At 46.6% G+C, this 72,089-nt stretch overlaps 1 protein-coding gene across 1 annotated transcript; it reads left to right on the forward strand.

The window, feature by feature from the left end:
- The first annotated feature begins 34,252 nt into the window (after positions 1-34,252).
- Positions 34,253-35,203, forward strand: LOC147712318 (olfactory receptor 6M1-like). Its single transcript, XM_086919631.1, has one exon. The coding sequence runs from the start codon at positions 34,253-34,255 to the stop codon at positions 35,201-35,203; it is 951 nt and encodes a 316-aa protein (XP_086775757.1).
- The last annotated feature ends 36,886 nt before the right edge of the window (positions 35,204-72,089 follow it).

Here is a 72,089-nt window from a genome sequence, read left to right on the forward strand (position 1 = left end):
TTGCATTGGGGCTAAACCCTACAATAGGAACCTCATTACTGTTTTGCCTAACCTGTGCAGCTAGATCCTGTTCCCCAGGCAAATTATACTGTATCCCTGTACTTATCGAAGGCAAATCATTCCACAGGTTCAGTCAATCCATAGCTTCAACAATGTTTTGGACCACCAGAGAATTTGGGGGAATACCACCATTATATACACCAGTTTTGTTTTGTCTAATACAGATTTTTAAATTGAAAAAGGAATGTGTTCTTTAATTCAGGGTTATTAAGGTATCAACAATATTTTTTGAGCGGACATCATCCAAATCCCTATCCTCTTGCTGTAGCTGTACAGCACTCTTTATATCAGTTCTAATTACGGAGAGACATTGTTGTTTTGTTGTTATCCAATGTATAGCCTTGTTAACCAGGGAGTCTTCATCCTCCCTAGTACCTGGTTTTAGTCTCGGAACATTGGTAAGGAAGACATTATAGGATGTAGTACTCCCATATGCTCGCTGGTAGGGTTCCCTATTTGGTTCTTGTTGCCATACTTCATCCTTCTGTCCATTCACCGGGCCCCAACCTCCCTCATGTGATCTAATTAAGGGTAATCGATCTAGGTGCCTTATTGTGTGAGGCAGCATTTGCTGTGGCCTGTGGACTCTCCGATGTTCCTGCAGATTAGTCACAGGATGCCCCAAGTTTGGTCGAAGACCGTGTGCATGGTCTGTGTTATTACACTGGTGTACTGTGTGGGTATGGGGATGGTTCAGTGTTCATTCAATCTGTTTCCTCAGCTTGTCAGTTCTGATGTTAGTGTCACTCGACATATTCTCTGTGGGTTTGCTAGCTCCAAATGGAGTAACTGCCCCCCTTTGTCGTGTATGCAGATTGCCAGTTAGAGCTTCTATCATCTTTTTAATCGCTCTAACCTCTTCCTCAGCAGTATTTAATTTTATGAACAGGTCCAACACGAGTCTATGCATATCAGTAGTGTATACCTGTACGGGGGCATCCAGTGGCGGTGAATTAGGCAAACTTTGGCCAGCTGTGTCTTCCCCCATGGATTGTATCACTGGTGTTGCTTCTGGGTTTTCTGCTAGCAATGACTACTTATTGTAACAAAAAAAGGAGTATCACCAAAAGAACCTACGGAGGAAGATTCTGAATGGGAGGTGTTTGGAAAAAAAGGAATATTGTCATTTTGTAAAAAAACCCTCACTCACCGACCGAGGATGCTTCATCATTGGGGTCCACCCTGATGACTGAGTGCCATCAGGGTGTGCTGCGACACCTGAACTACAGTGGAGCTGGTAATTTTGAGTGATTTGTGCCGAAAAAAAAGGTGATGTTACAAATTGTCCTGGTATAACTTTGTTGAAAAAATGTATTCACAAGCTACTGGACAATATTAAAAATATAATGTTAAGATACTAGTTGGTGATTATGACTGTGAGTATCTATGTGAGTGGTCTACATGTTTCAACCTTTACGAGGCGAATCCCAGGTTTTCATCAGGACCAAAAAACAGGAAAATGGACGGTCTACACACACTAACGTGTACCCCAATCCTAGATTCCTTGAGCCAAATTGTCAAAATATGCAATCGGCAGGTACTCAAACCTAAAATAGGCGAGGAGGGAAAAAAAGACTCCTAACGTGCGTCTTTATGACATCACGGGGGCAGAGGGAAGGCTCTCTCAGCTAACAAACGTATTAGTTCTGCTGAGCCTAGTTTGGTGGATTACCTACGTGCCTCTCTTGTGTCCCTGCTGGGAACCAACAGGAACTCTGAAGTTTGAAAAAAATGCTCAGGACTTCGGCCCCAGACAGTGGAAGTTTGCCTGCAGTTGAGTTCCAGAGAGCCCGCAGATAAGGCAGAGTGCACAGCCACTCCTGTTGAGAAGACTATGAACAGGGCCGGATGAAGATGACACAATGATCGTTACTGCAGGCATTTGTCAAGAGCTTTCGCTTCCCCGGGAACCATGGGTCATGGGTGTGGTCAGATAGGAAGAGCCAGATATTATACTGCCATAGTTCATTATTTTTTTTTTTTTAGAGTCCTGCTGTAATGGGTGATGAAGATCTGGATGTGCGATCACTGGAGTCTCCAAGTGGTGAACGCCGTCGGACAGTTTTAAGGAAGTCTTCAACTTGCTACAAACTTGTAAAGATATGATGCTTCCCCTGGTGGGTGACTCATAGGCGGGCTGGATATAGTAGGCATACTCGATTTGCGCCTTCCGGAGCTTCTGCTTGACCTGTAAGAATTTAGGCTATGCCTCCTGAACTGCGACAGTAAAATCTGGGTATATTGAAAATTCTAAGCATGGGCTGAAAATTCGTTCCGCTCGTGGAATTTGCGGATTTTCCGCGATTTCGCTATCCGCGAATCTCGCGAAATCGCGGTAAAATCCGCAAATCAGCGGGGACGAATTTTCAACCAAGCACTTACAGGGTTTCAGCAGCAGGTGCAAAAGTTGAAGCAAATTTTTTGTAACCTTTTACAAAAGGGTTAAAAAGAAATTAACTTCAACTTGGGCACCTGCTGCTGTAAGCCTGTAAGTGCTTCCTGGCGCCTCGTTGCCTACTTGCAACTATTCTCTGACCCTGCTCTGACCCTTGAAGCAGGGTCAGAGAATAGTTACAAGTAGGCAATGAGGCGCATGTCACGAAAATTAAACCTCAACAGGAAGCACTGACAGATAAAAAAACAAGCATTTGCAATGCAATAGGTCTCGCATTTGGAAAGTTTGAGCTATTGGTCTTGTAAATGACAATTTTTTTTATTTATGTGTTGGTTTTGAAAATAGCTAAATTAATAGCTTTGTCATTTACAATGCCAATAGTTATAACTTTCGCAAATGTGACACCTATAGCATTTGTAATGCAACAAGTTTTGTATTTACGTGACTTAGCTGTATTGATATTACAAATAACAAAGGCTTTTAATTTTTTTAAATAATTAATACTTAAATAAAAGTGAATTTAATTTATAATGGCAGTAGCTTAAACTTTTGTAAATAACTTTTGTGAAGATTATGTTCAGTGTATTTTATTGTGACGAAAATCCAAGAACAGAAGTGAAATATTAACATCTTTTTGTGACATTTGTAATAAAGTTTGAACCATTGAGAGACATATTTGAACCATTTGTTGAATGGTTGTGCAGATTGAAGCAGAGGTGGCGCTGAGTGATGCTGTGGTGGCGCTGAGTGGTGCTGTGGTGGTGCTGAGTGGTGCTGTGGTGGTGCTGAGTGATGCTGTGGTGGTTCTCAGTGATACTGTGGTGGTGCTGAGTGGTGCTATGGTGGTGCTGAGTGATAATGTGGCAGTGCTGAGTGATGCTGTGGTAGTGCTGAGTGATGCTGTGGTGGTGCTGAGTGGTGCTGTGGTGGTGCTGAGTGATGCTGTGGTGGTGCTGAGAGATGCTCTGGTGGCGCTGAGTGGTGCTGTGGCGGTGCTGATTGGTGCTGTTGTGGTGCTGAGAGATGCTGTGGTGGTGCTAAGTGATGCTGTGGTCGTGCTGAGTGGTTCTGTGGTGGTGCTGAGTGATAATGTGTTGGCACTGAGTGATGCAGTGGTGGCGCTGAGTGATGCTGTGGTGGCGCTGAGTGGTGTTGTGGTGGTGCTGAGTGGTGCTGTGGTGGTGCTGAGTGATGCTGTGGTGGTGGTGAGTGGTGCTGTGGTGGTGCTGAGTGATGCTGTGGGAGTGCTGAGTGATGCTGTGGTGGTGCTGAGTGGTGCTGAGGTGGTGCTGAGTGATAATGTGACAGTGCTGAGTGATGCTGTGGTGGTGCTGAGTGATGCTGTGGTGGCGCTGAGTGGTGCTGTGGTGGTGCTGAGTGGTACTGTGGTGGTGCTGAGTGATAATGTGGTGGTGCTGAGTGATAATGTGGTGGTGCTGAGTGATGCTGGGGTAGCGCTGAGTAATGATGTGGTGATGCAGAGGGCAGAAAGGCAGAAAAAAGCAGTCTAACAAAGGGCAGAAGGGCAGAAAAACAAGGGAAAAACGAGTCTAACAGAGGGCAGAAGGGCACAAAAAACCAGTCTAACAGAGGACAGAAGGGCAGAAAAACATGGCAAAAATGAGTCTAACAGAGGGCATAAGGGCACAAAAAACGAGTGTAACGGGGCAGAAAGGCACAAAAACGAGTCTAACAGAGGGCAGAAGGGCACAAAAAACGAGTCTAACAGGGGGCAGAAGGGTAGAAAAAAAAGGGAAAAACGAGTCTAACAGAGGGCAGAAGGGCAGAAAAACAAGGGAAAAACGAGTCTAACAGAGGGCAGAAGGGCACAAAAAACGAGTCTAACAGGGGGCAGAATTAATCCCGCCCTGGGTGTTTGTCCACGAAGATGCCACCTTTTTGTGCAATACCTCTACTCAACTGGAGTACTTTCTACTGTCTAATCAGTAAGTGCTCCCTTGTTGGCTAAATGTATAGGGGCAGATTTACAATAACTGGTGCATTGCCAGGGATGCGCTAGTTATTGTGCGCCGCAGCTCCGCCACCCATGGTGCGCCGCATTTACAATGCGGCGCACCATGTGGCAAAAATGGCACAGATGCGTCACGCATCTGTGCCGTAAAAGCAGCACATTGCTGGAGCTGCGTCGCGCTTGCGACGCAGCTCCAGCAATGCTCCGGGGGGCCTTATCTCCCCAATGCTGCATCAAGCCTTGCGCCTGCTTCAAGCAGGCGAAGGGTTTTGCCGCAGCATTGACCTAAAAGTGACTGAGTGAAATCTTGTAGATTTCACTCAGCCACTTTTAGGAGGCGTTCCTGTGCAGGAACGCCATTCCCTGCGCCGGAACGCCTCCTGATTGCGCAGGGCTTTACAATGTGACGCATCTCTCAGAATCGTCACGTTGTTAATACCCAGCACCATGGCGCATCTTTTGTGCTGCCGCTGCATCACAAAAGGTCTCGGTAGAGGGTGGCAGTGGTGAACCAGAGGGTGACAGTGATGAACCAGAGGGTGGCAGGGGTGAACCAGTGGGTGACAGTGCTGAACCAGAGGGTGGCAGTGCTGAACCTGAGGGTGGCAGGGGTGAACCAGAGAGAGGCAGGGGTGAACCAGAGGGTGGCAGTGATGAACCAGATGGTGGCAGGGGTGAACCAGAGGGTGGCAGTGGTGAACCAGAGGGTGGCATGGGTGAACCAGAGGGTGGCAGTGGTGAACCAGAGAGTGGCAGTGGTGAACCAGAGGGTGGCAGTGCTGAACCAGAGGGTGACAGTGGTTAACCAGAGGGTGGCAGTGGTGAGCCAGAGGTGCTGTGATAAACCAGAGGGTGGCAGTCGTGAACCAGAGGGCGGCAGTGGTGAACCAGAGGGTGATAGTGCTGAACCAGAGGGTGGCAGGGGTGAACCAGAAGGTGCTGTGATGAACCAGAGGGTGGCAGTGGTGAACTAGAGGGTGGTAGGGGTGAACCAGAGGGTGGCAGTGGTGAACCAGAAGGTGGCACTGCTGAACCAGAGGATGACAGTGGTTAACCAGAGGGTGGCAGTGGTGAACCAGAGGTGCTGTGATGAACCAGAGGGTGGCAGTTGTGAACCAGAGGGTGGCAGTGGTGAACCAGAGAGTGGCAGTGCTGAACCAGAGGGTGGCAGTGGGGAACCAGAGGGTGGCAGGGGTGAACCAGAGGGTGGCAGGTGTGAACCAGAGGGTGGCAGTGATGAACCAGAGGGTGGCAGTGATGAACCAGAGGGTGGCAGTGGTGAACCAGAGGGTGCTGTGCCCATACACGAGCGCATGGGTAACTTCGCCATGCAAGCGGCCCGCGAACACACAAAATGCCCCGCGAACATGCAAAAAACTCTGCGAACACGCAAAAAACCCCACCAACACGCAAACAAACAAAAATCCACAAATTCGCACAAATTTGCGGATTTTGCGGATTGCAAATTTGATTTCACGCGAAGTGGAGTGATTTATTCTCCTGGGATAATTCGAGGGCAGTGTTGCAATCTCGATAGTTAAGTAGGCGAGCCACAATGGGACGCAGAGGGCTGCCCAGAGGAGGCCTGGGACCCAAGGAGCGATGCACCCGCTTCACGATGAGATGAGTAGAGAATGCGTCTGCCCCAAAAGTAGTCAGCAATAGTTGTTCAACAAAGTCTTCTATGCAGCCTCTATTTGTACTCTCCGGGATACCCATGAATCGAATGTTGTTGCAGCTAATGCGAGCTTCCAAGTCCTATTCTTGGCAGCCATCACCTTCAACAACTTGTCCATCTGGGAGACCTGTTGTTGCATCTGAGACATGGTATTCTCATTATCTGAGATGCGTTTTTCCGCCTCCTTGATTTGCCCATCGTGCTTGTCAACTTTTTGCACAAAGAAGTCTAAGCGGCTGTTCATAGAGTCCATTTTATTGGAAAGGCCTGTTAAGCTGTGTTGCATGGACAGCAGCAGCATTTTTTCTTCATCATCTGAGGACCTAGATTGCACTGGCGTGTGTTTGTCATCGGACTGGCTGGTTTCACCTGTGCACGAGTGTGCACATGTCTTTTTGGCATCGAAGCTAAGCGTGTGCTGGTGGCCATTCAGTTTCCCCATCCCTGCGTGGGGGGCAGAGATCAAATGTGCAGCTGTGTCGGCAGTGTTGCAATGCACCTCCTCAAACTTGGCGTGACGTGCAACCAGTTGTACACAGCAGGAGCCCCGGTGCTGGAAATTTCAGATGGCTCCCGCTGCAGTGGCATTCAATAGTAGCCAGTAGTTGCTGATCTGTGGCTGATGATGACAGCGAATGTGATGAACAGACTGGGTGAGAGTAGAGATCGGAGCAGTGTAGTGGTCACAGCATTGCGTAGTGCAGAAACCAGTCAAAAAAAGTAAGCATGTGCGACTAACTATGGGAACTACACAGGTGTAGCAAGAAAGGTGCTTCAGACAAACAAATCTGGAAAGGACGTGATTCTCTTAATGCAAGGATGGAGATGGAAGAGTTGCACCGCTGGGGTATCAGTAGGCACCTAGACAATTAGCCAGGTTAACAATGGTGACAGCGATGGCTTGTAGGCTCAACACAATGAGAGTAACAAGCCCCGATGTAACGTTCCAAGCCACAGTGTCTGTGTTGGTGCCGGGGAGCGCTTCAAGAGGCCAGTAGCAGAGGAGGTTACTGCGCGAGTATATACATTGAGGGTGTAGGGTGCTGGGCTTTGACCTCGCCAGGCGTTGCCTGCCACAATTGAAAGAATGCAGTGGTCTGGGAGTAAGTGGGCAGTGCAGCTCTAGGCCCATAGAGCGGACTGTTGATGGGCGGGTGGGTTAATAGGGAGGTCCATCAGTATTTATGTATACTGTCAGATAATTGCTGAACGGGACGGAGCGGCAATGCATGGCTCACCTCACGTGCCAGGACTTCCTGCAATAAAATCCCAGTTGACACCGCACATATGCTACTGCAGTTATTCTGGTTCAGTAGGTGGAAGAAATGGCAAGTGGCTACCTCCGGGCTTATGAAGAGGCCGGCCGAAGGATTGCCAGAAGCACAACATCACGTAGGATCCCTGGGGGCCTTGCAACAACTGCAGCCATGCAGAATTCTAGATGCAACACCCAAATATGCAGCAGCAGCATGGAGGAAGAGTTATGGTGCATTTGGGATGAGCATTGTTCCCTAGCGCTTACCGCTGTTCAAGGATGCTGAATTAGTGGTATGGCGTCCGGCAGGTGAGCAGAATTCTCGGCAGGAGCAATAGATGCAATGCTTGGGTAGTGGAGATCACCTGCAGCCGAAATCAGTCAGGGTTTATTAGTGCAGGACCCGCTCAGGCGAGTTGGACCGAGTGGCAATGTGCGCACCCCGAGCAACATACACTCCGGCACTCAGTGGAAGCATGTAGCGTGGAGTAGGATGGGTTTCCATGGAGAGAAATGTAGGCAAGACAATAGGTGGAGCAGCCTGTTTCTGATCACAGTCGGTTAGGGTCCAGCGGTACGAACCGGCCCCCCAAGGTTAGGCTGGATTGTAGAGTTCGCTCCCAGGCAGCATTCCGACCGGTAATTAGCAGGATGGGACAGTGTAGGGCGGGTTAGGCTGTGCTGTAATGAGGGTCTTGTTGTGCAATAGATGATTCGGCGACAGGAGCGATGCTGGGGCAGAGAGTTGCTGGAGGGCCCATCGTCACGTGGGATCCCCGGGGCAACCGTAGCCACAGTAGCCGTTTGGGACCCCAGGCAAATCACCGCCTTCACCCCTCATGCCTCAAAGCTCGGCAGAGGATCACCTGCTGAGGTCCGGGAGCACTGATTTTTTTACCGGAGCTGGGGAGAAGTGCAGGAAACAATTGGCAGTTTTCAAATTGAGGATTTTAGAGGTTATTGTGGGAATAAGTGAAGAATTCTGCTGTCAAGCAGCCAGAGCCTCACATATGTGCGGCCATCTTGGTCGTGTGCCACCTGGCGCCACAAGATCTGTGAATTTCATATCTTACGGTGTATTGATCTGCATTCTACTACAAAGACCCCTTCCCCACTCCTTTCCCTCCCTACCCTTTTATTCCAGCTCTTTTCATCTTAAACATATTTAGTGCTGGATCTGGCTTCAACAATAAAGAATGTACAGTACCTAATTGTTTTTACTGCTGTTTTTGACATAATTGTATCCTCAAATGTTTGTCATCTGTGTATACTGCTTTGTTCTAACAAAAACACTCTTACAGGAATGGATGCTAGATCATTTGTAAGCACTGACATGCCTCATCGAGCAGGATAAAAAATGGCCAAAAACTATCTATGATCATTCCCAAGGCACCAACAAACCCTAGGATACAAGCATCCAAATTAGGCAAAATTCACATAATCGGAAAACCTTCACTCTTAGATAGTTCTCATGCCTCCAAAATGCACTAAAACCTATCACACAATATCAAAATACCCAGATTGCAAAATGTGAGGCAATACTAAAACCCCGGTCTCCACCCTAGGTTTTTCAAGGAAGCCACTATAAGCCCAATATTTGCCTACAATTCTATGTAGGATCACCTCTGCAATAAAACTGAAAATATGACAAACAGCAGTGGGAGACACTGATACAAACCTCCTACAACAGCTATACTAAGGGCCCGATTCTGATGCAGTTTGGAAAGCTTCCAGACCAAATGGGTTTGGAAATGGTTTCCAACCGAATCAGATCGGGAGAGTCCAACCGACCAAGTATGATCCATCCAGATTTTTACAGATACGATTTGGTAGGACTCCCATTGACTTCAATGGGAACCTTTGTTCCCACTGAATGCGTAGGCTCCCATTAAAGAAAGGGGTGGCTGGGGAAAATTGCGCACCCTGTGGTGGGCACCCCCTGGTGCCTGCCACACTGTGCATGGCTGGTAAGGGAAGACCCATGGGTACCTCCACGGGCCCGATTAGGAAGGCTCCAGGGACATGGGCGCCCACTACAGGCCCCCAAAGTCTGATTCTGGCTGCCAATTTGAGTCGGACAGGACAATTTGGAAAGGCTGTCCAAATCCAGCATCGTACTCGGTCATTTGGAAACAAGGCCCTAAGAGACGTACAATTCTGCGCCGTAAGGCTTGGTCATTCCAATTGCCGTAGAGTTTGGATTGCGATATTCCTAACAACTAACTTGCATCATACTCGGCTGGTTGGAAACTTTTCCGGAAAGGCGCTTTACCGATCCAATTTGGATGGACCAAATGCAGTTAGGAAGCCTTCCTAACCACATCGGAATCAGGTCCTAAGAAAACACTAACAGTCCACAATCTCCAGTAAGAAAAAGATAATGCAGAACCAGAAGCAACATCCAGTTTCACAGCGAGATTGGTTCGACTATAGAAAAGTCTTTGAAAGGGGTCACCTCAAAACACGACGGGATCAGTCAAGTAGAAAACCTTTGTAAATCTGATGTTAGGTGTAAGATATTGAATTTACTTTTAATTTACTTCAGGTGCAGAAATTGTGCAGCCATAACATTAAGTGCAGGAAATAAAAACTTGGCGGAGGGAAAAGCGGAAATCTGCAATTTATGCAACGTTTCATAATTGTGCTTTTGCGCATATACTCTAGATGTTTGTGATGCAAAGATGTGAAGGTTATTACTAGTAGGGGTGCTACAGAACTATAGAAAGGGTGTATTTTTTCAGGCAGGATTAAAGAGCTTTTGTGTCAGCTATGGATTGCAGTTGTAGTAATAATTTGCTGGAGTTTTCTGAGGGACATAGGTATTACCCCTTACTTTTCAGCAATGTATGACCTTCAAGCAAATGGACAGGGTGAATAGGAAAAAGGAATGATGAAAGAGAGTTCGTATTGGGTGGTACCAAGTGGGTAGCTCTCAAAAGGAGACATTGGAGAAAACAGCATGGTCCATTTGCACTACACCAGTGGTTCTCAAACTTTTGACTCCTGAGGACCCATATTGATTCACTACTGGAAGCTGAGGACCCCCAAGCAATGTGTCAAATTTACATTTGAAACATTAAAACAGTAATTAAAAAAAACACATATGCACATCAAATAAATACTCAAATTACTAAAGATTTTAGTTTTTTATATTGAGAAAATTTGTAAAATCAAAATATTTTAATTGGAATGTAGGTGCTGCTTCTCAGCTACTAACTTGTCAATAGTTGGTTTTATTTTGCAGTACGAGGCTCCTGCTCCGCCCAGGGCTGGACTAGAAACCCAAAGCAAACCCCGGTAAATGTTATCAGACTAGTCCCCATACAGTGCACACTAAATGCAGTGAGTAAGCCTGACCACTACAAAGCAAAATTTGTGGGGCTCTACCCGCTAGAAAATATGGGAAAAATGGTGCATTCTACAACACATTTACCATTATATATTGAATTGTATTCACTGTTATAGCATAGTAAATGACCTTACTATTAACAAAACAACAGTCTTTTTGGGGCTCTTCTTCTTCCTCACTATCACCCTCCAACAGTGCCTCTCTCCTCTCCATAGCCCCTCTGGCATATGTGTTTCGTTTATTTTATAGCATCTCTCATACCACCATAGGGTGTCATAGCACTTTACATCACACACCTACAGAGATAATGAATCGTATGTGTGCAAATCAGTATATACAACATATTATATCATGCAAAAGGGACTTCAAGTTTTAGGATTCACATGTCATCCATACTGCTAAGTAATTTTTAAGAGTGCTTATCTGGGGAAGCACAGCATCTGGATTCAGAATTCCACACTGTAGGTAGTGTTGACTTTAATTATAACAATTTAATTCTGCCCAAACATACCTTTTTGGCAGCATCAGGATAATAAAAGACTGGGAAAAAACATTAGCTTACTAACTTCTACCATGCAGTTTGCATGCAGCTCTTTAATAGCTGTTCATAGCTCACTGTGCTAAATTATGATTGTAACTTATGAACTACACAGTCACAAAAGAATCTCTGTGAAAAAAGCAGTAACCCACTGAGCTATGCACACGAAATACCATTTTTTTTAAATGCATGGTACACGTTATTTGCAGGAGGAACATTAGCCCTCTACCCTACCTTAGTCGAGTCAAAGCTGCCACTGAACAAAGCTCCCCTCTCTCTCCACCAGGTATGTTAATCACCAGAGTTATCTTGACACTTTTATTGTTTTCCGAAAACTGCTGATTATATTAAATAATCACGCAATAAACTACTACTACTGAAATAATAAAAAAATGCTTATTAAATTAGGATCTTTGCAGTGCTTTTAGAACTGCTGCCTAAGGACACCATGAGAATGTGTCACAGACCCCTGGGGGTTCGCAGACCACAGTTTGGGCACCTCTGCACTACACCACACAGTGCCACAGTAGTGGTAACGTTTGTTTCACTAAAGAGTAGGTAAATTGGAACCCATTGAGTTGTTAATCTCCGCTCTCAACCAGCACATGGTTCATCTTCTCAGCTTGTTGTCGTATTAACAGATTTATCCAAGCTTGGCTCTTACTGTTACTGAGGCATTCCAATTTAGCAAGTAAGCTGAAAAGGACAGTGGCAGAGGTGCTAATTAGAGATAACATTTTTGCGCTCTTACCCTAGAATATGGTCCACTTTGCCTACACCTGATTGGAAAATGTTATTTATTTATAAGTCCATAGTTTATGGCACTACATGTACCTAGGGCCAGTAAATTAAATGCGATTAGTGGGCGAGCAGCACTCATTGAGCCACCGGCTTAAGTAGCTCTTAAAAACATGTCTCAGGCCTGCCACTGCAGCATGTAATGCAGTGTAAACTGTTGACTAAACCTGCCAAAATCAACCCTTTACCAGGCCTAAACATTCCTTTTAATATGCATATGTCACCCCTAAGGTACACCCTAAACAGCTCTTCGAACAGGGTGCATTGTATTTAAAAAGTAGGACCTTTGTTTTTTTAAGTTTTAAATTTCCTGGTAGTGAAAAACCCCTACATTTGTTTTTCATTACTGCAAGGCTCTCACATTGGATAATTTTGGTTTACCTTATTACATTTAATACGTTCTAGCTTTTGGTTGGAACATAAAGGAATATAAACCTTGGTCTCAAATGAATTATAATTTAAAATCCTCTTTAATGGTAAAGTCAGATTTTAAGTCACAAGTCTGAACATGACTCTTTCAGAAAGTTACAAAAAGAACAAGTCATGGACAGAATGCTGGAAAATGTCAAACACTCACCCCCAATGCACCTTTCTTTTGCTCACCATATTCCCAGTTTGGACCCTGCCATATGCAAATCAGTCTTGGCCCTGCTTCTCAAGGGAGCTGTTTAGCCCAAACTGCCAGGTCAGGTCCTGCCTGGTTCAGAAACAAGCATCCTAGGGGACCGGTTTAGGTTATCTCCCCTCATCAGCCAGTATAGCCAGAATCCAGTTGCATGGTAAACACAGGACCAATGTCTGGGCATTCCAGTCCCACTTAGGACTACAAATGCAGAAAGAACAATTGATGGATTTAATGCTAAACAATGTCAAACACTTACCCCAGTTCAGAAATCTGGACCTAAATCCATTGCTTGTTTGTGCACCATGACACCCCAGATTGGACCCAGACTAGTCGGGCTGGAATGTTACCATGGGGAGCAGAGTCACAACTGATTTGCATATGGCTGGGTCCAAATTGGGGTGGTGTGGTGAGGGTAAAAAAAACAGATTTAGGCCCAGATCCCCATACTGGGAGTGAGTGTTTGGCATTCTTCAGCATTCCGTCCATCATCTGTTCTTTTTGCACTTTTCAAAAATGTGCACTTTCTTGTCTTAAATATTTGGTGTATGCTGAAGGTGTCCTGGGCCACATGTCTGTGAATAGCTTGGCAGTGGCCTTTATTTGTGTATACCTCCCAAACAGTGAGACAAAGGGTGACTAGTGGGGGCCATCCTGTCTAGATGAGTGGGTCTGCCTCCAGCACACGCTCAAAGAGACTTGACACCAATCATTTCTCACACTGGATAACTTGGAGCCTTTACAGGGGAAAGAAAGAAATTTCCTGAACCAGATGTAGGGGTAGCCAGGATGTCACACACACACACACACACACACACACAACCCCCCCCCCACACACATTTCAAATGCTTGCACCAGGTATATATTTTGGCCCTCCAGTGCCACTCTTCAGTACACACCTGGACCTGGGGACTACAGAAGAAAGACTGCCTTCTATCCCAGTGGACTGCCCTGCTGTTTGAGGCCTGCCCTGCTCTCTGCAAAAGAACACTCGACCTGCATGCTTCATCCCTGGCTACTGAAGTGACTCAAAGGCTCAGTTGGCTGACCTCGTGTCCTGAGCTATCAGAACAAGTTCCAGCTGATTTCGTGCAACTGTCTAGCTGACCTGTTGCAACAGGACCTGCCTGGATCTGTAACTGAACCTTCCTACGTCCAGCTGGTCTCTGCTCTAATGAGTGTCTGATCCTGAAAAGATGCCTTCCTAGGTCATGGAGCCTTGGCTGGCATCAGTGGGCATTTCTCTGGAAGAAGAGGAGAAATCCTAAAGTTTGGGGCTCTTTTTGACCGTGAACATGCCTATTTGTGTTGAGACTCTGCCACTCATGATGACCACCAAGACGAAGCTCCACTGAACCTGACTCATCGCACTACAGTGACTGGCAGTGATGACCGGCAACGCGAGATCTGAGTTTTGCGCTACAACAACGGCAGCCTTCGAGGACCACCAAAGTGAAGCTCCAGCAACTACCATCTGCAAAGCTCAACTAGTTCTTCGCACTACATCAGTGATCATCCACAAAGCTCTCTGCTCCTTTCAGCCTCCTCCATCAGGAACAGGACTGAACTTTGAGAAGGTAACTTATTCAACAAGACTAAACTGATCCTGTTATCCGGGCTACGCTGCATTGCAGTCAGTCTGAATTAGTCTTTCCCTTGGTCTAGCAAGACCAGATGACTGTGATTGGCTGTTTGTGCTTTTAGGCACGGTACCTACCTAAAAATTTCAAAATACAAAGCTCCGGTACTACAGATATGATTTTTTTGTTTTTGGCCTCATTTTATTTATTACCATTCACTCCATTTTCTTAAATTGGTGTGGAATCCTTCTGGTATTCTGTTTTCATGTTATTACTGTTTGAGTGCTGCATAAATAATTTACAGTTTGCCTCTAAGTTAAGCCTGACTACTTAATTGAAATGAAATGAAAAATAGATTTGTAAAGCGCTCTAATACCGTGAAGAGTCTAGGCACTGAGCTCATAACAGATTGCTAAGAAGGCTTAATGATGAAATAACCAGGTTTTTAGTGCTTTACTGATTGACAGAAGATCAGTGATTTTTTCAGTTCAATGGGAAGAGAGTCCAAGAGATGTAAGGTGTTGGTTATAAGACTCCTTCCTCCCCATTGGGATGTTTTAAATCTGGAAACCACCAGATTAAAGGCTGATGCAGAGTGGAGTGTTCTGGAGGGGGTTTACCAGCAGAAACCTTTCCTGAAAAATTCAGGGCCCTGTCCATGTAATGGCTAGAAGGCAATGCAGAGGGCCTTACAATTTAACTGGTATTGACAAGCAGCCAAAGTTGGTGCTTACGTGCTGAAAAGACTGATTGGCACTTAGAAATGCCCAAAACGAGTTGGGCTGCTGCATTTTGGAAGATATGGATTTTGTTTAAGTATTATTTCTGAAGATTGACAAACAGAGCATTGTAATAGTCTATTCTTGAGAGAACAAGGTTGGTGGTTACCATTTTTGGCAGATCTTTAGGAATGAAAGAGAAAACTTTCCTGAGATGTTTGATGGTAAACAAATTTCAAGCTACCAGAGGGTGGTTCACCTTGACAGGGAATATGGGTGTTTCTTAAGTGGGGTTTTCACCTCTCTTAATCAAAAACCCAAGTGTTCACAGTCCTTAGAATGGGTTCATGGCATTAAAGGATCCCAAGGATCATAGAGTCAGTGGGGATGCCCTACTTGACTTTAGGGGGGATCTGAACCCGGTATAAGGAGTAAGCCTGGGTTAATTTTGCAAAATTGCGGTTTGCAAATTTGCGGATTTGTGAACTCGCAATTCGCAAAATTCGCGAATTTGCTGTTTTTGCCAGTTTGCGAGGGTTTTATACAAGTTCGGGAATGCGAACTTACTTGTGTGGTCGCAACGGTCACGACCATGTTGTTTCTATGTGTCCAGCCTGTTAGCGACCCTGTTGTTCATCGCGGCCACCCTCCGGTTCATCACTGCCACCCTCTGGTTCTCCAATGCCACCCTCTGGATCATCACTGTCCCCCTATGGTTTATCACAACACCCTCTGGTTCATCACTGCCACCCTCTCGTTTGCCACTGCCACCCTCTCGTTTGCCACTGCCACTCTCTGGATCATCACTGTCCCCCTCAGGTTTATCAGAGCACCCTCTGGTTGATCACTGCCACCCTCTGGTTGATCACTGCCATCCTCTGGTTCATCCCTGCCACCCTCTGGTTCATCACTGCCACCCTCTGGTTTGCCACTGCCACCCTCTGGATCATCACTGTCCCCCTCTGGTTTATCACAGCACCCTCTGGTTCATCACTGCCACCCTCTGGTTCATCACTGCCACCCTCTTGTTTCCCACTGCCAATCTCTGGATCATCACTGTCCCCCTCAGGTTTATCACAGCAACCTCTGGTTGGTCACTGCCACTCTCTGGTTCATCACTGCCACCCTCTATTTCATTACTGCCACCCTCTTGTTTGCCACTGCCAATCTCTGGATCATCACTGTCCCCCTCAGGTTTATCACAGCAACCTCTGGTTGATCACTGCCACCCTCTGGTTGATCACTGTCCCCCTCTGGTTTATCACAGCACCCTCTGGTTCATCACTGCCACCCTCTGGTTGATCACTGCCATCCTCTGATTCATCCCTGCCACCCTCTGGTTCATCACTGCCACCCTCTGGTTTGCCACTGCCACCCCTTGGATCATCACTGTCCCCCTCTGGTTTATCACAGCACCCTCTGGTTCATCACAGCCACCCTCTGGTTGATCACTGCCACCCTCTGGTTCATCAATGCCACCCTCTGGTTGATCGCTGCCATCCTCTGGTTCATCCCTGCCACCCTTTGGTTCATCACTGCCACCCTCTGGTTTGCCACTGCCACCCTCTGGATCATCACTGTCCCCCTCTGGTTCAAGGCTGCCACCCTCTGGTTCATCACTGTCATCCTTTGGTTCATCCCTGCCACCCTCTGGTTCATCACTGCCACCCTCTGGTTTGCCACTGCTATCCTCTGGTTCATCCCTGCCACCCTCTGGTTCAAGGCTGGTTCATCAATGTCACCCTCTGGTTTACCACTGCCCCCCTTTGGATCCTGACTGTCCCACTCTGGTTTATCACAGCACCCTCTGGTTCACGACTACTACCCTCTTGTTCACCACTGTAGATTATGGGAGAAAAGCAAAGAACACCTTCCCAGCCTCAACTGAGATGAATTAATTTGGGGCTGGTTAATGTGTCACTGAATTTGTGCTTCAAGTCTGGCACCTGCTTCCTTAGCTGTAAGACCTTCCTGTTGCAGTTATTTTTTTTACAGGAGAATTGTGCCATACTTGTAACTATTCTCTGACCCTGCTTTGAGGGTCAGAGAATAGTTGAAAGTAGGCAACTGAACTCTGGAGGGGCCCCTCAAGAAGCACTCCAGGGAATCGTTACAAATTAGTTTGAACTTTTGCACCTGCTAAGTGCTTTCAGTTTTCCAAAATTTGTTTTTCTTCCATTTCGTGAGATTTGCGGGACGCGAAATCGAACTTGCAATCCGCAAATTCGTTCGAATTTGCTGATTTCTCTTTTTTTTGCATGTCGGGCGGTTTTTCTTTTTTTGTGTGTGTTCGGGCGGTTTTTTGCATATTCGCGGGCCGCTTGCAGCGCACCGACCCCGAGGTTGCCCATGAGGTCATGTACGGGCACTGCCATCTTATTTGCGTGATGTGTTTCCGTTTCCGGGCGCTCGTTGCAAGTTCGCGTCGTATGCGGCGCGCGATTGCGTATTCGTAACAGTTTTTGCGTGCTTGCGGGGGAAATATTGCGCGAACTTACCCACGCGGTCCTCTATGGGCGCGGCCATCTTGTTTATCATTCACTGCTATGGTTTTGGGCATGCTACCTTTCTATCCACCTTACATCTTTGCAATCCTATGTTTTTCTGAACCTTTTTTTTTTTTTTTGCTTATTATCGCTCTCTTCAATTTCCTACATCTATATTTTGTGGGTTTTTTTACTTTTTGTTACTTTATTACCTACTTTATTTCTTTTGCTCTCTCTCTTATTTTTTTTCACACCTATTCTTCTTTCCTTCTTCTTGTGCCCAGGACCATGGCTAGGGGAGGCAACAAGGGCAAGGGGAAGGGCCCAACCCTACGTACCCGGCTCCCTTGCGGGCATTGGAGGGGGGAGGAAGGGCAGCCCAGGGAGATCTTTTCTGCAGTGGAGGTGGCCGCCTTGCTGGTTTTTGTCTAGGTCCACCTCCCTAAGACCGTGGCAGCAGGTGAGCGGATTGCTTCCCGTTACGGCCTCCGTGAGCGTCGCCAGCTGTAGGAGAAGGTGTGCCGGCGCATGTATAAGGAGTCTGGGGTCCGGTGCATCTACCACCAAGTGACGCACCGGTGGACTGACATCTTGGACCAGGAGCATGACAAGCTCGACCTGCTTGGTGTGGAGATCCCTGGGCTTGGTAAGTAGCTATTTAATAACTACTTTTTTTCCTTCTGCTCTGTTATATTGCTAATCTATTTTTTTCCTGACGAGTACGAATGCTGCTGATTAGATTACATTGCAGGTAAATGAATGTTTAAATAGCTTCTGTCATTGCAGGTGCTCGCCTGGTTATTGGCGTTGCTACTATGCTTACTTGTTTGCAACTTTTTAGTCATTTGAGAGCATTACTACGTAATGCTAGAGACAGTAGACTCAAGTCTAGTCCTTCTTTGTACTCCTGCTGCTGCCACTTTGAAGAGATAGTGGTGGATTGATATGTTGAGTATACTATTTATTAATTGTTCTAGGACATTTGTTAGTGGTCTGCAATCATGATGACGGACTGTGTCTGTCACGCGACGTCTCGTGCTGCTGAGTCATGGCAGTCGTAGTAGAACCTTTTTGTTGTTGATGTAATTAGTGAATTACATAACTTTCCTATTAGACGGACTGCGAATCCTGCAATACTGTACTACTATCCTCTTAGTTGACCAGATCAGATGCAATTGATGTTAATTTGTTTCCCCGACATAATTTTAGATTGAGTACAAAGAAATCAAATATTTCCCAAAAAACAATCATCCATGTTGTGTTTCTTTATTTCATGATCACCAGCAACTCCCAGGGGCAAGGTGACAGCGGCGACTGAGACTCCGGTGGCAGAAGTTGGACAGGAGCAGTCCCTTCCAGGCTCTTCTGCTGGCCCCAGTAAGTTGTCTTATTGTTATCTTAATACTTATACTTCCCTAACTTTTACAGCTCCTATTTATTGTAAACTAGTTCCTAATAATTCTATGTTTTACAAAATAGTCTTGGATCTTCTTCTAATGTAGACTACTTTCTACATTCTTATCCTGCCTCTACCATCACTCTCTGTGCTACTACTATTTACAATTATGAGTTGGTCTGTGTAGGTAGCTAATTGCCCATTCGGCAAACGGTGTGAAACAAAACTCTGATACAGAAATTGCTCTAGGCACTGAGTGTAGTCCTTTGGGTTGCCTTTGCTGTCTATTCCAGTCTTCTTAATGTAAGTGCTTTGACAATTTGCAACAACAAAATGTAATTGTTTACACCAAGTAAAAGGTAGCAGTGTCCTTTTTTATTTGAGAGGAGCACATCCCATAACACTAGTGTTTCAGGGACTATTCTGCACACAAAGAAGTATGGACAAGATGATAGGTGCAGTTCGACTTTCGACATACCTCAGTCCGAACAGAAGTTGAACCTCCAATCCCCTGACCGACTATCTAGAATGTCTGACCAATGAGTTTTACGACCCAGAAGAACAGAAGAAGACTACCTCCGAGTCCCGGCCTATCTGAGTCACTGAAACATGACTGCCAAGTGCAGTAGTTCAAACCTTTCCGCTCACTCACTCGTACAAAAACCAAACAGTGTTTGTTAGTTTTAAAGTTGTATTTTCAATTAAGAAATGAAAACACTATTTCTTTATTTTTAATAGCGTAGTATTCTGATGGATGAAGATGACGTTAAAGTTGCAACAACATTCCCATGAATGAAATTAGTATGACTCAAAATGAATAATAGTTAACAGACACATGAAATTATTAGAATAATTGTGCGGGAGCCCCCACCTTCTTTAAAGTACTTAAAGTACTGCTGGTGATGACTTACTAGTAGTTGGAGAATTGTTTGGCAGAAGGGCAATGGAATCTTCTTTCTGTAATGAGAAAAATGGTGCCCGTTAAGCAAGCATTCATCAGTTGTCATAGAACAAGTGTAGTATTTAATGGAATAAGCATATAAAAGGTTAACACCCTCCCCAAAACCGTTACTTTTTTTCAATCCCAGTAATAAAAAAAATGTGTTATGTAACATTTTCTTCCGTTACGAGACAAAATAGGGGGTTGTGTATGGCATCTGAAAATATGACATGTTTTTCCTAGACGTCACAACATTTGACGCGGCACAGATGACAACCAGTGCCGGGGCCAGCAGTGCGGAGGGGTCCGCTCAGGATGCGGCGGCACTAACAGGAGGAGCTGGGGGGGGAAGACTCAGCGGCGGCGGACGTTGGTAAGTTATTATACTCCTTACTTATTGAAATATTTTGAGTAGCCTCGCAAAGGAGTGTATGATGTACTGTACAGTAGTACACAGTACACTAGTATAAGTACACTGTACTGTCAAGAACATTTACTAATTTAGAACTACTTTTTGGGCTATCATGGAGAAGACAGTCAACCTTGACTTTTAATAGCATTAGCTGCGGTACTTCTCTGGTAACCAATGGCCCCCTCTATTTCACTTCAACTCAGCTTGCAAATTTTTATTGTGATTTGTGAAGCCAAGTCATATCAGATGAAGTTTAGGGATGTGAAGAACGAAAAGTTAAAGAAGGGTGAAACGAAGGACGAGCGAGTCTTAATATTTATGACTGTAAAGAATGGTTTTGTTGAATGCAACTCAACATAAGAAGACAGCGCTTTCCAAAATATAATGAAAAGGGTGTTAGTTGGTTTTTGCCAAAAAAATTTTTTGGTACATTTGAGACATCAAGAAGAATCATAGACGTACTTTTGAAGCCTGGATGTTATCTTCTTTATCCTCCTCATCGATAGCAGAGGTGTATGATGTAGTAGAGCAGACGCTGAGTGGAAGAAGTATGGCCAGTGGCACTACCACCCCTATAGAAAAGTAAGACATTCAGATCCCCACTTGCATGTACTGCTTAAAGTACTGCGAGTCTGCATCATCATGGCCTGTGTCTGTATTTCTTGGGTGAAAGCAGAGTGAGCTGCCATTATGGCGGCGAGCACAAGTTCACGTACCAGTGATTTCTTTTGCAACCCAAGAGAAAAAAAGTAAAAAAAGGCCTTTTTTTAGTACTCTCTGACTGTGTATGTAGTAGTGAGTCCACCCATAGTGCTGCTAGTGGAATTCCTGAAACTCCCAGTAATTTCAGAGGCTTACAAAGACGGCGGAAAGATACATGCCAAAATGTTATACTGTTACAACAGGTATCCGTGCACACGTCGCCTTTTACAGAGTAAATGCTGTAGGTAATCAAACAACACAACCAATAGACAAACAGTGTGGAAGTAGTCTTGATAGAAGTTTTTCTTCAATTCAGATTTTATCCACCACGCCCAGCCAACACGTGTTTCGTCAGGGCTAGTAGCCCGCGACTTTATCAGGGCTCCCGCGGGCTACAGTTCCAAAGCTATTGCCACAATGGCTAGGTGCTCTCAGCCGCTTCCAATTCCGACCCGGCTACCGGGTACTGTGGAGGTTCTCGCTGATTCGTCTCAGCCCTCTCAGGTTTACAGCGTCTCCGCGTGTAAGCTGTAAATGACTTCCGCATTTACACGCGGAGAGGCTGGAAAGCAGTACGGCTTAACCTGCCGCTCACACTGATACTCCTATGGTGTGTCGCATCTTTGGTATTAACCATCACACGGACGGCTGAGACGAATCAGCTAGAACCTCAACAGTACCCGGTTGGGGGTTGGCGGTGGTTACTGGACGTTTGGTTTTTCAAACTTACCAGCATGAATGAAACATCTTGTCCTGAAATGTACCAAAATGCAAGTAACCGAGTTAGTCAATTTAGTAGCCCTACTACTATACTTTACTAGTAGTACTGTTAGTCTCTGCTCTCCTCCAAACGTAGTCCTAGCCCATTATTCTACTACCTCCCCAATATGCTTATCTTACCTGTGATTTGCGAATCACGATTGGTGAATAAGGTTTGTTGTTGACTTGAATCCTTGACGGATGCAATATCATTTCTTGTGCTGGTAGCAGTAGTGGTACACACTGGCAGTATCACCATATGAAAAAAAGAGGAAATTAAACATTGAGTGGCCTGAACGTAGCATTCAAAACAGTACAATAGATAGTACGGTACAGAACATTGCCCTAGCCTAAGCAGTGCCAAAGTAAGGTAAGCATTAATCATTTCATTGTTGTTAACGTTGTGTAGGAGGAGGATGTTCTTATCAATCCACGATGGCGCACATGAACTTCTGGTTGCTTTGACCTTATCCTCCCCAGCAAGTGTGTGAGGAATTTATTGTTTTTGTCAGTCACACCTCAATGAAATACCACACAGCCCGGGGGAAAAGGGTTAGGGTTTGAAAATTGGATGGGAATGGGGGTTTTTGGGAAAGTTTGGTAGAGAGGAAAAAAACACAGCTTGGACAGTCAAACAACAAATGAACAGAAACAAATCTTTGGATTAGAAGATATTGATAAATCTTGAAAGGGACATAAAGGAAGTGCACTACTGCATGCCATAAGTAGTAAATGGATGGTTAGGTTACTGAAAAGTAGTATTACTACTTACTGCAACTTACTAGTAACTACGAAGAAACAAGTTGACAGTACAGGGATGCAGTCATTACGCAATTTCACTTGCCTCTCTGCCCTCAGAAAGAATAAACACTTAGAACATTAAATTAGTGTTAAACATAGCAAAGATGTATCGAATTGCTGGAGGGAGGGATGAATTTGAAGCAGAGATCAAACAAACGCATAGATTCACACTCATAGAAGTAAGTTCAAGTTCACAACAATATCATTTAAAAGATAAGGAGAATTTTGGATATTGTTACTGTTTTTTGTAGTTGTCCCGTTGAATTTGTGAAGTCGATGCATCCAGCCATTCCTCTTATTCGCGGTACTCCTTCATTCCATCGGATGCTCCGTCGATCAATCTTGGTGACCAGACACACTGTCCACTGCCTGCCTGATGCGGATTTGCGGATCGCTAATTGTAAGCCTGAGTAGTACATCGATGGCACAGGGTAAAAGCCTGCCTGTAATTGATGATGGAAAAATACAACAGTAAGTGTTGAAGACACCTCAGAGAAAAAAATATGTAAGGCACGCTGTGTGGTGCAAACATTATACTGTCACTTTCAGAGATGACAATCCCCAAAATCTAGAACACCCCACATTACCCTCACAAAAACATGCAGAATACTGCTGCTACCTCACAGAGGTCTAATTTCAAATTGTGTCAAAACGCACTCAGAAAGTATACACAAACCCCCCTTTCCCACCATGGATTATGTTCAAACGACTTGCAATCAAAATTAGACATTACAACAAGTTTTCCAAGACCCACCCAGTCGTAAAAATCTATAACCCCCGCCCAAACACATGCAATACAATACTGCTAACCCTAACGAGCCCTAAGTTAAGAATAGTGGCAATCGCTTTCTTTATATAGGCCAAATCCCCCCTTTCCCACCATGGATTTTCTACAAACCACTTGCAACCAAGATTACACATTCCCACAAATGCTGTAAGACCCCAGAACCCAGTTGCAAAAATCTAGAACACCTCCAAACACATGGAATACTGCTGCTAGTGCTAACCCTAAAGAACCATAAGTTACAAAAACTGCCAAAAGGCTTTTCAGCATGGATTTTGTCCAAACCACTTTTATCCGGTATTAGACCTTCCCAGCAATGCCCTAAGACCCGCCAACCCACCCGCAAAAAAGCACAACACCCCCAAACAGCCAAAAAGCAAAAATGGAAAATCTCATACTTACAATATTTTTCGGCCTTCTTTCAATTCTGTCCAAACGTGCTGTGCAGCTAGGCCATAACTCCTGTTTTCCACCATGGATTTCCTGAAAAACAAATGCAATCAAAATTAGACTGTGCCAGCAGTGCTCCCAGACCCCAAAACCCACCCACAAACACCCGGAACCTCCTCCAAAGAGCACCTCAAAGACAAGCAAGTCAGCAAAAACGCAAAAAAAAAACTTGCCTCCGATTTTGTCCAAACCACTTTTATCCGGTATTAGACATTCCCAGCAATGGCCCCAGAGCCGTCAACCCAGGTGAAAACAAGTAGAAGACCCCCAAACAGCCAAAAAGCAAAACTACAAAAATGGGGACTTAGTCATTGTCAGGCAAATTTCCAAAATCACTCCGCGCGCGCTCTGCAGCTAGGCCCTAACTCCCCTCTGCCACCATGGATTTGCTTCAAACCTCTTGCAATCAAAAGTATCCATACCCAGCAGTGCTCCCAGACCCCGAAACCCACCCACAAACACCAGGAAGTCCCCCAAACACACCCCCAAAAATGCTAAATTGAGCGAAATGTCAGAAAAAGCAAAAACATTTTCCTCATGGATTTTGTCCAAGCCACTTTTATTCGGTATTAGACCTTCCCAGCAATGGCCCAAAAGCCGTCAACCCAGGCGAAAACAAGTAGAAGACCCCCAAACAGCCAAAAAGCAAAAGTACAAAAATGGGGCCAATTTCCAAAATCACTCCGCGCGCGCTCTGCAGCTAGGCCCTAACTCCCCTTTGCCACCATGGATTTTCTTCAATCTACTTGCAATCAAAAGTATCAATATCCAGCAGTGCTCCCAGACCCGCCCACCAAACACCAGGAAGCCCCCAAACAGGCCCCCGAAAACATGATAGTGAGCAAAAAGGCAAAAACTTTTTCAAGTCTGATTTTGTCCAAACCACTTTTATCTGGTATTAGACCTTCCCAGCAATGCCCCAAGACCCGCCAACCCACCCGCAAAAAAGCACAACACCCCCAAACAGGCAAAAAGCAAAAATGGAAAATCTCATACTTACAATATTTTTCGGCCTTCTGTCCAAACGCGCTGTGCAGCTAGGTCATGACTCCACTTTTCCACCATGGATGTCCTAGAAAACAAATGCAATCAACATTAGACTGTGCCAGCAGTGCTCCCAGACCCCGGAACCCACCTACAAACACCAGGAAGCCCCCGAAAACATGATAGTGAGCAAAAAGGCAAAAACTTTTTCAAGTCTGATTTTTGGCAAACCACTTTTATCCGGTATTAGACCTTCCCAGCAATGGCCCCAGAGCCGTCAACTCACCCGCAAAGAAGTAGAACACCCCCACAAGTGCAGAGTCTTTCTTTATTGGGCATAATCCAGCCCTCTGCTTTGAGGGAAATAGGAGTCTGGAGGAGGAGGATAGAGGAGCATGTTCTTGTGAACTTGTGAACCTGAGGAATGCAGACTGTGGCACCTTCAAATCAATAAGCAAATAAGTGAAGACAGTTCTGATGATGGGCTTGTTTTTGTGATTAGGTGATTAAAGTTTTTATTTATATTGACTTTGCAAAACAAAGAAAGACATACACACAGGAATAAAAGAGAATAAGGACGAAAAAGAAAGTTATTGATTCATTGGCTCATTTTCAGGGCTCGGTGTAAGGGAAGAAGAGTTCATCCTCATACTCTGCGAATTAAAACGGGAGTAGGTCACCTAACAGAGAAGAAATTCCCTCATCTAAGTTGGTGTCCTCCTCATCTTCTTCCGGCGTGTATTCTCGTACTTTGCAATCTGGTGGTATGAGTTGCTGATTCATCTTGATCATTGTTAACTTCTCCACATTTTTGGGTGAGAGTCGGGTCCTTTTGCAAATTACAATGCCACCAGCAGCACTGAAAACACGTTCAGAAGACACGCTTGCGAGTGGGCAAGACAAGTAGTTTATTGCCAGGTTGGAGATCTCTGGACACAATTATTTTTTCCCATGCCAATACGCCAATGGGTCATCATGAACATAGACCTCTGTTGAGTCATTCAGTCGTCCTGCACCATCAACTCAAGGTTCTCCACGGTTCCTCCACTTTGCTTACTTTTTGCTGGGACCTTTTGAGAAGCAAACCCAACCTGAGTTAGCCAATCCTCTTCTTCACACAATGTTACTGTTGTGTCTGGTGCACATGATCCAGTTGCTGGTGTCTTTAATGGCTGAGAGGTCACTTCTGCCACAGCCACAGGTGCAGAAGTGGATTTTTTTGACTCCGGATGGCCTGCTGATGCTGATGTATTGCCTTTTTCTTCAATTTCCTGGCGTTCTCTTTCAAACCTCATGGCTGACAGAGCTAGCCAACATTTGTAGTTTAAAACTTCTGCGTCACCAAAAGGAAAGAATGCTCTGCCTGCCAGTGCCTTTTTGTAGCGTGGATCCAGAATAGTAGCACAAATGTAATGCTGTTCTGTGTGGATCTTTGGAAGACGTTCATCGCAAAGTAGGCACTGTAATAATTTCTCAAAAGCTTCTTTCTACCTTTGTCAGATCATGGTGTGCCTCACTCTCAGACGGCAGTGGTGGTTCCCAAGTTGGATCCATATCATCAGAAGGAAAGGGGCTTGAAGAAGATGTAGACACCATCCTTGATCTTTTCCTTGCTAGGGATGTGGAAGACAATGAATGATCAGGAGGAGTGGCTTCCTCAAATGATACCTCAGCTTGAATGTCGATTTCCTGATGTGCCCCTACTTCGGGAGAAACAACTATTGTGGGCACTTGTGCTCTTCGAAGCACCTCTGCTTGCGCATCTCCTTGCGCTGCCTCTCCTTCCACATGTACTTGGGCTTGTACTTACAGGTGTGGTTGTTGTTGCGGCTGTGGTTGTTGAACACTCGTCAGATGAGTTAGAACAACCTGTGTTGATTGAGGGACATTGCTGCTACTTTCTTGCAAAGAGCCAATATCACTGGTCGATGGTGATTGAACAAGTAGACTAAGTGCCTCTGCAGCACTCAAGGGCTTGGACTTAAGTTGGTGTGGTGGTGGTGGCACTGAGCCCAATGCAGCGGGGGTGCTGCAACCAGCTTGGTCCCCAGCAGATCCTGCTGCTGCTGCAGGCGTACTTTTTTTTTTTATTCTCAAAAAATGTGGCGGGCGGCACACCAGTCTCCTTGGTAACTTACTTCTTCTGCTCCTTACTGTCAACTTTCTTGCTAGAAGAGCTACGGGAAACTTTTTTTGGGGCCATCTTCTTCAGATGTCAGAACAGCAGGCCGCAGTTGCACAAGTTGCAGAGTTGTCTTGTCTGTGGCCACACGTGACGTCGCGTGACGTTATGCTGCACACACACCACTGCAGGACTTATTCCTGGCACTGGTGGTTCACTTGTGCACCTAAAAGCAATGGAAAACAGAGGAACATCAGTTATACACCCCAAAAAGTAGAAAAACACATAAAAATCACCACAATCCCATGCCATCCATACCCTCAATGATGTTTAAATTCAAGACACCCCACAGAAAGTCTAGGCCCATGCACCACTGAGTACCCCTGGGCATAAGGGATGAAAGCTAGGGAAAATGGGTGCAGGCCTGAGAACACTGCATGCCTTCAAAATGGCCCCTTGCCCCCAGCACATACCAGCACTCAAAATGGCCCCCATCCACATGGCCAGTCCCCATCAACACCCCAAAAAATCGAAAAACACACAAAAATCAGCACAATCCCATGCCATCCATGCCCTCAATGATGTTTAAATTCAAGACACCCCACGGAAAGACTAGGCCCATGCACCACTCACTACCCCTGGGGATAAAGGATGAAAGCTAGGCAAAATGGGTGCAGGCCTGAGAACACTGCCTGCCTTCAAAATGGCCCCTTGCCCCCCAAGCACATGGCCAGGGCCTGCCTGTACCAGCACTCAAAATGGCCCCCACCCACATGGCCAGTCCCCAACAGCAGCCAAAAAAATCGAAAAACACACAGAAATCAGCACAATCCCATGCCATCCATGCCCTCCATGATGTTTACATTAAAGAGACCCCACAGAAAGACCCTGTCCATGCACGACTCACTACCCCTGGGCAAAAGGCCCCAACAATAGCCCAAAAATCGAAAATTCCAAAATTGTAGTTGCAGCAACTGTAATGCCCCAAACAAACTTGCTTGTGAAATTTCTAATCCAAAAGTGACCAACGAAAGTCAAAAAGGCCTCAAATCCAAATATCCAGCAGCATCCACAAAAAGTAATCAAGGTCAAGATCCAAATGAAAGTGACCAGCACATGAAGAAAACACTGGGAGGAGCCTGCTGGACAGGAACAGGAAGTTGGAGACTGTGGGGCACTTCCTTCCTCCCACCCTCCCCCCCCACCCCCAAAATAGACTCCTTGCAAAAAAAAGTGCAAATGTCAACCTGAGGAGTTATTCTGATAAAAATCATAATTTTCAGAAGGTTTATGCTGCTTGCTGGTGAATTTCTTGTGCAGAATTGCAAATTTTGCAATTTCGCGAGTGCGAGATTGTTGCTGCCCGCCGCATCTACGTGTTCGCAATTGCGAACTCTCGCAATGCGTGCTGTGCAAGTTGGCAAGCCGTGATGACGTAATCGCGGTCGCCAAACTCCTGCGGGATCCCACAGCAAGATCCAAAATGGCGCAGCACACGCAAAATATTGAGAAAAACAACTCTGCAAATGCTGAATGATGGTAAGTGAACACCGCGCGCCGCAATATTGTATCACCAAGCAAAAAAATCTGCTGCGTGCAAATTTGCGGATTTTCAGCAAATTCGCGAGAGTTCGTGGATTGCGAATTTACCGAAAATCCGCAAATTCCGCGAGCGGAACGGATTTTACGCCCATGCTTAATAAGGAGGATGGAGAATTAGCACAACACACAGATCCTGACAATGCGTTGCTAGTAAACTATTCTGTTTTACAAAAGCACAGAGATGCATTTTCTTGAAGCTGCTGACAAGTCTCTCCTGGTCTTACCCATAACTCTCAGGCTTCCAGCGTACGCACCTGGTATCCTACTTTCACACCAACCAGAACTCTCAAAGTGTCCATTAAAATTTGCTCCCAAGCAGGCAGCTTATCTGCCCAACCTGAATGGAGTTACTCTTTATCTTTTAGGGTCCCTGCAATGGCGTAACATTAACCCCTGAAGCCCCTGGAGCACAGGGGACCCAAGCTCCATGGGGCCACCTACGGCATTGTGCACTGCGGTGCCAGAGAGGTCTTGACTGGGTCCGGAGCATGGAGTGGCCACTTCTATGTACTTTGCAGGGGTGGGGGCCTCAAGGTTTGTTGTTCCACTGGGTCCCGGAGGTGTACAGTGGCAGGTCAAATGACTCTTTGAAACAACTTCTGGTCCATGAATACAAGCAGAGAGCATGTCACACCTCTGTCCTCAGAGAGAAACCAATTAGAATTCCTGTTGATTTCTTCTGGTCTGCCCCAATGTCCAGGAACTGGTGGCGGGTTGCAATTTTTATTGGATGTACACACCTGTGACTTAGGACTTACTAAGGCCCAGTTCCTGCAAAATTCACACCAAAATTCTGCCACTTTTTCAGCACTTTGTGTCTTGCTTCATCATAAAGCCTCCCATTCAAGTTAGCTGAATTGAAGCTCTCCTCTCAGTAACTCCAAATCCTGTCCTGACATTTTGGAAATGAGAAACCATCCCCTCTTCTTGATCAAGGATCAGATTTCCCTTCCACTGACAGAAGAGATACATGTCTAAGAGGTCTCTCTGCATAATAAAGCAGTACTCATCATAGCCAGGAATATAAGAAGTGCAGGCAACTGAAGAGATGTCAGGGGACCAAGCATTAAGGGGGAGACAGACCACCTTTATCTCCTGGAACATTAATGGTATGAGGTGCCCTCGCAGACAGAGATTAATCCTTAAGTATTTGGAACTGTCGAGTGCTCAAATATGTCTATTGCAGGAGACCCATCTCAGTCTGAAAGAAAGTCGGCTAATTTTTTCCAAAGTACATTGGATAAAATATTTTACTGTGTCTCATCAGACCTCACATAGTAGAGGGGTAGCAATACTGGTGAAACAAGGTATTTCTTGCTCTATCAATGGGATAATAACAGACATATCAGGGAGAAGGTTAGTTGTCAAAATGACATTAAATAACGTAGACATAACTTGTGCTTCATTCTATGGCCCCAACATTGATGATGCCTCATATTTGCTTAAATTACAATCAATGTTGACGTTGGAGTCTCCACCGTACATTCTTGAGGGAGAATTTAATGTATTATTGAACCCCATAAACGATAGGTCTAACGTGAGCCACTATATAGGGGCCCCCAGGATTTGTTGAACGTTATTAAATCTGATTCATGATTTAGATTTAGTAGATGTCTGGAGAGCTAAAGAAGGTTCCCAACAGGGTTTCACATTTTACAGCAAGAAATTTGGGCACTCTTCCAGGATAGACTATGTCTTCACAGATAGACAATCTTCTGTTAACATCAAGGAAATACTTGTTAAGTCTAGCCATCTCTCAGACCACGCTCCCCTACAGTTCGACCTCTTGAGCAGTAGTATGCAGGTACAGTCCAGATGAACGTTCAAAAGAACAATGCTTCTTGATACAGAAGTAGTTGAATCCATTAAGTTGTTCTCTATAGAATTCTTTCCACAGAATATTGGGTCTTCAACTTGGGATTTTATCTGGGATGCCTATAAGGCCTGTTTAAGGGGAAGAATACACGGTATCATCTGTTCTAAGAACAGGGCAGAGGCTGAGATGTTGAAGGACATTGAGGCAGTTAGAACAGTTAGGCAGTTAGAACTAGACAGATTTAGCCTGAATAGTGAAGACTCAGAATCAATTTTGCAAAATCTGCAGGAATTGGAAGAAGCAAGACAGCAGTATAGGGGGAAACTAGAAGCAAAATGTAAATCCCAATAGGATTCCAGGAAAATGGAAAATTTTGAGTATGGGGAGAAGGCTGGAGCATTACTGGTGTGGAAAGCCAGAGTAGATCGAACTAAAAACGATATTAAAGAACTAATCGTAAATAGCAATGGAGACATATCGAACAAAGATGAGGATATGCAGACTTGCCTCCTCTCACTTTTCACAGATTTATATAAAGAAAACACTGCTCCATCCCCTGAAAATATACATATATGGCTGAGTGACAAAACTTTACCAACATTGTCTGAGGAGGGCAGGATCAGTGTAGATGTCCCCATCACCCTGGACGAGATACCTGAGCAGATTAAGAAATAAAAAAATAAAAAAGCTCAGGTTCAGATTCACTTCTGAGTGAAGTGTATAAACACCTAGCAGAAGAATTGTCCCCTATGCTGGTAACAATCTTTAATTCAGTCTATTCCCCTGTAGGCAGAGTGCCCAATTAATGGAAAGAGGCAATAATAGTTTTGATCTTGAAGCCAGGCAAGGACCGCTTATGAGCAGACTCTTACCGGCCAATCTCCTTGCTGAATGCCGATTATAAGATCTTTAAGGGTGTTCGAGCTGGGAGATTGGCCAAACTGGCTCCTAGGCTGATTCATACAGATCAGAAGGGGTTCGTGGCACGAAGGCATATTGAATATCAGACCCACCTCCTGATTAGGAACATAGATCTAGCTATACAAAGATTGGATCCATTGGCAGTGGTCACATTGGACGCAGCTAAGGCGTTCGATAGAGTCTGCTGGGTTTATCTTTGGGCAGTTTTGGAAAAAATGTGGTTTGGCCCCGTATTCATTCAGACTCTGCAAAATTGCTACAGAGGTGCCTCTGCGCCGATCCTCCTCAATGGCTTATTAACATCCAGCCTCAGCATACAGCGTGGAACTAGACAGGGGTGCCCTATCTCCCCGCTATTATTTAACCTATAATTGAACCCTTAGCTCAAGCTATAAGGTTAAAAGAATCAATGTTGCATTCCAGTCTGGGACCTATAGTTCTAAATTGGCCTTATATGCAGACGACTTGATCCTATATACAAGCGATCCAGTTGCGGCGATACCTCAGATTGAGGAGTTGCTGGTAGAATTCGGGTCTATGTCAGGTTATGAGGTCAACAGATCAAAAACGGAGGTCATGTGCTGGAATTTAGGATCAATGGAGGGGCATATTGAGCTCCGAGTTCAGATACTTAGGAATTTATATTGTGAAGGATCTCGACAAAATCCTCCAGCTAAACATAAATAGGGTTACCAGAGAAATTGACCGTCTATTCATAAGATGGAGGAATCTTCCATTAACCATCTATGGTAAAATCAACCTTGTGAAAATGGTCATTCTTCCCAAGCTTACCTATCTATTTTCTACCATACCTCTATCCTTCCCAAAAAAGAATATAAGTAGGATGCAGAGCAAGATAGGAAGCTTTGTATGGGGGGACAAAGGGGTTTGTTTGACCTGGAAAAAGCTTAGACGTAGACTGCTTAAAGGAGGGCTCGCTCTTCCCGACATCAATCTGTATGCAGTAGCATTCCAGTTTCAGAGCATTGGGATGCTACTCATTAAACCAGATGGGTCAACTTGGGGTAGTGTGTTGGGTGAGATGGTTAGAGTAGAAGGAGGTGGCGGAGGAGAGGCCTTCCTGTAAAAATGTGGCTCCCCGAGATTTTTTAAGCGGGTACGACTGAAGGTTCTAAGGGCAGCCCTGGAGGTGTGGTATAGGGTAAGGATTAGCTGGGGGATCGCCTACTATTCAGATCTTGCTCCTATTTGGGACTCGCCCAGAACCCCGGAATGTCTAAGAGATACCCTAGCGGTGCCCATAAAGAGGGCTGGAATTACTACATGATCAGAATTGATTGACGATGATGGGATACATCCATAGGAATATCTGAGGGCAAAGGTAGGGATTGGATTATCAAGATTTAAATATCTTCAGTTAGTTTCCTGATCAGTCGCAGAACAGGGTGAGATAAAAGGAAACGGAGAAATTGAGAGGTTGTGTCAATCCACCCTACCAGTTATGAAGGAAATATCGATCTGATATAACCATTTATTAAAAACTGAAGATTTTGGGAGCCCAGCCTCAGAAGCGGTATGGAGTCAACGCCCATGGAAAAGCAAGCCGAGACTCTCTTTGAACCATCTTTGAAAACACTATATAGGTTTATAAAACCTGCCTGCTTAAAAAAGAACCACCTTTTTGTCATCAATAGACTCTACTATGCGCCCTATAAAATAGCAAAATTAGCTCCAACGCCCCCACCCAAATGTCCAAGATGTCATACCCGATTACCAAATGACATTCATATCTTTTGTGATTGTACAGTGCTGGAACTCTTCTGGGAAGGGGTTGGGGACAATCTGTTGGGATTCTTTAAGACCAGAGTGGAGGTAAATCTCCCCCTGATCCTATTTGGGGACGACGGCCTATTCTGTTTGACTGCTTCACATCAAGATAAAGGTCTGCTGCTATATATGATCCTATTGGCAAGGAGAGAAATCTGCAGGAGATGGAAAGACCCCCTTCCCCCAAAAAGAGAGGACTGGCTCAAAGCTGCTTTCGCCATGGCCCGGTTGGAGTATGAGGCTGTAGAGGATAAGCTATTTAACATCTGGCATCCTCTAGTGAGTTGGGGACGAAGTCTAAGACTTATCTAGTTGGTCCAATGATTACACCATGTCCCCGTACTAAAAGGGGAAGGTCAGGTGACCCAAGTGAATGTGGGGAGCCTTGTGGTGCCGAGATAGAGTATAAGGCTGTATAAGATCCACAACGACTTGACAAGGTGAGATGAGGAATAAAAAATATAATAAAAAAATAAAAGCAGTACTCTGTGATGCCGTATGTCCCTGTCGCACCCAAATGGCTCATCCCAGCTAAGTGTTCAGAAATAGTCCCATTAACAGGCTTCTTGGCTTCAGAAATTTCTGTATGTAATCCACACAGCATACCGCTTCACATACAAATTTAGATGCTAATCACTGGAAATTGAGAGAAGAAGAAACAAGCAAAACTGGTTTAATAGGGGTAACCTTTAGGCAGCACACAGTTTGACTTTTACAAGTTTACCTTTTCACTCCAGATATCAATGTGGATTACATCATGCAAAGAAAAAGTAACTAGGAAAGTTAGAAATATTTCCCCTCGCTATGCCTCTCTGTCGTAGGTGCACCATTTTGATGCAATCCCAGGTAGACTGCCTTTAGGAAGACTTGGATTTCACGACATTTCTATGGTGAATGTACAGGTATTGCTATGCTCCACCCATGGCACTCCCACCACAACAAAATATAACTCAACGTAGCACAAGCCATACGTTGTGTTACTTTTCTTTATAACGTCATACAAGGTACGGCAACTAGCCCCTTGCATGGCTATGTAAATCACATTTAAGGACTAGCTTTTCCTTGCTATGATTTGCGTCATACAAAGACAACACAAAACCTCAGTAAATATGCTTCTAAATGTATAAATTAGTGTGAGTATAGTAGCAAGATATTCATGTATTTGCTTCCACTGACAGACTTCCTCTCTTATTGTGTAATCGTCACCAAACCACAATTATTTGAGCTATGACAAAGAAATGAAAAATGATATTTAAAAGCTGCTTTGTGAATTTGTTATTTCTTGTGTTAATTTTAGACAAGACTAAGTCACCTCCAGAAGAGATGCAAAAAAGGAATCAAAGCAGTGTGACCGAATTTATCCTCCTTGGCTTCCCTGTAGTACAACAAATTCAAGCCCTACTCTTTGTTTTCTTCTTTATCATTTACACACTGTCGATCACTGGAAATTTGATTATCATCTATGTGGTAAAGAGGGAGCAACACCTACGCAGGCCAATGTATTATCTCCTTGTCAATTTCTCATTAATGGAGATCTGCTATGCATCTTCCACCGTTCCAAAGATGCTGGCTAATTTTCTTCTAGGACATCGCTCTATCTCTGTTGGCGACTGCATCGCTCAGTGTTATTTCTTTTTTGTGATGGGTGCTCTGGAGAATTACCTACTAGCTCTCATGGCTTATGATAGGTATTTAGCCATCTGCCATCCCTTACGGTACCCTGCCATCATGACTACTCGCTTGTGCTGCATGCTTGCAGCAGGATGTTGGCTGGGTGCCTTTCTTGGCTCCATTTTGCCAACAATCTATATCTCATTTCTCTCTTTCTGTGGTAGCAATGAGATCAACCATTTCTTTTGTGACATATCACCTCTGCTGGAACTTTCTTGCACAGATACAACATTCATCAAGCTATATTTTTTCATCCTTACTTGGATTATTGTCTTTAGTTGTGTGCTTTTGACATTTATATCATATATAAGCATCATTTGGACCATAACCAAGATCTCCTCTACCAGTGGGCGGCAGAAAGCCTTCTCCACATGTACCTCCCACATCACTGTGGTGGCCATCTACTATGGGACTGTAATATTTGTGTACGTGCGACCCACAAACAGAGCCTCCCTTGAAATGGACAAAGTGGTGGCTGTGTTCTATGTGGTGATCACACCACTTTTTAATCCTTTCATCTACAGCCTGCGGAACAAAGAAGTTAAAAATGCATTGATCAAAATATTTGGGAAGTACTTCTCTATCAGTAGAAGAGACGTATAATTAGATCAGTGATTTATCACATACCTCACATCACAAGCACTTCTCTAGGAACAACAAAGTCACATACAGAGCTGACACGTTTTAATTTTACAAAATGAAGTTCATAGTACTTTGGTCCATTGTGTACAGCTGCAAAATGCTAATTAGGCGTACCTAAAAATGTTAATCTCAAGAAAATTGCACTGACAAATATTAGTGTTACAAGTAAAACAAAAAAGTTTAGCAAAATCTGGTTAATCAGAAAAAAGTGTAATTCTTTGGAAAAAATGCATGCTTGAAAAATACATTTGTGACAAAAAGTATACCATCCTAAACACAGTGCAAAACCTCCTGTAACTTAACGTCTGCTGAATCCTTGGGATTTTTGGGAAACAAACTATAGCAAACAACTAATAAAAACATACATGTATAAATGTACATTCTGAAAATGACAGTGCAATGCTATGAGTTTAGGGGCTGCATTACGGAAGTACCCTGGGGGCACAACGGGCGATATTTCTCACTTTGTGCGCCCCCTGGGCACTTTAGTATTACTGTAATACAGTTAACCCTGGTGTACTTATAGCTCCAGCGCTTTGTTGAGAAGGTGTTCCCTCATTTGCATGGGGGTGTGGCCCCATGCAAATGAGGGAATCCCTTTGCCTCTCCGCCCGGGCTGTATTATAGACATGGATGCAGAGGCAAAGAACCTATAAGGAAGTGTCTCAAAGGTAGAACATTGTCAGCGTGCCCCATGATGGCATCCCTCTGGATGGGGGAAAGGGGTCCTGTGACCCCCACACATCCCCTTGGAGACAGATAGAATCACTCACTGCACCCACCTGCAAGGTGATCCCTGCAAAGTGAAACTCAGAGCGGCTGCTTCAAAGCCCCCAGGGCAGCAAATGTTTGCTGCTGCCCTGGGGGCAGTGCATTCTATGTAATAGGATACACTTTCCCTGTTTGCGCCAGCGCACCAGTTATAAGGTGCTCTGAGGCACAAACAGGGAAAGTGTGCATTATCCATAATCACGCCACAGGTTGGTAATCAATTCCATGAGAGATTTTGAGCACAAGGCTGAATACATTTTAGTGAGCCTGATAACTAAAAAGGAACCATTTTAAATGGTGTATGATGGAAGTACAGTTTTCTCCTCTGTCAACATATCTCTGTGCTAGTAGATCACACAAATATTTGCGCTTTCAATGGGCTCTTGGCATGGAGTTGAAATGTAAATGTAAAGTTTTATTTATATCGCGCAGCAATCGCTCCAATGGAGCATCTAGGCGCTACCTCCGGCAAATTACCAGATGACAAAGTGACTCAGAGTTGGACCAAAAACAGAGGCAAGCATCAAACTAGAGTTCTGGCCATGAAATGAAGTGAGCCTTTGGTGGGCTGATCCCAGATAAATATGATAATTGCCATAGAAGAGATATAACTTGTGCTTTTCACACTGGAGATTTACATGCTCCATGAGACGCCTGAGACTACACAAAATGTATTTTAACTATAACCACCCAGCAATATAAATACTTATATTGCAGGGTTGTTATAGGTAAGATCCATATGGATTACAATGCATAATACATTAGGGACATATAACGTAAGTGCCCCAGGGAGCTCAACGGGCCTTAGCGCCCGTTTTACATGCTCTCAGGGCACTATGGTATTACAGAAAGAGCGCAGATGCTTTTGTGACCATTTCTGTAATACAGATAGCGCTAGCGCACATATAGTGCAGCACTATCACAAGAGGGTGTTCCCTCATTTGCATGGGGCATGGCCCCATGCAAATGAGGGAATCCCTTTGCCTCTGAGACCATGTTGTATTATAGACACGGGCAAAGAGGCAAAAAAGCCGTCAGCATGCCCCTTGAAAGCAGCCTTCTAGAGGGGGGAGAGGGTCCTCAAGACTGCTCAACATCCCTCACAGGAGGTGCATTCACTCACTGCAGCCGCTTGCCAGGTGATTTCTACTCCCCCATAAAAGTGCAGGCCTGCACAGTGAAACATGGAGAGGCTGCTTCAAAGGGGCTCCGTATTTTACTTGATCACACTGCCCCCAGAACAGCATGACTTTGAGGCTGCCCTGGAGGTGCGCACTCACTAGAATACGGAACACTCTCCTTGTTAGAGCTGGGTGCACCTTTTGAAATGTGTACCCAGCACTAACAAGGAAAATGTGCTGCATTCTGAAATATGGCCATAGTTGTCCATCTGTTTATGGATCTGCGAGAAATGGTCCTTCCTTTCTTCACATTTCATGGATCACAAAGAAATGTGCAAATAATGTTTTCAAATATATTACACTGGTTATTTAGACATATCTTGCCTAAGACCTATTGGGGTAAAAAAAATTAATACCTCAATAGTACCTCATTACTTCTTAGTGGTTTTAATATAGTGTTTTTTATTTGTATATCATAATATGTCGTTTCTTAAGCATTGCCAACACAATTTGCCGAGCCTATGTACTAGTAAGTGCCCATAAACAACATGCCTCATTTTACTGCCAAGTCTTGAATAAATCCTACCCTATCCTCAATAAAACAGAAATGTCAGTCAATTGAGGAAACAGATTTGATGACGTTGTGTGGAAAATGATCTCATTCCAAGCTAGGTTAAGTACATTTCCTGCCTGATTCTGATTAGATCTGTTCGTAGTCTGAACTTAGGCTAACTGCTGCTGGGAGCTGACCTCGCCCTATTGGATTCTTCACTGCGGGACTGGTGTTCTCTTTGCCATGTCTTCAACTGCTGCTCAGGATTACGGGACTGCGAGGACCACAGGTCAGTGCGCTTCAACACCACGCACACCTGCTGCCTCTTCCCGCAGCTCCTCCCTGCCCAGCCTGCTGCCTGCTAAAGCGACTCGCGGCCCCTGCTTCACAGGAGCCGCTCGTAGTCTGAAGTTAGGCTAACTGCTGCTGGGAGCTGACCTCGCCCTATTGGATTCTTCACTGCGGGACTGGTGTTCTCTTTGCCGTGTCTGCAACTGCTGCTCGGGACTGCGGGACTGCGAGGACCACAGGTCAGTGCGCTTCAACACCACGCACACCTGCTGCCTCTTCCCGCAACTCCTCCTCCACCCTCTACTTAAGCCACACCGAGCACGCCACCGCGGGACGCCTGCGGGACGAAGCGCGGGGCGAAGCCCGGGCCAAGGGTGGGCCCGTTGTAGCCCGTTAGAGTCCATGTAAGGCAGGGCTGGGCCACCCCCCTAACTCTTGACTTGCTACTGGACACACATGTAGGTGTTTGTGCTACATTAGTTACATACGTATTTGTTGCACTAAGGAACATTCATTCCTCTGAGTCTTATGGGTTAGTTATCTATCCTAATAATCATGTGCACAAGAGGGTCCAGAAGTAAAACCGCCGCGGGGGGTCTGCCACAATCAGGCACATTAGATAACTTCCTTCTAAGGGCTAATTCCTTTATAGACCAGGAAATTACTTCTTTGGAAAGAAGAGTATCCCAAGATCTAGAGCTTGCAAAAAGATCCTCTATGGGTCAGTTTGCTACAGCAAAACTCCCGAACAATCCAAGGCTCGGGCTACCTTAGAAACCAACGCAGATATTCACGCCCATAGACAGAGCCTATCTGCTACGGTAGACCTATCAGTTTCCCATCTCTCATTAGATCCTCAATCAAGTGTGGATCTGAATAAAACCCCAGACCTAGTTGATATTACCCCCCCTACCGACTTGAGTAACACCCAGTTGAAGGCCAGGAGGGAGGGAGCCATTCCCAAAAAACCTAACCCCAAAAATGAAAGGGATAGGGGCAAACAACTGAGAAAGGCCCCTCAGGCCCCTGCCCAAAACTTATCTATAGTCACCGATCCCCCTGGTATCAGTCCTATAAATGAAGCAACCTCTAGTGTGAACACAGAAGGTTCGGACATCTTAGACAGGATCAGCGTTAGGAACGATGAGATAAACATTTTACTCCTACCCAGGATTGCTGAACTTTTTAAACTTTACCTCACCCCCATCGAGATAAGATTAGCTGGTATTGAAAAACAGATAGCTGACCTGTGTGATGCCCAAAAAAAAGTAAATCCAAGGGGGTCTAATAAAGCAGGGGGAACTAACTCAAGTACAAACCCAGTCAAACCCACTGCCCCTGTTACCAAAAAAACATTAGCAACTGTGACTAATACAAAATCTAAGCCTGATTCCCTCACCACGAAGCTAACAGTATCCAAAACAAGAACCTGTGCCACCCCGTTGAAAGAGGTGCCCACTCTTCCCAGGGACCACACGATGCAGCCAAATAAGATCAGCAATGGCGGCGGCCCACATAGGAGACGACCGGTGAACTTGCCTCCCGAGGCAAGCCCCTATGTGGTGGTCATGACGGGGGTCCCCGAACTGAGTGAAGCTGAGGAGGAACCTAATTGGTCTCCAAAAAATAAAGTCCAATATTGGCTAAATACAAACAGGTCCCTACCCCCGAACCTTACTAGTAAGATCCTGACAGTGCGCAGGGTAGCATGGGTGGGACATGAAAGAAAAACGCTACAGGGTGATTGTATATTGGTTAATTTTGCGGACCCCCATACTGTTGACTATATATGCAGCTGGAACATTCAGGATAGATATGAGGGGATCGCAACACAACGCCTCTCCTTCTTCTATCCCCCCAGAAGTGGATTAACACGCAACTGGAATAATGACAGTAACTGTCACACAGTAGGGCGTCCCCCTAGGAATGAATATTGGGGCACTTGGGGTGTACAGGGCTACAGGGAACAAGTACACAGCAGCAATTGGGGCGGCCTCCTGACCGCCAACAGGTATAGTTGCCTAGAGATGGTGGACTGACAGCCAAATTCTAGCAATCCTTTAGCGGGGATAGGTGGATCATGAAGTCATCGGGGAGGCAGCAGAAGGGCACTGTGAGCCCATCATTCCCAGGTTTAGCAAGAAATTTTGCCCCCATATTAATAAGAGAAGTCTCACCCCACGTAACCAGAATATTCTGCAGCCTATGTCCGGCTTGGTGATTCAGTTGTAAATGGGATGATTAACCGTCCTAATGCAGACCATTGCCATAGGGGCTCCATCTCCCTCCTCTCATTGAACTTGGCTGGCTTGGTTAATAAATTGGACTCTCCTGATTGGGGGGCATTGATAGATTTACAGGATATATGCCTCTTTCAAGAGACATGGGCAAGAGAGGACCATCAGCGTGCAGGATTTGATACATTCGCAATTGGGGCGAATTGGAAGGGGAAGGGTCGCCCGTCAGGTGGACTACTTATTTGGGTGGCTTCCCACCTGGGCTGTAAAGCAAGGGTTTTACCAACTAATTCCCTATAGGTTCAATGCGTACTCTTGGAATGGTCTGATCTAACTAAATTGGCATTGATAAATGTCTATTCAAGACCAGTGGGCATAAAAAAAGTTTCTAGTACTATCGAGGAACTAGCGCTGTTCTTGAGCACATTCCCCAAGGGCATTCCGTATGTGGTTGGGGGAGACTTTAATTGCCAATTTGAGCCCCTTCCATCATTCCTAGAAGGTACATCCAATGAGGAAGATGAACAACGGGGAATCCCGAAACTGGCTGGCCCATCTGTGAAGTCCTGGTCGCCATTAGCAATGCAAATTACCTGCCTAACCCTAGCTAATTCTTTACCGGCTTGCAATGGTCGGGTGAGCGGTGATATTCCACCTAGACCAACTTTCAACAAACTGGGGCATAATTCCAGATTGGATTATATATTCGTGGAAATCTCCGAATGGGACAGAATTGTGGACTTTAATGTAATACCTCGAGCCGACAGCGATCACAATGCGCTGATTTTAAAAATTTTAACTCCGGGCGTCACTACCCAAAAACAGGGTGGTGATGACTGTGCAGACCCGAAATTGATTCTATCTACAAACCGGCGTAGAGTTCGCTGGTCCAATTGCAGGAAATCCCCAGGACATCCAGAGGCTATACGCAAAGGTTGTTCCTGTCTTGCAAAAAGTTGACAACCTTATATACCACCCTTTCTCGCCTGAGGAGACTTACAGAGAACTCGGTGTACTCCACCTAGAGATGTGCACCACTTGAGCTGATGTTCTTAACCCGGAGCAGAGGCAACGTAAAGGCAAAGGAAGGGGGACTTGTGCCCCATGGTTTAATGCCGCCAGTAAAAAGGCTAAAACTGATCTACTAGCGGCAATGAAGCAGCAGCATAACATCTCCTTGGTAAGAACTAAGAGAAGGGAGTATAAATGCCTCATTGCCAATGCTAAGACTGAATGGGACTATGGTAATTGGGCAGACATGACTGATGCGCTCAAACTCCAAGACGCCAGAAAATGTTGGCAGATTGTTAAAAATGGCTCGGCTGACCCTACCCCAGCAGTGGAGGCCAATATCGTACCCAGTGTGTGGGAGGATCATTTCAGATCTCTATACAATGAGGCTGGTATGGAAACCCAATCAGGCTCAAGTTGATCTGATGACGGGCTCGACCCCTACGCCACTTCTGGACACGGACAAAATTAGTCTGGCAGAAGTGGGCGCAGCTATTTCTAGACTTGCCACTGAAAAAGCCCCCGGTTTGGACAAACTCCCTGGTGACCTATTTAAAAGTGAACCCATGATCTGGGCCCCATATCTACAGGTTCTATTTAATGCAATCCTGGAGGGGATGCCGGTGCCTGCTACTTGGCTGGGGGCAGAGATTGTACCCATCTTCAAGGAGGGCTCTTCTCTGCTCCCAGCCAACTACAGGCCTATTAGTTTAATAGACGTCCCCCAAAAGATTTTTGCTAGGCTGATCTTTGACCGTTTATTAGAATGGACCGAAGATCACTCTGTCCTGAGCCCATACCAGGCGGGTTTCAGGAATAAAGTGTCTACTGTAGACCAAGTCTTTCGACTTTCCATGATATTTTGGAAAACGGTACAGCTGGAGGGTGGCAGCCTCTACACTGTATTCGTTGACCTAAGAGCGGCCTTCGATCTGGTACCGCGTAGGAAACTCTGGTCCGTGCTCTCTGGTTTGGGGGTCACACAACACCTATTAACTATGATTATCAGACTACACACTGATAATTATGCCCAAGTAAGATGTGGCAGGGAAGGGACATTGTCCAACAAATTCCCCGTTGACAGGGGGGTTAGGCAGGGCTATGTGCTCGTACCGACTCTGTTCTGCCTTTTTGTCAACGGGGTAATAGTGCATTTGAATCGGGTTGAGAATACTGATGCTCCCAAACTTGGAGGCAGTGTCCACAATTATGTTTGTGGATGACACCCTGCTGCTCTCCAAGTCCCCAATGGGGATTCAGCGAGTTCTCAATCGCTTTGAGGCATTTTGTAAAGATCATGGCCTTGAGATCAATGCATCGAAGGCCAAACATATGGTCTTCAACCCTCCATCTCGAGCTCCCTCCAATCCTTCCATTGGATCTAATAGGCTAGAGAAGGTCCGAACCTTTGACTATCTAGGGATCACCCTAAATGAAAAAATGTCATGGGTACACCAACAGGAGAAAGCGCAATTAAAATTCGCCCAAATAGCAGGCGGAATTACTAAAGTAATCGCCAAGAATAAATCCACTTTCAAGCCGGTGGGTCCCGCCCTAGAGATTTACAGAGCACAAGCTAGGGGAGCGGTTATGTATGGAAGTGAACTCTGGGGCCACACGTGCAACCGCAATCTGGTAGTAACCGAGAACAAGTTTATCAGAAAGCACCTATCAATTCCCTCTAGCACACCCTTGCTTCCTATTAGACTTGACTTGGCTCTGAGACCTCTGGACGAAGACATGGGCCTGCGGCCCCTGTTATTTTGGCGCAGGATCTGGTCAGTTCCTGAGTTAGCTAATTATAGGTTAGAACTGGAAGAAATCCTTACTCTCCCAAACATCGCGAAAATCCCATGGCTACATTTTATTAAGAATGAATTAAGGAAATTAGGGATTCCCACCCTATGGTCTGACCCGCTTACATCTTGTCCCGGGGTTGCACGGAGGCAGCTTATTATCCAGTATCAGGAAAATAAATTTGCTACCCATATGCAAGGAACTTCCCCCGGCACCCTAACGTCATCATTTTTAATAACCAAGGACAGCTATTTTTTATTATTTATTTTATAGTATTTGTAAGGCGCGCAGCTACCCACAAAGGGTTTCCCGGCGCCGAAGAGAGGATCAGCTATAAGTTCGAAATTGCCTTAGACATCATAGCTCCAACATCAATCAGGAAACTGTATCTCCAATGGAGGTACGGTAGTTTACTGTTACGCGCCCTTACTAGTAAATGGGCCGACCCATCCCCGTCTCATTGCTCCGGATGCAAATCTGAGCAAGAAACAGATTTGCACATATTGTTTTTTTGTAATGCGAATGTGCAGGCGCGGAGAAAATGGATTGTCCCACTATGTAAAAACTTGGGCTTCTCCCATTGCCTGCAAGCATACAGGGTTTTAAAGACGGATCTATCTGGTCATATTGTCTTTGCTTTAGCCTAATTTCTGGGGTCCGTCTGGCACAAGAGGAGATATCTTTTAAATGGGGATCTATGAAAAATTGCTATAATGGAAAAGCCTGAGTTAGATACTCTGAGAATGTTAAAAGGTGGGTCATTGTATTGCTATAACGTTTTTACATGTTTTTATGCTTGTATATATCTTCAATGTTATCTGTACCTTTTATGGCACATGATGCCGAAATAAAGATGATGATGATGATGATGATGATGAGTTGAACAGCCGGATACACATTTGTGAAACATTCAAACAGGTAATCAATAATGTAATCCAAGTTCATCCAATTCATTTCTCTTATTTATTCCTGCTTGTCCGTCATGCCTAAAACGAAGTTCCAGTTTTTCTTGCATATTTAATTGCAATTGAATTGCCCATCCGGGCCTTTTCTCAAGCACGTAGAGAAACTTCATTACTCCAGTAAATTAATTCACCCAATGCATTTCGGTCCTTCGACCTTCTTCAGGTGTATCTACAAGTATTAAAAAATATATGTCAACCCCACATCATTAGCATGTAACAGTGATTAATCACAAACACATATTATGACTACACCTCAAAATTAATAATACATCCTTTTCAGACAAATGAATACGTCCCAACAGTACCTGTGTTCCCCACCTATTCATCTAAACCCCAAATAATTCCTGTGTTTTTTCTACGTGCCTGAGAATAGACCTTAAACGGAAACAAGTGTTCCATAGTTTACAAATAAAAACATAGGCTACATATTGACTATAGCAAAATTAGATGTGATAGGCGAGGATTAGGCAAAGTATGAATTATTTTTTACTCCTTAGGGTATTGTTAACACTCTGTACACGTCATGAAGTAGCAGCAAGTCTCTGGGGGGCATTATCAATAAAAAGGAAAGACAACGCTATTTTGTCTTTGCTTACCTCTGCCCATGTCCAGCACCACGCCAACATGACTGTGTCCTTGATTTTTTATATGTGTCTTACTTACTAAGTACATTAGTCAATTGTTTCACTGCATCTTTTTCCTGAGTGTATATAGCATAAATGAGTGCATTTTAATTTAAATATTCTTTTGGGGGATTTTTTGTACAGCAGATAGTTAGTATCTCTGTCCAAAAGTGAGTAGAATAGAGATCACAAAAGCAGTGACAAAAGTTAATCCCTGTCCAGATTATCCATATGTTGTCACACTATTGCTGTCACCCTCAGAATTATTCATAGGATTTCCCGATTTAGACAAGGAGGGAACAAGATTCTATGGAAGACTAGGCAATGGCAACTAGAAAAAAAACGAGACAGCTAATTACTGTGTGGTTGGAAACTTCCTGGCTAAGGTTTCCACTTAAGGCTAATTACTAGAAGAGCACATATTTAACTGCATTTCACACGTATTTACTTGCCTGGCAACAACTCGTAGTGTTGCTGTCCCTCCTTGCCTGCATAGTTCATCTACTCAACCTTGTGTTTCTTGCATCAATCATGTTATTTCTTTTGTTGTTTATATTTTCGTTTTTTTATTTTCCCAAGGACTTCTCAGTAATTTTGCACTTGTTGTTTGAATGTTGTCTGTCTTACCACAAGACTTCAGCTATTTGGAAGTTTGCTGCTCCATGATGTCCTGGGGATGAACACTGGTATCCATGTTGACATTTTGGTCTCAATACCATCTCCTCTGCTCCGGATCAGGAAAGCCACACTTCCCTGCTTCGGATGAGGCCTCCCTGCGCAAATGATTTCCTTGAATTCCATGTCTGTGTGCATCTCAACGATAATCACACTTATCTAGAACTCAAATCATGTACCGCAGTCAGCCCAACAGTCCACAAGTAGCCACCTGCTAATTCCATAAGTTCCTGATGATGCATCACTACAGCAAGCACTCATGTGTCTTTAATTCCTCTTGCACGTTTTTCACTTTTCTTTCTTGTGAGGTATTTGTGCTAATGGGTTCATGTCCTTAGCCGCAGCTTGACACAGATAATGAAAGAATTGTTAGTCATTTTCATAGTTACTTACTTCCGCTGACAAATCTATCATCAACCTCATGATACCTGAGGAATCATCTACATCCTTTTTTAACAATGTTGTGTATTCTGGAACTTCCAGATTGTTTGGTATGAAATGCTTGGTCATTTAGGTCATCTTGAGCTTTCCACAGGAGATAGACGGTCCGTCTGATTATAAAGGTTGTCCCAGCTGAACTGAAAATCCATAGAGAGGAGACTCTGACCACACAATATGATAAATGTGTTATTGCCATCCTTCAGTGATTGTCACTGTTCTATTTTACACATCAACCCTCCCACCTTCTCACTAGTTCAATTTGAAGGACTAGAGGAGGAACAAACTAGGGACATCATGCAGTCTATAAAAACTGGATCGGCTTTGGATCCATGCCCTCCCAAAGTCTATTTGCCGGTAATTGATTCTATCAGCACAGTTATCACACAAGTCTGCAATGTGATACTCAGGTCAGGGATATACCCGAACATGCTAAAAAAAACCTTTTAAAACCGCTCCTTAAAAAAACATCTCTAGATAAGGAGCTGTTGAAGAACAACAGACCTATAGCCAGTCTGCTGTTTCCAGCCAAAGTGCTCAAAAAGGCAATGAATATTCAGTTGGCTGACTACATCGAGCACAACAATCTGCTAGATGATACGCAGTTCGGGTTTCGCAAGCTCCATGGCACTGAGTCGGCCCTTATTAAAGCCGCTGATGATATCAGAACCATCAGAGATCATGGAGGGACAGCTGTCCTTATAATGCTGGACTTATCGGCGGCTTTCGACACGGTCAATAATTCCATCTTGATTGACCGTGTCGGAAATCTGGGCATCCGATCCAGCGCTAAGGATCTGCTTACCTCGTTTCTTCCAGCAGAACACAAGCAGTAACGCTGGGACCATTTAAATCGCCAGAGCTTGCCTTACCCTGTGGAGTTCCCCAAGGCTCATCTCTAAGTTCGACACTGTTTAATATCTATGTGTTGGACTTAGCAAGAGTTAATAAAGCCTACCAGATGAGCCTTACCTCCTATGCTGATGATACCCAGATGGTGCTTGCTATCAACAACAATGGGGAACAGGTAGCGGCACGCTTTCAAGAAGGTATGTCAGCAATTAAAGACTGGATGAAGGCCAACTGCCTTAGGTTGAACTCCGAGAAGTTGGAGGTAGTCATTTTCGGGAAGATCCCCCCACAATGGTCACCAGTGTGGTGGCCTTCATCCTTAGGAGTTTTACCAACTCCATCCGCTAGGGTCAGAAATTTGGGAATAGTCTTCGAAGAGAAGCTCAATTTTGCAGCACACGCCAATCAGACAGTGGCAAATGCTCATCATAAACTTAGACTCATAAGAAAGATTATCCCATTTCTCTCGGAAAGCGCGGGAAAAACAGTGGTGAGCACACTTGTGCTTTCTTCTCTTGACTACTGTAATGTATTATTTGCCAATGCACAAGCCCGGGTAATCTCCAAACTACAAATGATTCAAAACGCGGCAGCAGGATTACTCTCCGGGACCCCAAAATTCAAATCAACCAGTCAAACAATTAGAAGTTATCACTGGCTAACAATCAAAAACCGGATTAAATTTAAATCACTCTGTCTGACTTTCAAATCTATCCATAACCAAGGGCCGAAGTTTCTGCAAGACCAGCTTTCTACCTACCGTCCGTCAAGACAACTTAGATCGATGTCGCTGCATCAACTAGCAGTACCTCGTACCAGGACGGTCACCTGGCGAGACAGGCGTTTCAAGGTGACTGCTGCCAGACTCTGGAAATCGCTCCAGTTTACAAATAGATCGAGTCAATCCCTTCTCCAGTTCAGGAAACTGGTGAAGGCATGGTTGTTTAACCAGTAATGAGTCCTTTTAGCTATATGCTGCCACCTTCAGAGATCCTACGTTGAAATCTTAGTGGCAAGACGCCCACGGGCATATGTATGCGCTTTATAAATTGTATTAATAAATACATAAATTAATGTTCTTGTTCTACTGGGAATTTTGTTTGGTCATTTAAGAATTCCTGTGACATCTCCTCAATTGTTATAGCTGGTATTTGATCCTCTTGGGGCCGAATCACAGAACTAATCTGAGATAAAATTCTTAACTTACTACTTTTGGTATTCACAAAAGGCATTTAGTAGTAGTAAAGTTAGGACTCCTACGTTTTCTACTATTAAACTGAGATAAAATCCTAAAATTACTAATTTTGGTATTCACAGAAGGTATTTAGTAGTAGTAAAGTTAGAACTCTTGTGATTTGGCCCCCTTGAGTTTTTGTATCCGTTCATTTGGAAAAGTTCTTGAAACTCATAATGATTAAATCATTGCAGAGGGCATTTGTTTAGATGCTGATTTTCTTGCAAATGGGTTGGCATGGAAAAGCAAGTGATTTTTTTTACCTAGGTGGTATGCTGATGTTGAGATATGCCCCTGGATTCCCAGTATGCTTTGTAGAGTGTGGTGAAAAAGCAATTGAGTTCTTCCTTCTAGAATCATTCTATACAAAAATGTATGGCCCTGTTGTATTTCTTGAAAAACTAGTCACTGCCATCTACGATGTTGCTGATAGCATGAGCAGGGGAGATGGCTCTACTTTCATAAACTTTTTCTTAATGGCATAATAAGGCATCCGCCTTTCACTGAGGGCCACTAGGCCTAAAGGTCTTCACATACAGAAATCTGGCAAAGATGGGTTATCATCAAAGATATTAGGGATTTATATATTTTAAAGACTTGAGATATCCCAACTTCTTGTGATTGATCCACACTGCTATTGTATAGGCCAGTCCTTGATGATTTTGTCACTGACTTAAAGGCAGAAAAACAGAATTTTCCCCTGACGCACTTTTACGTGACCCTGATGTGCAGAAATACACCTATCAGACTTGATATTCACTTCATACAAAATACATTTTATTTATACACCATAATCTTATCAGTTACTGCATCGAATAAAAAGACAATACACAATAAAAAACTTTAAAAGAATATTGGCACAAGTTAAAAACCTACTGGAATTGCATCTATAATGCTGCAGGCTATTAATAATATACACAATCACTTCTGACCAGCATAATGAAGACAACACGACATGTAGGACCTAAATATTTGTCAGTTACAATTTGCACATCAAATTCATCAATTACAGATAGGTTTGTTAACACATTGTAAGCATCAGTATTTAATCTATTACGTATCACAATTTTTAATTGTGCGTGAAATAAAAGCGTCAACGCGTTTCGATTGTTTTCATACACTTTGATCCATCTTTATCAAGACTTGATTTTTTGTTGTCTTAACTCTGTGGGAGATGCTGCGTTTCTTCTCCCTATTTGCAAAGCAAATTTACAAGGCATAATCATTATGTTATTCTCTCTATATACAAGAACCACAAAGCACTTTTACTTTTTTCAAATTCCTTTGCTATACTTTTCATTAGTCAAGTCTTCCTCGACCCCCCCTCGGAGTGTCTAAACTCATAGTAATTACACTGCTTGCCATGGGGTTGTTTGAATCATTGGATATGTTACCATATCACCCCAATATGGTCTCACCCCATTTTATGCCTCCATATTCTGTGGAGAACTGAAATTACTTTATCTCTTCTTTATCTAATTCTACATATTTGGGGGCCAATACTAGGGACTCCTATGCTTTGCTTAACAACCTTTCTGTTCCTGAGTTGTAAAACAGGAGGCCAGCTCTTGACAGGCCCTTGGAGATTCAGAGACACAGCACACAACAAAGTCTTTCTTAGGTCAAGCAGGTAGGGTCACAGCACACAGCAAATTCCCTCTTCTCCTCAGCTTCAGTTGGTCAGCAGAACAGAGCACACAGCAAGGCAATCTTCCTTCAGTTCTCCAGCGGTCCTTCTTCCAGCAGAGGTTCCTCTTGATTGTAGAATTTAATTTTCTGTTGTCAGGGGTCCTTCTCTTATACCCCAAAAAGTCTTTGAAGTCTTTGTGCAAGTGGGCCCTGAGCCCGGTCTAAACCAGTTCTGGGTGTTGCTGGAGCCCTTAGGCTTCCTGGCTTCCTTCTTTCTTTCAGTATCAGGGACAGAGGTGACAGTCGCCCAGCGGGAGGTGGAGCCAGCATTGTGGTCAGGCAGGCACAGCCCTATTCACTCACAGGTGCTAACTCCTCCCACTTCCCTGGCAGCAGATGCAGCCTTTCATCCACGGGCTGACTCAGACAACCTCCTGGGGGCTCTGCAGCCCCTGTCACCCTCAAACCAGACAGTCAATCCAAAAGCAGGCCCAGGCACACAGAAAGGTTAGACAAGAGAAATGCCACTTTCTAAAAGTGCTATTCTCAAACACAGAATTTAAAAACAACCTTTACTAAAAGATGTGTTATTAAATTCGGAGTTCAGGGATATCAATCACTTATGTCCCATCTTGCTCCTATGGGAAGATAGGCTGGTATCCATTGGGACCAGCCTCCCCCATGTTAGTCTATGGAGCAAGATAACCTTGCAGCAGTGAGCACACAAAATGGCTGCCGCTCACTACCAGAGCATGGGACATGCACTAGTTCATGCTCTACCTTACCCATACACTTCACCCTGCCCAGGGGGGTACCTTGAGCCTTCCATAGGGGTGACTGATATGCACAGACAGGGAAGGGTTAGGCCCAGCCAGTGGGGACACCGGCCAGTCGGACATGGCAGTCCACTGACTGTACACAGGCACTGCGCTGGCAGGCCTGAGACACCATTTTAGGGCTACTTATGGGGGTGGCGCAATCTGCACTGCAGGCCTACTAGTAGCATCTGTCATCACCCGCCCTGGCACACATAGTGCACTTTACTAGGGACTTCATGGTGATACAAATATGCCAATCAGGTATACCCAATCAATATGACAATTTACATAGGGAGCACTTACACTCTGGCACTGATCAGCAGTGGCGGAGTGTCCAAAGCATATAAACCAGCAAAAACGAAATCCAGCACAGCATCAAAAATACAGGAGGCCGAGGCAAAAAGATGGGGGAAACCCACGGCAAGGGTGTCAGGTTTAACACGTGTCCCCTCCAGCTGAAAGTGGGGAGAACTACCCAACCTCTTGGGAGTCCTCTTCACTAAGGCGGAAGAATCTGGACAGACCATCAGCATTGGCGTGTTCTGTACCAGGGCGGTGCTCCACCATAAAGTCCATCCCCTGTAGGGAAATGGACCACCTCAACAGTTTTGGATTCTCACCCCTCATCTGCATTAACCATCTGAGGGGCCTGTGGTCGGTCTGAACACGGAAGTGAGTCCCAAACAGGTAGGGCCTCAGCTTCTTCAGAGCCCAGACCACAGCAAAAGCTTCCCATTCAATCGCACTCCATCTCTGTTCCCTTGGGAGTAGCCTCCTACTAATGAAAGCCACTGGTTGGTCTCCGCCCTCATCGTTGATTTGTGAGAGTACTGCTCCCACGCCTTGCTCTGAAGCGTCCGTTTGCACAATGAACTCACTGGAAAAATCAGGTGCCTTAAGCACCGGTGCTGTGCACATGGCAGTTTTGAGGGCATCAAAAGCTGTTTGACAGGCCTCGGTCCAATTCACTTTCCTGGGCTGATTTCTAGATGTCAGTTCTGTCAAAGGGGCCACAATGGTGCCATAACCTTTGACAAACCGTCTGTAATACCCTGTGAGACCTAGAAAGGCTCTCACCTCAGTCTGGGTCTTGGGGGGTTCCCAAGCCAGAATGGTATCAATCTTTGCCTGTAGGGGCGCCACCTGGCCGCTCCCCACCTGGTGTCCCAAGTACACCACTGATCCCTGCCCTATCTGGCATTTACTGGCCTTGATAGTGAGGCCTGCCTTCTGCAGAGCCTTCAACACTTCACAGAGGTGTTGCAGGTGTTCCTATCAAGTGACGCTGAACACAGCAATGTCATCCAGGTATGCTGCGCTGAATTCCTCCAGCCCTGCTAATACCTGGTTGACCAGTCTCTGGAATGTGGCAGGGGCATTTTTCAACCCAAAGGGCATGACACGAAAATGGAAGTGCCCCTCTGGCATTGAAAATGCTGACCTCTCCTTGGCCCCCTCAGTTAAGGCAATCTGCCAGTACCCTGAAGTCAAATCAAAGGTGCTCAGCTACTGGGCAGCTCCCAACCAATCCACAAACTCATCAGCTCTGGGGATGGGGTGTGCGTCAGTGAGCCCACGGTAGGCCATGCAGAAACAGAGTTCTGGGGGGCCACCGGGGGTAGCAGCTTTCTTAGGCACTAAGACCACTGGGGTAGCCCAGGGGCTTCTGGAGGGCTCAATTACCCCTAGCGCCAACATCTTGGAAACTTCTTCCTTGATGCTAGCTCTGTCAGCCACCCTGTAAAACTTCTGTTTCACAGGCAGACTATCTCCAGTGTCCACATCGTGGAAGCACCAGTTGGTGACACCTGGGGTCAGGGAGAACAGGGGGGCGAACTGACCCAAGACCTGGCAACAGTCCTTCTGCTGTTCTGGGGTCAGGGTGGGTGAGAGTATCACACCATCCACTGACCCGTCTTGCTCCTTGGTTGCCAGGAGGTCAGGGAGAGAATCACTATCCTCCTCCCCTCCAGCATCTGTAGCCATGAGCATAGTCACTTCAGACCTCTCAAAGTGGGGTTTGAGGCGGTTCACATGCAACACTCTCAGGGGCTGCCTGGGAGTCTTCAGGTTAACCAAGTAGGTAACCTTGCTCTTGCGCTCCTACACCTCATATGGCCCGGTCCACTTGTCACGGAGCCCACAAGGCTCCACCGGTGCCATCATCCACACTTTCTGACCAGGGTTGAACTCAACCAGAGAGATGTTTTGGTCGTACCATCTTTTCATTTCCTCCTGGCTAGCCTCCAGGTTCTCTTGAGCGAGCTTCCTGAAGCACTTGGTCTGGTTGCGGATTGTCAGCACATAGCTGAACACATCCTGAGGGGTTTTCCCACCGGATTTCTCCCACCCCTCCTTCACCAGACTGACAGGCCCTCTGACAGGGTGGCCATACAGCAACTCAAAGGGACTGAACCCTAAGGATTTCTGACGCACCTCCCTGTGGGCAAACAACAGGCATGGTAAAAAGACGTCCCACTTCCGCCTCATGGGCTCCTCTAGGCCCATAATCATGCCCTTGAGGGTGCGGTTGAATCTTTCAACCAACCCATTTCCTTGAGGATGGTAAGGAGTGGTGAACTTATATGTCGCCCCGCACTCCTCCCACAGAGACTTCATGTACCTAGAGATGAAGTTTGTACCCCGGTCGGAGACCACCTCTGTGGGAAACCCCACATGGGAAAAGATCTCCATTAAGGCACGGCCCACCACGGGGGCTGTGACTGTCCTGATAGGAACTGCTTCTGGGTACCGGGTGGCATGGTCCACCAAGACCAGGATAAACTTGTTGCCTAAGGCTGTCTTAGCGTCCAGGGGCCCCACGATGTCAATGCCCACCCGCTCAAGAGGGGTGCTCACCACAGGAAACGGTTGGAGGGGTGCCACGCACTTCCCTCCACTCTTGCCACTGGCCTGACAAGTTTGGCAAGACTTACAAAAGGCAGCAACATGCTTCTTCATCTGGGGCCAGTAAAAGTGGGTGACAAGCCTGTGATAGGTCTTGTCTTGCCCCAGATGTCCTGCGAGAGGCACGTCATGAGCCAGACCCAGTAGGAAGTTCCTGAAACGCTCGGGTACCACCAGCACACGGGCTGCACCGGGCTCAGCGAACTTAGGCTCACTATAAAGTAAGTCATCCTCGCAGTAAATCAAATGTTCCTTGGACCCCAGGCCTGCTGCCTGGTCTGCAGTCTGCTGCTGCACACCAATGAGGGAAGGGCACTCCTTCTGAGCCTGGCAGAATTCCTCCCTGGAGGGACCACCATCTTGCTGCCACTGGGACAGGTCAGGCAATTCCCCCAGTTCGGCCACCTGTTCCCCTGTAGGTTCCAGGGCATCCCCCTCAGGTTCTGCTTCCTCCTGGACTGTGGGAACAGTGGGGGCTGGTTTCCCACGCCCTCTACCCCTTTCTCTCTTGGCAGGTCCCTGGGCCATTGTTCCAGGCTCCAGTTCTGCTAATCCACCCCTACTGGCTGCCATAGCACGTGTGGTCACACAGATCCATGCAGGCAAGCCCAACATTTCCAAATGAGTTCTGTGCTCCACATCTTTCCATGGAGAGCTCTCCAGGTCATTACCTAATAGACAATCTACAGGCAAGGCATCACTTACAACAACTTCCAAAATACTGGAGACTCCTTCCCATTCAAATGGAACACGTGTCAACTTGCAGAGATGCACTGAACTGTCAGCTGCCACCACAGGACGGAGTACATTGGGAATGATCTGCTCTTCAGACACCAACTGACACCTGACAGATGTCACGCTGGCCCCTGTGTCTCTCAGAGCTTCTATATCTTTTCCATTGATGGTCACCTTCTGCCCATATTTTTTAGTGTTTAGGGGCAGCAAGGTTTCCTGGGCCATCTCTTGGTCTCCTAAAGAGACAAGAGTCATCACTGCTAACCCCTCCTCCCAACTGGAAATCAAGTCCCCTCCCAAAGATACACTGGCTAACCCCGGTGTTAGAGCACCAGTGGGTGCTGGAGGTTTGTTTGGACATTTGGGGGCAATGTGCCCCACCTCCCTACATGCATAGCAAGTAGGCGGGGACCTGTTGTCCTGCTTGCCCTTATAGGGCCATGACTTTTTAGGCTTGGGGGGTTAAGACTCCTTCTCCTGGGAACTATTTTGGGGCCCTTTAGAAGACTCCTTTTGATTACCCTTGTCCCCCCCACTCTTCTGCTGGGGACCCTGTCCACCTTTGGCAGGGGTACTGACCACCCCCTTGTGGACCCTGGTGCTAGTCCAGTGGTCCGCCTCCTCAGCAAGCTCACTGGGATCAGTTAACTTGCTGTCTAACAGGCCTCCTTGATGATTCATTCAGCGCCTCCGCGCCGAGCAGAGCAGACTTTACTCAGCCCCAGCCGGTCCCGGCAGCCCTCCGCCCGCTCTCATTACTCCAGGGAGCGGCGGGGAGCTAGCTCGGCTCTCTGAGCAGGGACGACAGGCCAGGGGCAGAGATCGCTTCGGTTGCTCCCTCGGCGAGGTGGGGTAACTCTTCTCCGGCTTCGGGGCCAGCACATGGCTTTAGCGGCGTCCTCAGAGGTCCCGGTTACGGGGACCAATCACTGCGTGGCTCGACAGACGAGCCTCCTAGATGACGACGTGGATCTTCACAGTGAAGCAATCAGCAGGCCGCTCCAAACGCCGAGCTTACCGCAGCCCGCCAATCGCAGGGCTTGTGCTCGGACGAGCCCACCATGACGCAGGCGCTTCTGCGGGGGGTTCAGCCAACCAGAGCGCGGCACCTCACGACCAGCCCTCAGTCAACAGCCAATCAGAGCGCGGCTCCTTTGGTGCTGCGAACGGACCCTCGAGATCGATTTCAGGGCCCCGGCCAGCGGCGGTGTTTAGGCGGGCAGGCTGTATTAACACACCCCGCACTGGGGAGGCTCACAACCCTCCGGCCTCCTCCAAACCCGTGTCGATGAACACGTCGATTTGTAACACGGCAGACACCAGTCAGCGCAGCGCTCCCAATCAGATCAGAGAGCAGCCAGCGCGCTTCACAGGGCACGCAGTAGGTCTTAGTCAAGCAGCCCCCGATTTCCTCCGCACACAGCAGCTTCAGGGGTCACAGCAGAGCTTTGTAATCCTTAACAACCTTTCTGTTCCTGAGTTGTAAAACAGGAGGCCAGCTCTTCTCAGGCCCTTGGAGATTCAGAGACACAGCACACAGCAAAGTCTTTCTTAGGTCAAGCAGGTAGGGTCACAGCACACAGCAAAGTCCCTCTTCTCCTCAGCTTCAGTTGGTCAGCAGAACAGGTCAGCCCTTAGAGCACACAGCAAGGCAATCTTCCTTCAGCTCTCCAGCGGTCCTTCTTCCAGCAGAGGTTCCTCTTGATTGTAGTATCTAATTTTTTGTTGTCAGGGCTCCTTCTCTTATACCCCAAAAAGTATTTGAAGTCTTTGTGCAAGTGGGCCCTGAGCCCGGTCTAAACCAGTTCTGGGTGTTGCTGGAGCCCTTGGGCTTCCTGGCTTCCTTCTTTCTTTCAGTATCAGGGACAGAGGTGACAGTTGCCCAGCGGGAGGTGGAGCCAGCATTATGGTCAGGCAGGCACAGCCCTATTCCCTCCCAGGTGCTATCTCCTCCCACTTCCCTGGCAGTAGATGCAGCCTTTCATCCACGGGCTGACTCAGACAACCTCCTGGGAGTTCTGCAGCCCCTGTCACCCTCAAACCAGACAGTCAATCCACAAGCAGGCCCAGGCACACAGAAAGGTTAGACAAGAGAACAGCCACTTTCTAAAAGTGCTATTCTCAAACACAGAATTTAAAAACAACCTTTACTAAAAGATGTGTTATTAAATTCGGAGTTCAGGGATATCAATCACTTATGTCACATCTTGTTCCTATAGGAAGATAGGCTGGTATCCATTGGGACCAGCCTCCCCCATGTTAGTCTATGGAGCAAGATAACCTTACAGCAGTGAGCACACAAAATGGCTGCCGCTCACTACCAGAGCATGTGACCTGCACTAGTACATGCTCTACCTTACCCATACACTACACCCTGCCCAGGGGGGTACCTTGAGCCTTCCATAGGGGTGACTGATGTGCACAGACAGGGAAGGGTTAGGCCCAGCCAGTGGGGACACCCGCCAGGCAGACATGGCAGTCCACTGACTGCACACAGGCACTGCGCTGGCAGGCCTGAGACATCATTTTAGGGCTACTTATGTGGGTGCCGCAATCTGCGCTGCAGGCCCACTAGTAGCATCTGTCATCACCCGCCCTGGCACACACAGTGCACTTTACTAGGGACTTCATGGTGATACAAATATGCCAATCAGGTATACCCATTCAATATGACAATTTACATAGTGAGCACTTACACTCTTGCACTGATCAGCAGTGGCAGAGTGTCCAAAGCATCTAAACCAGCAAAAACGAAATCTAGCATAGCATCAAAAATACAGGAGGCAGAGGCAAAAAGATGGGGGAATACCACGCCAAGGGTGTCAGGTCTAACAGGAGCACTATAAGTAGAATACCACAATGGATCGCACACCGCTAGCCTCTCCTCTGGATCGCCCCTTACCACTCTGGTATTTGAAGTGCGTGTAGTTCGAAGAGTAGAAACAAAGTTTGTAAGTGGTTCACCAAAGTTCATGCGAGTAGGTACTCGTTGTCTCCAAGATCTCTAGACCCGGGACATGGCCTGGGTTTCGGGACAGTTTCCCTCATCAGTAGAGAAGTATTTGGGGTGGATGAGAAGGCCGCCAAGTATCCGTCACAGGCCCTGATGCCTCTCCGGCGCGCAGGTGCGTCTCCAGGAGCTCGTTAGCTCGGGGCTCATGGGAGCGCTATAAGTAGAATACCACAATGGATCGCACACCGCTAGCCTCTCCTCGGGATTACCCCTAAGCACTCTGGTATTTGAAGTGCGTGTAGTTCGAAGAGTAGAAACAAAGTTTGTAAGTGGTTCACCAAAGTTAATGCGAGTAGGTACTCGTTGTCCCCAAGATCTGTAGACCCGAGACATGGCCCGGGTTTCGGGATAGTTTCCCTCATCAGTAGAGAAGTATTTGGGGTGGATGAGAAGGCCGCCAAGTATCTGTCACAGGCACTGATGCCTCTCCTGCAAAAGCGTGCGTCTCCAGGAGCTCGTCATCTCGGGGATCTTGGGAGCGCTATAAGTAGAATACCACAATGGATCGCACACCGCTAGCCTCTCTTCCGGATCGCCCCTAAGCACTCTGGTATTTGAAGTGCGTGTAGTTAGAAGATTAGAAACAAAGTTTGTAAGTGGTTCACCAAAGTTGATGCAAGTAGGTACTCGTTGTGCCCAAGATCTCTAGACCCAAGACATGGCCCGGGTTACGGGATAGTTTCCCTCATCAGTAGAGAAGTATTTGGGGTGGATGAGAAGGCCGCCAAGTATCCGTCACAGGCCCTGATGCCTCTCCGGTGCACAGGTGCGTCTCCGGGAGATCGTCAGCTCGGGGCTCATGGGAGCGCTATAAGTAGAATGCCACAATGGATCGCACACCGCTAGCTGCTCCTTCGGATCGCCCCTAAGCCCTCTGGTATTTGAAGTGCGTGTAGTTCGAAGAGTAGAAACAAAGTTTGTAAGTGGTTCACCAAAGTTGATGCGAGTAGGTACCCGTTGTCCCCAAGATCTCTAGACCTGAGACCTGGCCCAGGTTTCAGGATAGTTTCCCACATCTGTAGAGAAGTTTTTGGGGTGGATGAGAAGGCCGCCAAGTATCCGTCACAGGCCCTGATGCCTCTCCAGCGTGCAGGTGCGTCCTCAGGAGCTCGTCAGCTCGGGGCTTATGGGAGCGCTATAAGTAGAATATCAAAATGGATCGCACACCGCTAGCCTCTCCTCCAGATCGCCCCTAAGCACTCTGGTATTTGAAGTGTGTGTAGTTCAAAGAGTAGAAACAAAGTTTGTATGTGGTTCACCAAAGTTGATGCGAGTAGGTACTCGTTGTCCCCAAGATCTTTAGACCCGAGACATGGCCCGGGTTTCGGGATAGTTTCCCTCATCAGTAGAGAAGTATTTGGGGTGGATGAGAAGGCCGCCAAATATCCGTCACAGGCCCTGATGCCTCTCCGGCACGCAGGTGCGTCTACAGGAGCTTGTCAGCTTGCGGCTCATGGGAGCGCTATAAGTAGAATACCACAATGGATCGCACACCGCTAGCCTCTCCTCCGGATCGCCCCTAAGCACTCTGGTATTTGAAGTGCGTGTAGTTCGAAGAGTAGAAACAAAGTTATTAAGTGGTTCATCAAAGTTGATGCGAGTAGGTACTCGTTGTCCTCAAGATCTCTAGACCTGAGACATGGCCCAGGATTGACGATAGTTTCCCTCATCAGTAGAGAAGTATTTGGGGTGGATGAGAAGGCCGCCAAGTATCCGTCACAAGCCCTGATGCCTCTCTGGCGGGCAGGTGCGTCTCCAGGAGCTCGTCAGCTCGGGGCTCATGGGAGAGCTATAAGTAGAATACCATAATGGATCGCACACCACTAGCCTCTCCTCTGGATCGCCCCTAAGCACTCTGGTATTTGAAGTGCGTGTAGTTCGAAAAGTAGAAACAAAGTTTGTAAGTGGTTCACCAAAGTTGATGCGAGTAGTTACTCGTTGTCCCCAAGATCTCTAGACCCGAGACATGGCCCGTGATTCTGGATAGTTTCCCTCATCAGAAGAGAAGTATTTGGGGTGGATGAGTAGGCCGCCAAGTATCCATAACAGGCCCTGATGCCTCTCCGGCACCCAGGCGCGTCTCCAGGAGCTCCTCAGCTCGGGGCTCATGGGAGCGCTATAAGTAGAATACCACAATGGATCGCACACAGCTAGCCTCTCCTCCGGATCGCCCCTAAGCACTCTGGTATTTGAAGTGCGTGTAGTTTGAAGAGTAGAAACAAAGTTTGTAAGTGGTTCAACAAAGTTGATACGAGTAGGTACTCGTTGTCCCCAAGATCTCTAGACCCGAGACATGGCCTGGATTTCGGGATAGTTTCCCTCATCAGTAGAGAAGTATTTGGGGTGGATGAGAAGGCCGCCAAGTATCTGTCACAGGCCCTGATGCCTCTCCGGCGCCCAGGTGCATCTCCAGGAGCTCATCAGCTTGGGGCTCAAGGGAGCGCTATAAGTAGAATACCACAATGGATCACACACCGCTAGCCTCTCCTCCGGATCGCCCCTAAGCACTCCGGTATTTGAAGTGAGTGTAGTTCAAAGAGTAGAAACAAAGTTTGTAAGTGGTTCACCAAAGTTGATGCAAGTAGGTTCCCGTTGTCCCCAAGATCTCTAGACCCGAGACATGGCCCGTGTTTTTGGATAGTTTCCCTCAACAGAAGAGAAGCATTTGGGGTGGATGAGAAGGCCGCCAAATATCCGTCACAGGCCCTGATGCCTCTCCGGCACGCAGGTGCGTCTACAGGAGCTCGTCAGCTCGGGGCTCATGGGAGCGCTATAAGTAGAATACCACAATAAATTGCACACCGCTAGCCTCTCCCCCGGATCGCCCCTAAGCACTCTGGTATTTGAAGTGTGTGTAGTTCGAAGAGTAGAAAAAAAGTTTGTAAGTGGTTCACCAAAGTTGATGTGAGTAGGTACTCGTTGTCCCCAAGATCTCTAGACCCGAGACATGGCCCGGGTTTCGGGATAGTTTCCCTCATCAGTGGAGAAGTATTTGGGGTGGATGAGAAGGCCGCCAAGTATCCGTCACAGGCCCTGATGCATCTCCGGCATGCAGGTGCGTCTCCAGGAGCTCATCAGCTCGGGGCTCATGGGAGCGCTATAAATAGAATACCACAATGGATCGCACACCGCTAGCCTCTCCTCTGGATCGCCCCTAAGCACTCTGGTATTTGAAGTGCGTGTAGTTCGAAGAGTAGAAACAAAGTTTGTAAGTGGTTCACCAAAGTTGATGCGAGTAGGTACTCGTTGTCCCCAAGATCTCTAGACCCGAGACATGGCCCATGTTTCGGGATAGTTTCCCTCATCAGAAGAGAAGTATTTGGGGTGGATGAGAAGGCCGCCAAGTATCCGTCACAGGCCCTGATGTCTCTCCGGCACCCAGGTGCATCTCCAGGAGCTCGTCAGCTCGAGGCTCATGGGAGCGCTATAAGTAGAATACCACAATGGATCGTACACCGCTAGCCTCTCCTCCGGATCGCCCCTAAGCACTCTGGTATTTGAAGTGCGTGTAGTTCGAAGATTAGAAACAAAGTTTGTAAGTGGTTCACCAAAGTTGATGCGAGTAGGTTCTCATTGTCCCCAAGATCTCTAGACCCGAGACATGGCCTGAATTTCGGGATAGTTTCCCTCATCAGTAGAGAAGTATTTGGGGTGGATGAGAAGGCCGCCAAGTATCCGTCACAGGCCCTGATGCCTCTCCGGCGCGCAGGTGCGTCTCCAGGAGCTCGTCAGCTTGTGGCTCATGGGAGCGCTATAAGTAGAATACCACAATGGATCGCACACCACTAGCCTCTCCTCCGGATCGCCCCTAAGTACTCTGGTATTTGAAGTGCGTGTAGTTCGAAGAGTTGAAACAAAGTTTGTAAGTGGTTCACCAAAGTTGAAGCCAATAGGTACTCCTTGTCCCCAAGATCTCTAGACCGGAGACATGGCTGTCTTTCGGGATAGTTTCTCTCATCAGAAGAGAAGTATTTGGGGTGGATGAGAAGGCCGCCAAGTATCCGTCACAGGCCCTGATGCCTCTCTGGCACCCAGGTGCGTCTCCAGGAGCTCGTCAGCTCGGGGCTCATGGGAGCGCTATAAGTAGAATACCACAATGGATCGCACACAGCTAGCCTCTCCTCCGGATCGCCCCTAAGCACTCTGGTATTTGAAGTGCGTGTAGTTCGAAGAGTAGAAACAAAGTTTGTAAGTGGTTCAACAAAGTTGATACGAGTAGGTACTCGTTGTCCCCAAGATCTCTAGAAACCGAGACATGGCCTGGATTTCGGGATAGTTTCCCTCATCAGTAGAGAAGTATTTGGGGTGGATGAGAAGGCCGCCAAGAATCTGTCACAGGCCCTGATGCCTCTCCGGCGCCCAGGTGCGTCTCCAGGAGCTCATCAGCTTGGGGCTCATGGGAGCGCTATAAGTAGAATACCACAATGGATCACACACCGCTAGCCTCTCCTCCGGATCGCCCCTAGGCACTCTGGTATTTGAAGTGAGTGTAGTTCGAAGAGTAGAAACAAAGTTTGTAAGTGGTTCACCAAAGTTGATGCAAGTAGGTTCTCGTTGTCCCCAAGATCTCTAGACCCGAGACATGGCCCGTGTTTTGGGATAGTTTCCCTCTTCAGAAGAGAAGCATTTGGGGTGGATGAGAAGGCCGCCAAATATCCGTCACAGGCCCTGATGCCTCTCCGGCACGCAGGTGCGTCTACAGGAGCTCGTCAGCTCGGGGCTCATGGGAGCGCTATAAGTAGAATACCACAATAAATTGCACACCGCTAGCCTCTCCTCCGGATCGCCCCTAAGCACTCTGGTATTTGAAGTGAGTGTAGTTCGAAGAGTAGAAAAAAAGTTTGTAAGTGGTTCACCAAAGTTGATGCGAGTAGGTACTTGTTGTCCCCAAGATCTCTAGATCCGAGACATGGCCCATGTTTCGGGATAGTTTCTCTCATCAGAAGAGAAGTATTTGGGGTGGATGAGAAGGCCGCCAAGTATCCGTCACAGGCCCTGATGCCTCTCTGGCACCCAGGTGCGTCTCCAGGAGCTCGTCAGCTCGGGGCTCATGGGAGCGCTATAAGTAGAATACCACAATGGATCGCACACAGCTAGCCTCTCCTCCGGATCGCCCCTAAGCACTCTGGTATTTGAAGTGCGTGTAGTTCGAAGAGTAGAAACAAAGTTTGTAAGTGGTTCAACAAAGTTGATACGAGTAGGTACTCGTTGTCCCCAAGATCTCTAGAAACCGAGACATGGCCTGGATTTCGGGATAGTTTCCCTCATCAGTAGAGAAGTATTTGGGGTGGATGAGAAGGCCGCCAAGTATCTGTCACAGGCCCTGATGCCTCTCCGGCGCCCAGGTGCGTCTCCAGGAGCTCATCAGCTTGGGGCTCATGGGAGCGCTATAAGTAGAATACCACAATGGATCACACACCGCTAGCCTCTCCTCCGGATCGCCCCTAGGCACTCTGGTATTTGAAGTGAGTGTAGTTCGAAGAGTAGAAACAAAGTTTGTAAGTGGTTCACCAAAGTTGATGCAAGTAGGTTCTCGTTGTCCCCAAGATCTCTAGACCCGAGACATGGCCCGTGTTTTGGGATAGTTTCCCTCTTCAGAAGAGAAGCATTTGGGGTGGATGAGAAGGCCGCCAAATATCCGTCACAGGCCCTGATGCCTCTCCGGCACGCAGGTGCGTCTACAGGAGCTCGTCAGCTCGGGGCTCATGGGAGCGCTATAAGTAGAATACCACAATAAATTGCACACCGCTAGCCTCTCCTCCGGATCGCCCCTAAGCACTCTGGTATTTGAAGTGAGTGTAGTTCGAAGAGTAGAAAAAAAGTTTGTAAGTGGTTCACCAAAGTTGATGCGAGTAGGTACTTGTTGTCCCCAAGATCTCTAGACCCGAGACATGGCCCATGTTTCGGGATAGTTTCCCTCATCAGAAGAGAAGTATTTGGGGTGGATGAGAAGGCCGCCAAGTATCCGTCACAGGCCCTGATGTCTCTCCGGCACCCAGGTGCGTCTCCAGGAGCTCGTCAGCTCGAGGCTCATGGGAGCGCTATAAGTAGAATACCACAATGGATCGGACACCGCTAGCCTCTCCTCCGGATCGCCCCTAAGCACTCTGGTATTTGAAGTGAGTGTAGTTCGAAGAGTAGAAACAAAGTTTGTAAGTGGTTCACCAAAGTTGATGCGAGTAGGTACTCATTGTCCCCAAGATCTCTAGACCCGAGACATGGCCTGAATTTCGGGATAGTTTCCCTCATCAGTAGAGAAGTATTTGGGGTGGATGAGAAGGCCGCCAAGTATCCGTCACAGGCCCTGATGCCTCTCCGGCGCGCAGGTGCGTCTCCAGGGGCTCGTCAGCTTGGGGCTCATGGGAGCGCTATAAGTAGAATACAACAATGGATCGCACACCGCTAGCCTCTCCTCCGGATCGCCCTTAAGTACTCTGGTATTTGAAGTGCGTGTAGTTCGAAGAGTAGAAACAAAGTTTGTAAGTGGTTCACCAAAGTTGTAGCCAATAGGTACTCGTTGTCCCCAAGATCTCTAGACCGGAGACATGGCTGTCTTTTGGGATAGTTTCTCTCATCAGAAGAGAAGTATTTGGGGTGGATGAGAAGGCCGCCAAGTATCTGTCACAGGCCCTGATGCCTCTCTGGCACCCAGGTGCGTCTCCAGGAGCTCGTCAGCTCGGGGCTCATGGGAGCGCTATAAGTAGAATACCACAATGGATCGCACACAGCTAGCCTCTCCTCCGGATCGCCCCTAAGCACTCTGGTATTTGAAGTGCGTGTAGTTCGAAGAGTAGAAACAAAGTTTGTAAGTGGTTCAACAAAGTTGATACGAGTAGGTACTCGTTGTCCCCAAGATCTCTAGACCCGAGACATGGCCTGGAATTCGGGATAGTTTCCCTCATCAGTAGAGAAGTATTTGGGGTGGATGAGAAGGCCGCCAAGTATCTGTCACAGGCCCTGATGCCTCTCCGGCGCCCAGGTGCGTCTCCAGGAGCTGATCAGCTTGGGGCTCATGGGAGCGCTATAAGTAGAATACCACAATGGATCACACACCGCTAGCCTCTCCTCCGTATCGCCCCTAGGCACTCTGGTATTTGAAGTGAGTGTAGTTCGAAGAGTAGAAACAAAGTTTGTAAGTGGTTCACCAAAAGTTGATGCAAGTAGGTTCTCGTTGTCCCCAAGATCTCTAGACCCGAGACATGGCCCGTGTTTTGGGATAGTTTCCCTCATCAGAAGAGAAGCATTTGGGGTGGATGAGAAGGCCGCCAAATATCCGTCACAGGCCCTGATGCCTCTCCGGCACGCAGGTGCGTCTACAGGAGCTCGTCAGCTCAGGGCTCATGGGAGCGCTATAAGTAGAATACCACAATGGATCGCACACCGCTAGCCTCTCCTCCGGATCGCCCCTAAGTACTCTGGTATTTGAAGTGCGTGTAGTTCGAAGAGTAGAAACAGAGTTTGTAAGTGGTTCACCAAAGTTGAAGCCAATAGGTACTCGTTGTCCCCAAGATCTCTAGACCGGAGACATGGCTGTCTTTCGGGATAGTTTCTCTCATCAGAAGAGAAGTATTTGGGGTGGATGAGAAGGCCGCCAAGTATTCGTCACAGGCCCTGATGCCTCTCTGGCACCCAAGTGCGTCTCCAGGAGCTCGTCAGCTCGGGGCTCATGGGAGCGCTATAAGTAGAATATCACAATGGATCGCACACAGCTAGCCTCTCCTCCGGATCGCCCCTAAGCACTCTGGTATTTGAAGTGCGTGTAGTTCGAAGAGTAGAAACAAAGTTTGTAAGTGGTTCAACAAAGTTGATACGAGTAGGTACTCGTTGTCCCCAAGATCTCTAGACCCGAAACATGGCCTGGATTTCGGGATAGTTTCCCTCATCAGTAGAGAAGTATTTGGGGTGGATGAGAAGGCCGCCACGTATCTGTCACAGGCCCTGATGCCTCTCCGGCGCCCAGGTGCGTCTCCAGGAGCTGATCAGCTTGGGGCTCATGGGAGCGCTATAAGTAGAATACCACAATGGATCACACACCGCTAGCCTCTCCTCCGGATCGCCCCTAGGTACTCTGGTATTTGAAGTGAGTGTAGTTCGAAGAGTAGAAACAAAGTTTGTAAGTGGTTCACCAAAGTTGATGCAAGTAGGTTCTCGTTGTCCCCAAGATCTCTAGACCCGAGACATGGCCCGTGTTTTGGGATAGTTTCCCTCATCAGAAGAGAAGCATTTGGGGTGGATGAGAAGGCTGCCAAATATCCGTCACAGGCCCTGATGCCTCTCCGGCACGCAGGTGCGTCTACAGGAGCTCGTCAGCTCGGGGCTCATGGGAGCGCTATAAGTAGAATACCACAATAAATTGCACACCGCTAGCCTCTCCTCCGGATCGCCCCTAAGCACTCTGGTATTTGAAGTGCGTGTAGTTTGAAGAGTAGAAACAAAGTTTGTAAGTGGTTCACTAAAGTTGATACGAGTAGGTACTCGTTGTCCCCAAGATCTCTAGACCCGAGACATGGCCTGGATTTCGGGATAGTTTCCTTCATCAGTAGAGAAGTATTTGGGGTGGATGAGAAGGCCGCCAAGTATCTGTCACAGGCCCTCATGCCTTTCTGGCGCGCAGGTGCGTCTCCAGGAGCTCGTCAGCTTGGGCCTCATGGGAGCGCTATAAGTAGAATACCACAATGGATCGCACACCACTAGTCTCTCCTCCGGATCACCCCTAAGCACTCTGGTATTTGAAGTGAGTGTAGTTCGAAGACTAGAAGCAAAGTTTGTAAGTGGTTCACCAAAGTTGATGCGAGTAGGTACTCGTTGTCCCCAAGATCTCTAGACCCGAGACATGGCCCATGTTTCGGGATAGTTTCCCTCATCAGAAGAGAAGTATTTGGGGTGGATGAGAAGGCTGCCAAGTATCCGTCACAGGCCCTGATGTCTCTCCGGCACCCAGGTGCGTCTCCAGGAGCTCGTCAGCTCGGGGCTCATGGGAGCGCTATAAGTAGAATACCACAATGGATCGGACACCGCTAGCCTCTCCTCCGGATCGCCCCTAAGCACTCTGGTATTTGAAGTGCGTGTAGTTCGAAGATTAGAAACAAAGTTTGTAAGTGGTTCACCAAAGTTGATGCGAGTAGGTACTCATTGTCCCCAAGATCTCTAGACCCGAGACATGGCCTGAATTTCGGGATAGTTTCCCTCATCAGTAGAGAAGTATTTGGGGTGGATGAGAAGGCCGCCAAGTGTCTGTCACAGGCCCTGATGCCTCTCCGGCACCCAGGTGCGTCTCCAGGAGCTCGTCAGCTCGGGGCTCATGGGAGCGCTATAAGTAGAATAACTCAATGGATTGCACACCACTAGCCTCTCCTCTGGATCGCCCCTAAGCACTCTGGTATTCGAAGTGCGTGTAGTTCGAAGAGTAGAAACAAAGTTTGTAAGTGGTTCACCAAAGTTGATGCGAGTAGGTACTCGTTGTCCCCAAGACCTCTAGACCCAAGACATGGCCTGGATTTCGGGATAGTTTCCCTCATCAGTAGAGAAGTATTTGGGGTGGATGAGAAGGCCGCCAAGTATCTGTCACAGGCCCTGATGCCTTTCCGGCACGCAGGTGCGTCTCCAGGAGCTCGTCAGCTTGGGGCTCATGGGAGCGCTATAAGTAGAATACTAAATGGATTGCACTCCACTAACCTCTCCTCCGGATCGCCCCTAAGCACTCTGGTATTTGAAGTGCGTGTAGTTTGAAGAGTAGAAACAAAGTTTGTAAGTGGTTCACCAAAGTTGATACGAGTAGGTACTCGTTGTCCCCAAGATCTCTAGACCCGAGACATGGCCTGGATTTCGGGATAGTTTCCCTCATCAGTAGAGAAGTATTTGGGGTGGATGAGAAGGCCGCCAAGTATCCGTCACAGGCCCTGATGCATCTCCGGCATGCAGGTGCGTCTCCAGGAGCTCATCAGCTCGGGGCTCATGGGAGCGCTATAAGTAGAATAGCACAATGGATCGCACACCGCTAGCCTCTCCTCCGGATCGCCCCTAAGCACTCTGGTATTTGAAGTGCGTGTAGTTTGAAGAGTAGAAACAAAGTTTGTAAGTGGTTCACCAAAGTTGATGCGAGTAGGTACTCGTTGTCCCCAAGATCTCTAGACCCGAGACATGGCCCATGTTTCGGGATAGTTTCCCTCATCAGAAGAGAAGTATTTGGGGTGGATGAGAAGGCTGCCAAGTATCCGTCACAGGCCCTGATGTCTCTCCGGCACCCAGGTGCGTCTCCAGGAGCTCGTCAGCTCGGGGCTCATGGGAGTGCTATAAGTAGAATACCACAATGGATCGGACACCGCTAGCCTCTCCTCCGGATCGCCCCTAAGCACTCTGGTATTTGAAGTGCGTGTAGTTCGAAGATTAGAAACAAAGTTTGTAAGTGGTTCACCAAAGTTGATGCGAGTAGGTACTCATTGTCCCCAAGATCTCTAGACCCGAGACATGGCTGTGTTTCGGGATAGTTTCTCTCATCAGAAGAGAAGTATTTGGGGTGGATGAGAAGGCCGCCAAGTGTCTGTCACAGGCCCTGATGCCTCTCCGGCACCCAGGTGCGTCTCCAGGAGCTCGTCAGCTCGGGGCTCATTGGAGCGCTATAAGTAGAATACCACAATGGATCGCACACCACTAGCCTCTCCTCTGGATCGCCCCTAAGCACTCTGGTATTCGAAGTGCGTGTAGTTCGAAGAGTAGAAACAAAGTTTGTAAGTGGTTCACCAAAGTTGATGCGAGTAGGTACTCGTTGTCCCCAAGATCTCTAGACCCAAGACATGGCCTGGATTTCGGGATAGTTTCCCTCATCAGTAGAGAAGTATTTGGTGTGGATGAGAAGGCTGCCAAGTATCCGTCACAGGCCCTGATGCCTCTCCGGCGCGCAGCTACGTCTTCAGGAGCTCGTCAGCTTGGGGCTTATGGGAGCGCTATAAGTAGAATACCACAATGGATCGCACACCGCTAGCCTCTCCTCCGGATCGCCCCTAAGCACTCTGGTATTTGAAGTGCGTGTAGTTCGAAGAGTAGAAACAAAGTTTGTAAGTGGTTCACCAAAGTTGATGCGAGTAGGTACTCGTTGTCCCAAAGATATCTAGACCCGAGACATGGCCCGGGTTTTGGGATAGTCTCCCTCATCAGTAGAGAGTTATTTGGGGTAGATGAGAAGGCCGCCAAGTATCCGTCACAGGCCCTGATGCCTCTCCGGCAAGCAGGTGTGTCTCCAGGAGCTCGTCAGCTCGGGGCTCATGGGAGCGCTATAAGTAGAATACCACAATGGATCGCACACCGCTAGCCTCTCCTCTGGATCGCCCCTAAGCACTCTGGTATTTGAAGTTTGTGTAGTTCGAAGAGTAGAAACAAAGTTTGTAAGTGGTTCACCAAAGTTGATGCGAGTAGGTACTCGTTGTGCCCAAGTTCTCCAGACCCGAGACTTGGCCCGGGTTTTGGGATAGTTTCCGTCATCAGTAGAGAAGTATTCGGGGTGGATGAGAAGGCCGCCAAGTATCCGTCACAGGCCCTGACGTCTCTCCGGCACGCAGGTGCGTCTCCAGTAGTTCGTCAGCTCTGGCTCATGGGAGCGCTATAAGTAGAATACCACAATGGATCCCACACCGCTAGCTTCTCCTCCGGATCGCCCCTAAGCACTCTGGTATTTGAAGTGCGTGTAGTTCGAAGAGTAGAAACAAATTTTGTAAGTGGTTCACCAAAGTTGATGCGAGTAGGTACCCATTGTCCCCAAGATCTCTAGACCCAAGACATGGCCCGGGTTTTCGGATAGTTTCCCTCATCAGTAGAGAAGTATTTGGGGTGGATGAGAAGGCCGCCAAGTATCCGTCGTAGGCCCTGATGCCTCTCCGTCGTGCAGGTGCGTCCTCAGGAGCATGTCAGCTCGGTGCTCAAGGGAGCGCTATAAGTAGAATACCACAATGGATCGCACACCGCTAGCCTCTCCTCCGGATCGCTCCTAAGCACTCTGGTATTTGAAGTGCGTGTAGTTCGAAGAGTAGAAACAAAGTTTGTAAGTGGTTCACCAAAGTTGATGCGAGTAGGTACTCGTTGTCCCCAAGATCTCTAGACCCGAGACATGGCCCAGGTTTCGGGATAGTTTCCCTCATCAGTAGAGAAGTATTTGGGGTGGATGAGAAGGCCGATAAATATCCGTCACAGGCCCTGATGCCTCTCCGGCGCAGGTGCGTCTCCAGGAGCTCGTCTACTCGGGGCTCATGGGAGCGCCAAAAGTAGAATACCACAATGCATCGCACACCGCTAGCCTCTCCTCTGGATCGCCCCTAAGCACTCTGGTATTTGAAGTGCGTGTAGTTCGAAGAGTAGAAACAAAGTTTGTAAGTGGTTCACCAAAGTTGATGCAAGTAGGTACTCGTTGTCCCCAAGATCTCTAGACCCGAGACATGGCCCGGGTTTTGGGATAGTTTCCCTCATCAATAGAGAAGTATTTGGGGTGGATGAGAAGGCTGCCAAGTATCCGTCACAGGCCCTGATGCCTCTCCGGCCCGCAGGTGCGTCTCCAGGAGCTCGTCAGCTCGGGGCTCATGGGAGCGCTATAAGTAGAATACCACAATGGATCGCACACCGCTAGCCTCTCCTCCGCATCGCCCCTAAGCACTCTGGTATTTGAAGTGCATGTAGTTCGAAGAGTAGAAACAAAGTTTGTAAGTGGTTCACCAAAGTTGATACGAGTAGGTACTCGTTGTCCCCAAGATCTCTAGACCCGAGACATGGCCCGGGTTTTGGGATAGTTTCCCTCATCAGTAGAGAAGTATTTGGGCATGTATCGGGTCTAGAGCTCATCAGTTCAACAAGTACCTACCTGCACCCACTGGGGTGAACCACTCAAGAACTCCATGTACCAGAGTCCCTAGGGGCGATCCGGAGGAGGGGCTAGCGGTGTGCGGTCCATTGCGATTGTGTCCGTTTATTGATGAACACACCCGCCTCTTGTCCGGTTTTCATGCCGTCTTTTTCAACATGTTTGTCCGATATCTGTATGGTACTGCATGTCAAAGATACCCATAATACCAATTCTTGCTGGCTTGTTCGGGCATATTCAAATAGATTTAATACTGCATTGATCTCAGTTTTAATTTCAAACTCCTACTCGATTTATGGGCAATTACCTGGAATAAGCCGTAGTTCACGTTCTCATTTTCAATTGAAAGTAGGTGTAGGCATCCTCACATTGGACCCTTTACTGTAGCGGAACAGAAAAAAATCTAATTTTTGGTTTCCTGACCGTGTTTTATGGAAAGGATTTTTTTAATAAGAAAAAGTTCTATCGCCCCTCCAATTGTGCGATTACCTAAGCAAATGACTTGTCGTAGTCCCCATTTTTTGTTTTTTTCTTAATGTTAAAATCGCAGGAATAGACACTGTTCTTTACAGCCCGAACAACCTCTCGCACATGGCTGTAAACAAAAAGAAGCCGGGTTAGGTGTGACATAAATTGCGGCTATCCCTCTCTTGGGCCCCTACTCTATAAGCAGGATCTTATAGAGATAGAAAAACAGGAAATAGACGAGTTAGAATCTAAACTTAGGCAGTCTCCAGCACTGGAAGACGCAAAAAAATGGAGGAATTAGAGGCAGATACACAAAGCTACAGAGAATATTTAACGAATAAAAAATTGAAAAAAATTGAAAAAGATGTGGAGAGATATAGTGTAGAGGGAGTGTATCCATATACCCATAAAGACTACTATGAAGAGAAGAAGGAACAGAGGTGGGAAAAAAACAAACCGTCAAAAACCTATATTCTCAAGCGGAGGTAGCAAAATAATTACTTTTTCAGAAACCTCTGGGTCAAGCAGTGAAGAAGAACAAGGTCCTGCACTAGGAAACAGAGGCATGCCCCCCTTTGAACGCAAGTCTTTTTTAGGGAAACGCCAGTTCCGAGGGCAGAGGGGGTTTAGAGGATACAACAGACAGAAACCCCAGAGAAACCATCAACCTCCACATGTGGGACAAGAGTATTTAGCCACAGGCAACAAACAGTACTGGAGGTGACAGGACTACCAATCATAAATATCTCACATAGAACATTAAAAAAGAAGAACAGAAAGTATTACAAAGAGGTTTTAGTTTCGCACCAACATCAGAACATAAAATATTTGAATTGGAAAGTGATCGTAAATTTTTTTTTAGAAAAGTTAGACTTAATAAATTTTTTGAAAACAAAACCTACGAACCACAAATTAGTGTAACTGGTCTTAAACCGAAGTCCACATTTTTGCCAAGTTTAGCACAGGTTCATAAAAATGTTGAAACATGCGAGAGAGTAGTGGAGATGGAAATAAAAAACATGCGAAGATCTGCTCAGAATAAGTATAATAATAATTTACCTCCTGATGACAGGAAAGCACTTACTAGCCTTCAGAATGCGAAAGAACTTACTATAAAGCCCGCAGACAAAGGCAGTGGGGTAGTAATTTTCGATACCCCAACATATGAAAGCAAAATGAGGGAACTCTTGGAGGTCAAGGAACATTATGAACAGATTACATTTTCGAGAATAAATGACCTTAAGAAGGAGGTATCCAGTCTACTCACGAGAGGCAAAGAAAAGGGCTAGATAAGTGAAAGCGAATATAGGTTTTTGATTAATCCTAATCCAATACCCCAGCTATTTACGGACTACCAGAAGTCCACAAAAATATTTCCAACCCTCCCATCAGACCAATAGTGAGCTGCATAGGTTCGACACTGGAACCTCTCAGCAAGTATGTGGACTTCTTCTTAAAGCCTATTGTACAGAGACAGAAATCATATCTCAAAGATACCGCATACGCAATATCTGTGTTTGAGGGGAAGGGCTACAACGGGGTGACCCAAATATTGGTCACCCTGGATATTGAAGCCCTTTATACTAATATCCCCCAGGATGAAACCATCAAGGTTATTTCCTTTATATTAGATGGAGAAGACCTCAAGGGCGGTAACACATTTTTCATCAGGTCCTGCATAGAGAAGATTTTAAAGAACAACATGTTCCTGTTTAAAGATGAGCTGTACCTACAAACCAAGGGAACCAGCATGGGGGCCACTTGTACCCCCAGTCTGGCTTGTCTTTACGTGGGCAGCTTCGAGCAGAGTCACATTTTTATTGAGATGTGCCCTTTTTTTGAAAATATAACCTGCTGGCATCGCT

This window comes from Lissotriton vulgaris, chromosome 5 (genome assembly GCF_964263255.1).
Source record: "Lissotriton vulgaris chromosome 5, aLisVul1.2, whole genome shotgun sequence".
Classification (NCBI taxonomy): domain Eukaryota; kingdom Metazoa; phylum Chordata; class Amphibia; order Caudata; family Salamandridae; genus Lissotriton; species Lissotriton vulgaris.

What these genes read in the sequence shown, in the direction of transcription:
- LOC147712318 (XM_086919631.1), top strand. Translation starts at nt 34,253, where the DNA reads ATGCAAAAAAGGAATCAAAGCAGTGTGACCGAATTTATCCTCCTTGGC.